At 39.2% G+C, this 71,152-nt stretch overlaps 7 protein-coding genes and 1 pseudogene across 16 annotated transcripts in view; 3 read left to right on the top strand and 5 right to left on the bottom strand.

Moving 5' to 3' along the window:
• The window catches only part of LOC120112049, a 1,657-nt gene extending 1,387 nt beyond the window's left edge, over nt 1-270 (bottom strand). The window contains exons 1-2 of one of the 2 annotated variants that reach the window (XM_039130638.1): nt 227-270; nt 72-148 (exon numbers count right to left, since the gene is read on the bottom strand). In XM_039130638.1, coding sequence (XP_038986566.1) covers nt 72-148; nt 227-242 — 93 coding nt within the window. In that variant the 5' untranslated portion in view covers nt 243-270. Of the gene's footprint in view, nt 1-71 lie in introns of both variants that reach the window. The other variant, XM_039130639.1, reaches the window with a different exon arrangement.
• Nucleotides 271-1,339: 1,069 nt separating this feature from the next.
• On the top strand, nt 1,340-6,162 carry LOC103701788 (bet1-like protein At4g14600). Of its 9 annotated transcripts, none has more exons than XR_005513304.1 (5): nt 1,340-1,445; nt 1,569-1,704; nt 2,859-2,915; nt 4,644-4,847; nt 4,918-5,028. XR_005513304.1 is itself a non-coding variant. In XM_026802494.2 (4 exons), exons 1-4 carry the CDS (start codon nt 1,405-1,407, stop codon nt 5,657-5,659), a joined length of 264 nt encoding a protein of 87 aa, XP_026658295.2. In that variant the 5' UTR covers nt 1,340-1,404; the 3' UTR covers nt 5,660-6,162. The 9 variants fall into 9 exon arrangements, 4 of the variants coding, with proteins under 4 accessions (XP_026658295.2, XP_026658294.2, XP_008782181.2 ...); XR_003384639.2 differs by having other exon boundaries at nt 4,915-5,028; XR_003384640.2 differs by having other exon boundaries at nt 4,636-4,847; nt 4,915-5,028.
• LOC120111992 lies at nt 5,699-6,286 on the bottom strand. Its single transcript, XM_039130567.1, has one exon. It carries the CDS (start codon nt 6,284-6,286, stop codon nt 5,699-5,701), a length of 588 nt encoding a protein of 195 aa, XP_038986495.1.
• Nucleotides 6,287-10,284: 3,998 nt separating this feature from the next.
• LOC113462387 lies at nt 10,285-13,584 on the bottom strand (annotated as a pseudogene).
• Nucleotides 13,585-17,180: 3,596 nt separating this feature from the next.
• Nucleotides 17,181-18,711, bottom strand: LOC103701891 (E3 ubiquitin-protein ligase ATL31-like). Its single transcript, XM_039130637.1, has one exon. The coding sequence runs from the start codon at nt 18,690-18,692 to the stop codon at nt 17,634-17,636; it is 1,059 nt and encodes a 352-aa protein (XP_038986565.1). The 5' UTR covers nt 18,693-18,711; the 3' UTR covers nt 17,181-17,633.
• A 15,352-nt stretch (nt 18,712-34,063) lies between these two features.
• Nucleotides 34,064-35,926, top strand: LOC103701787 (transcription factor bHLH94-like). The gene is made up of 3 exons (XM_008783958.4): nt 34,064-34,586; nt 34,978-35,403; nt 35,527-35,926. The coding sequence occupies exons 1-3, from the start codon at nt 34,125-34,127 to the stop codon at nt 35,620-35,622; spliced, it is 984 nt and encodes a 327-aa protein (XP_008782180.2). The 5' UTR covers nt 34,064-34,124; the 3' UTR covers nt 35,623-35,926.
• Nucleotides 35,927-50,180: 14,254 nt separating this feature from the next.
• On the top strand, nt 50,181-52,766 carry LOC103701785. Its single transcript, XM_008783957.4, has 3 exons — nt 50,181-50,593; nt 50,702-50,917; nt 52,339-52,766. The coding sequence occupies exons 1-3, from the start codon at nt 50,402-50,404 to the stop codon at nt 52,558-52,560; spliced, it is 630 nt and encodes a 209-aa protein (XP_008782179.2). The 5' UTR covers nt 50,181-50,401; the 3' UTR covers nt 52,561-52,766.
• Nucleotides 52,767-54,881: 2,115 nt separating this feature from the next.
• LOC103701784 (ATP-dependent RNA helicase DEAH12, chloroplastic-like) lies at nt 54,882-67,458 on the bottom strand. The gene is made up of 3 exons (XM_008783956.4): nt 66,473-67,458; nt 57,552-60,693; nt 54,882-56,261 (listed from the first exon to the last, which is right to left on the bottom strand). Exons 1-3 carry the CDS (start codon nt 67,325-67,327, stop codon nt 55,048-55,050), a joined length of 5,211 nt encoding a protein of 1,736 aa, XP_008782178.4. The 5' UTR covers nt 67,328-67,458; the 3' UTR covers nt 54,882-55,047.
• Between the last annotated feature and the right edge of the window lie 3,694 nt (nt 67,459-71,152).

Below are 71,152 nucleotides of genomic sequence, written 5' to 3'. Positions count from 1 at the left end.
AAGTAACTGACAACCAATTACATATAAGAATACTAGAGAGGGGAAAAAAAGGAGTAAGAAGTAAACACAACCAAAAAAAGATCACGCCATGTTGAGTTGCAATGAGTTTGATTGAGGTCAAGATGCTTGTCGTTCAAACCTGAAAGTGCTGCCAAACCATATATTTGAGGTTCCTTAGCTCATTTCAGAGAAAAGGGCTCACAAACCAAAGGAAGAGAGGAATAACCTGGCAACTGCTCCATGTTTCCTTACTCCGAGCTGTGCTTCTAGTAGTATTTATAGTTCTGAGTTTGTGACTCCTCGGCTTAGTCCCTTTCTTATAGTGGAGAAGAGAAAACAGGTAGGAGGTTACATCAAGAAAATAGAATTTACATCAACAAGAATAAGAGTTTAGATGGGAGTTTCTAAAAGATCCAAGTGTTGAATTTGTCCTTTGAAGATGTTATTCAAATTTTGACCGCCAAAGCTCTCTATGCCGACTGCTAAGTACGTGGGAGCTTCAGTCGCAGTCAAGAGACAAAAATTTTGGATGGTACTTTACGTGGAAGTAAGGGGCTTGGTTGGTTGCCCTTGAAGCACAATCCGATGGAGATGTTTCACATTACCTTCTTGTTTGGTTGGAAGGGCACCTACTCTTTCTTTTTAGACTCTAGTGCTGTACTAAACAACCTCAATGAGAACTAAAGCTCTGTTGCATCAAAGGCATGAGATCTAATTATGCGCCCTCTCATTTTTTGCTATTCATGCTGCTATCCATCAGAGGCTTAAATGCTGTCAATTTTTGATTCATTCTCTTCTGCTAGTTTCTAAGTTTCTTGAAGGCAGGCATGATGATAGAATTATGCTAGTTGCTAAGAAGAGATATACTTAGTTATATATCAAAGCAAATGGATCTCTTCTGGCACTTGTATCCATATAGATTTTGGGCAAAAACCCCAGTAGACCCTGGTAGTGGCATTCCAACCATTATTTTTGAGAAACCTGGATGGAAATCAAGTGAGGACAGGGTTCAGATCTAAATCATTGGAAACTTCACCAACTATACTGGTTGACATCCTAAAAGGATGAAAAGAAAGCATTTATCCCATGAACAAGTTAATCTAATATCCTGATGTATAGGTCCTTATGCTGAAACCTAGGTGTATAATAAGATCGGACGCTCTCTATCGCATTATTTCAAGTGCGATTCGTGGAAACAATAACATAGGTGTATAATAAACTGTTTCACTCCGAACATCGACTTCTCCTAACCGGCAACCAAGTGTCAACCGTTAATTGGTGGGTACGCCTGTCTGCTGTTTAGAGTCCGTCTCCTTCCTTCCTTTCCCCCTAATAAATCCTGCTTACCTTCTTTAACTCGATTTTCTTTCTCCGAGGACGGTCGGTGTTATTCCACTGCTTCTCATGGCGAATCCAATTTATGGCTCCGGCCCTCTTCGATCCAGGTTTCTTTATCCTCTCTCTCTGCCTCTCTGCCTCTCTCCTCCTCATGGGAATTCTGCTATTTTTCTTCCATTAAATGACCTAGAATTCCTCGAAACTCGCTTCTTGCGGTGTTGGTATCGCAGGGAAGGCCTCATCTCGAGGCCTGCGGCCAGCTCTGACGAGATCCAGTTGCGGATTGATCCGATGCACACGGACTTGGAAGAGGAGATCTCCGGCATCCATAACAAAAAAAAATTTCGGGCTCTTGAGATGAAAGGCGTGAGTCTTTTCTTTCTCTTCTTGATACTTTTGTGTAAGTTTCTGTTGATTTATGCGTGTAATTTCATCTGATTGACTTGATTTGATTTGATTTCTCTTCTTGGTCCTTTTATATATGTTGGATTTTGACGCACTCTTCTTGTTAGATCCCTGATGTAAAACAAAGAAGCGGAAATTGAGAACCTAAACATCCGTGGAATCGAACAACTAGACCTAGGGTTGCCAATCTGGATTGAGGATGTTGTCTATGTTCGAGTATCTTAGGGTTAACGGTGGCCAGAAGTTTCATATGTGATCAGGTGAATGAATTAGTTCGTTTATTATTAGTTTCTTATGACGTATTTTAGCTGATATGGTTTAAATAACAAAAAGATATCGCCGGAGATCTTCAGAATTTAGACGCATTTTTGACTTGTGAGCGTATTGTAGTGTGCTCCTATAATTCCTCAAATTCTTGATGGCGATAGTCTCCAGGTTCACTTCACCAAGATTCTTCTCTTCTCTGTCTCTTCTTGTGTGTCTCATGCCTACAACACAACTTCAAAATAATTCCGTAACCTAGGGTTGACAACTGGTTCCCCGCAGCTCTTATTGTTTGTTGGGCAATTCATACACTTAATGAACTGGATTGGGCAATTCATACCCTTCTGCAGCTCTTATTGGTTGTCGGGAAATTCATACCCTTAATGAGTTGGATTGGACCTTGTCCAATCTCTCTCTCTCTCTCTAGGAAAATGGCTGCTCACATTTTCATGTCCATTGAACATTTTTTTTCCATGTTCTCCACATTCACAGGATGCTCCCTTTTTTACTATTGAGAGTTTCAAATATAAAAAGTTTGCATGAAGAGGTGAAATCTTAACAACATTAACCCAATATTAGGATAACATTAACCCAGTGCTATCCTGATGGTTCATTTAATCATTTCTTATTCTTAAGAATTTTTTATAAGCATGTTGTGAAGATCATTTTATGTAATTTTTTCAGGATAACATTTTATTTTTACTATGCCATGTGTTATCAGCACTTTTTATCTAATTTCTTCTCATAATAACATTTTTTACTGTGTAATGCAGTATCAGTACTCTTTAAGGTTTTCTGCTTTCTTGTTAACGTCTATTTGACAAAACTTTTACTCAAATTTGACACTGCAGGTAGGTCAGGAAATAGAAACAGAAGCAAAGTTTCAGAATGGCATCATATCTCAATTGGTAATACAACTACTAATTTAGTTAGTTGTTTATAGCACTGAATGCTCCTTCTCGATGTATATGCCTATTCCTCTCTTATTGAATTGCTGATTTATAAACTTATTATTTAAATTGATAAAAAATTCCTCTTATACTTATCAAATACCATAATAAATAAAAGATCATATATTTCTTGAAAGATTTTTGGTTCTTTCTTATTTCCTTACTGATATATATTATAAATTATTTAAAGATGAAAATATTTGATTGATGTGCGTTTCTGTTTTGCTCAGATATTTCTCTTTTAAATTAATGGATTTTGCTTTGCAGTGCATATGAACCTTTATTTTCTATGCTCCATTTGTTGCCTTTTCATAACAGTCTATCTGTATTCATATCAGATGGAAAATTTTAGTTGTGCATTTGCAATATATAATGGAGCTGTTGTCTTTATAAATCAAACGGTAATTTTGGGGTCTTTGTTTCATGCCAGCACCATATGTTTGACTTGCATCACCTTCTAATAAATTACCATGTTTCACTTATAGTTGTCCTGTTGGGGCAGCCTGGGTTATCCTGTTTTATTAAAAAATGTTTACACAGAATATAGGAGTTTTATGAAAATGTTTGTTTGGTTGCTTTTCATAAAACTTGTTTTGGAAGAATTACAGGCCATAATACCTTAAAATGACTTTTATGAAAAGGATGCCTCCCCCCGTTTCTTCATAAGACCTTTTTACATGATTTTTTTTTGATTATCTGTTGTAATGAATCGCAGAGACAACCAGCCCCTAGAAATGCACTATAATACCTACATTGACATAATGCTCTTTGGTCCTAATATAAGGCATGGGGGTTTGAGATTGCTACGCGTTTATTTTTAGCAGTCATTAATGTCTTAGTTGGAAATGTTGAGGCTATTCTTCAAACTAAGGTGTTGTGACTTGTGACTCTTTATTCAGAAAATATAGTCACATCAATAAACCCTTCACCTTCTATCAAAGTGCAAGATAATTTTTTTGGAAAAATATCATGAAAATTTTAAGCATCACAATAAATGTGCTTGATTATATATTTTAGGGTTTTTTTGCATGGGTACCCTTCTAAATATTGAATTTTGCATGAATATCCTTCCAAAATTGATATTTGCATAGATACCCTTATAAAATACTTATTTTGTTATTCTATCCTTTTTTTATTTTTATTTTTGCATATGTACTCATGCTATCTAATACCGTTAAAAACTTAACGGTTTCAAATTAAAATAACTAAAATATCCTTAATCGATAGACGTGCAAATAGAAACATTTATAAGGGTATACAAGCAAATAGAAATTTTACAAGGATATTCATGCAATTTTGGATATTTAGAAGGGTATATATGCACATAAAGAATCCTAGTAGATGGAAAAAATTTAGATACATTAATTAATGTGATAGCCTTCAGAATTCTGTATTTATTAGTTAATATCATAGCTTTTAGAATTTCATATTTATTAATTAACTATAGCTTTTAGAATTTTGCATTTATTGATTATTGTTATAGCCGTTGGGAAAATGAACATACCTTATGCCATGGGTGAGCCTTAATCTATCTTGCACATTCTGTTTTATCAATCTGTTTAAGCTTAAAGTTCTTTTTTCTTTGAAACTATGTTGCTTAGCTTTAGGATTAAAATATTTACAATGCATTTGATTGGATAACTTCTAGGTTTCACTTATTGCATGTGCATCTCTATAGTACTACAGGGAAGAGGCCGGTTAACCTCTCTCGGTGCATCGTCACTTGTCAAAAGATGTAAAATGGTCGAGACTTCAGACCTCTTCAACGAGGGATTGGAGAAAGCCAGCAAATTAATTAATGTAGAAGTTGCATGAATGGAAGTTGGGTACTGGACATATAAATATATATAGCAAACCTAATACCATTGCCATGTTGTTGGGAGAAATCAGGTAACTAGCACTAGGAAATTTGTTGCTCTCTTGTCCGATGCTCTTTGTTGATTTTTGTTTTTTTCAGTAGGATGCCTATGATGATTCGGATTCGGTACAATTCACCTTGTTTGGGCTTCCATTCTGAACATAACCTTGATTTGGTCATAGAATGAAACCTAAAAATGGTTCTCTGTTTCAATGCTTTGATGGAAATGGCATTGCTGGCATATGACACCCGACCTCGTGAACTAGAAAATAGTGTAGATCACCACAAAATGAGACAAACATCATTAACAAAAGAATGTTGCACTATCTGTGATAAACCAGAGATAAAGAATGAAAGGATTATGTGTAACATGGGAATCTTGATAAATTACATTCTTTTGTTAATGAGATGTTGGCTGAAAAAAAATATTTAATAAGATAGGTTGTGGAGATGTTAATCTCTAACATAATCTCCACTACTCCAGCAAAACATGCAATCAAATATGCAATTAGCAAAAAAATGAAAAAGAATAAGTGTGAGAATTAACTCTGTATCAACTAATAAATTATGTTTAGTAATAATGCTAAAAGTGATCCAAATAACTTGAAAGCAAATAAGATGCAAAAGTTGGGATAAATATATCCAATTATATACCAATCAAGATTGTGGGTAGGCATTATCTTCTCCAACTAAAGTTTCCATTCTCTTAGCTTGCTTGCGAGGTCGTCCTTTGTTTTTTTTCCTCTTGGTGCTATATACACTTCATGTGTGCCTTCTGTAATTGACACTCTTCCTCTTGAATCATTTCCTTTAGGCCTGCAATATTTCAATGATAAGCAAGTGATAAAGGACAAACATCATTAACTTAGAGTAGTACTATATGTTATCTCCCAAGCTTCTTCAGTGCAAAAGAAGAGGATATTGAAGCTTGAGATTCCTCCATTACTGGATTTTTGCAAGTCTTTGCATGATGCCCAAGCTCATCGCAACGCTTACATTTGTGCATCTTCTTCGATGTATTCTCATCTGTACCCCTAATTCTCTTCTTTTTAGGCCTTCCTGGAGGTCTTAGACTGAGCTTAGGAGGCAATACCTTGTATCCAATATCAACTTTTATCCATTGGGCCTTGTCAGGTAATGGTCCAATTTCTAATGCATAGGCAGCCTTATACTTGGCAACGGTGAAGTATTCTGAGACATAATTTTCCAAATTTGCACCTCTCATACTACAAATAAAAGTTGCAGCATGCACACAAAGAATGCCTGAGACCTCCCACAGACGACAAGAATACCTTTGTTCATTTAGAATTACTTCATGCCTCTCATTAGTCTCAATTACTTCTGCTCTGTAATCACTGGTTCTATAAACATTATAATCACCTAGCTTAAGGCTGATGTCTCTTACATACTTCATTACCACAGAAACTAAATTTCCTTTCCAGCAGGCAGCCATTCTCCTTCTTGCTTCCATTTTCACCATAATTTTGTCTTACAACATCAATAAATCAAGAACTGGCCTATGTCTAGCCTCAGAAATCCAAGCATTGAATGACTCCGAAAGGTTATTTGTTATATAGGAGCACTTAGTTGTGATGCCAAATTGAGATCTACTCCATAAATCAATATTTCCAGCATTAAGATAAGTGCCTCCAAGCTAGCCTCCTTAATTTGATTGATGATATCGTCATGTTGGACTCTTGTGTATGCCCTTGCAGCTCCCCATAACTTAATTTTAAGCCAGTGTCCTGAAAATTTTGTTTGAAAGTTTTTGTACAAGTGTCTCATGCATTTTCTATGTTCTGCTTGGGGGTATATATGTTGTACTGCTTCTTCCAATCCCTTTTGTCGATCTGATACAAGTACTAGACCTTCTGGAGTTTGAATTGATTCTTTAAGTGCCTCCAAAAACCAAGTCCAACTATCACTATTTTCAGATTCTGCAACACCAAAAGCAACTGGAAACAAACCATTATTTTCATCAAGTGATGTAGCAGCCATCATAGACTCTTAGTACCCGCAAAAAAAAGGGGCGTCACACCCCTGTACTTCCCCTTTAAGTGTCAACCATCTAGGCCTATGAAAGGCCTACAACCAGCTAAAAAGCCCGTACTGCAAGCACGTAGACAAATAAAGAAGCGATGGAAGTAATGCTTATCACCAGTCACATCTAACTTTAGCTTTACTACACTACCTGGGTTTCTTCTCAAAAGCTCCTCCTTGAAATCCTCCATTCTCTCAAAAGAATCTACCCAATTACCATGAATCATAGACATGGCAAGCTCCTTTCATCGCCAAACTCTGTGGTATGGAAGCTCAAGATGATGGAATTGCAACAAATCTCCTTCTTAGCTCAATAGGCGATAGGTCACCCTCTTTTCATAGCCAACCAATGATCCTATCACATATCCAAAATTGTGTAGCCATCTTGTTGCCACATTTGTTTATAGATGAGCACGTATGAGGTTCCTTTAATTTTTTAACCTGCACATACAAACCAAATAATATATTAATACATGCAATATTTTTTTCATAACCACTGTAATGAAAAGCTAACATATTTCAACCATAATACCTGAAATGTATGATGATCGCATAATAATGAAGCATGAAGCCTCCAATTACAAGCTTCATCTTTGCAACTTACTGTCATTCTATCGAGCTCACTTTTGAGAATTCTTACGGCAAATTCATTCAATATAGCATACTGACTCAGTGCAACCTTGAACTATTCTCGACTTGTATATTTTGCCCCTACGGCCATGGTAGGATTCTCAATGTCCATCTCATATGTCTCTCCCCCGTAGTCTATGATATTTTCATCATCATTATCAGAATCACTATTATAAATACTGTGATAGCTACTCTCAGAACCATAAATTTCAGTATCTGTTTCCTGCTCTTCTTGAAATAAAGTTTCATCATTTACCCCAATATAGTCATTATTTTCAATAGCAGTGGCTAAGATATCAATGCCTATTGTAGCTAGATGCTCACTATTGTTGTGCCTTTGGTTCTCTCTTACTTCATCCACTCGAATCTCTTCTATTGCAGTTGTAGTACTTCTACATGTTTCAATTTGATCTTGGTTGTCTAGTGTTGATTGAAAAAGTTGTATAATATTGGCCTCTTTTGTGACAAATAAGAAGCACTCTTTCAAATCCTTATACTCCTGAAACAAACTCATCAATTTCTGATCTGTGTCTAATATCATGTAAGACTTAGGCGTTAAATGTCTAATCACAGACCAAATCTTTATCGTCTCTTCAAGCTTCAAATTAAAGGTATGCAATATATCATCATATAGGTCCTTGTAGCAATGACAATCAATATCAACTAACCAACTCTTTTGTCTCCCAAAGTAGTACTTCATTCCCGTAGAATTTTTAATCTTCTTAAAATATCCTCCAAAATTCACCTTCAATTTGAATAGTTGTTGCTCCATTTAATAACCTGTACATTGAATGAATAAATAAATATGCACGATATAAATTGTAAGAGAGAGTGCTTATCAACCAAAACTATGCTAACAAAATAAAAGAGAAAAAGGAATAGTATATAAACATCATAGCCATACTATAGTTCGGTAATAAAAAATGGGTGATACTTCACCTTTCTTACCGTTAAATAAAGTATATATGTATGTGGTTAAAAACTAAAAAAATAGAACTTCAATATAGATCCACAGTAAGAAATAGGAATGAAATAAAATCAGCTACAATAATTATTATTGTTCTTCTAACATTTACAATCAGTATTACAATATCAAGGTTGAGCTTCAACAAATAAATCATGATACTCTTTTGACTTCAGATTTATGTTGAACTCATTGCCACAAAGAACTTGTTACTAACAAACCAATATTACAATTACATAACTGAGCTTCTATGTATCACACCAAGTATCATATCAACCTGGCCCAGATTCGTCATAAAATACCCATCAGTTTAACCCTGGTTGGATCATTAAAAAGAGGCGGGGCAAAATAAGAATAAGTAAATAAGGGCAGATTGATGTACCTAGAGCCAAACTTTGAGGTTGTTGTACTGCATCTTTTTGCTGAATCAGAGCAAAAAGAAGAGAATCTACTAATCGGCAAAGTAGAAATCTTAAGAATCAAAGGATGAGAGGGAGAAGACACCCTTGGGATTTTGATGACCCCTTTCCATATTTAGAACCAATTGGAAACAAAAAAAAGGAAAATAGATCGCGACTGCTTTCCCTATTTAGAAGAAGATGGCGATCACGATTGCTTTCCCTATTTAGAACAAAGAAGGACTTAAAAAAGATCACTGTGGAGAAGAAGATGGCGATCGCGACTGCTTTCCCTATTTAGAACCAACTGGAAATAAAAAAAGGGAAATAGATAATACTTATAGATCCAAAAAAAATAAGGACTTCAAAAAAGATCGTTGTGGAGAAGATGGCGATCGCGACTGCTTTCCCTATTTAGAACCAACTGAAAATAAAAAAAAAAAGAGAAATAGATAATAACGTGGAGAAGAAGAAATTCACGATTGTTGTGGAGAAGAAGATCGCGATCGCTGTGGAGAAGAAGGAGATCGCGATCGCTGTGGAGAAGAAGATCGTGATCGCTTGCGGGATCGCGGCATCGCGGGATCGCGAAGGAGATCAACCGCCGGATCGGCCGCGGGATCGTGATCGCGATCCCAATAGCAGAGGGGAGAAGGCGGAGATAATAACGTCATTTTAACATTTTATTTTATTTTTTATTAATATAAATATAATTTTTTTTAACGGTGTTAGAACAACCGTTAGATTGGGGCATTTATACGATAACAGTGTTTTATGAGGGTATACATACAAATATCAATTTTGTAAAGGTATCCATGCAAAATCCAATATTTAGAAGGGTATCTATGAAAAAAGAAAACCTTATATTTAAATCATGAAATAAAATAGCCGCAGACCATCTTGACCTTATTAAAGATTAGAGGTTCGAAAACCCTTTGCAACCTATTCTTAAAATCCAGATAACCTGTTACAAATTTTAAAATCTGGTTAACCTGGTTTCCAATTGCCCAGGCCAGTGAATTTGCCGGTTCGAGCAAATCTATCCATTATTCAGGTGAACCATTCAGTTTTTAAGCCGATCATTCAGTTTGCGTGCAATTCGTCCCTATTCACCTCTGAATTGGTCCCCCTGAACTGATACCATCTCAGTTTGGTCCCAACTGAATAGTTTCTGTAGAGATGGGTTTATCTGAACCTTGTATACAATATAGAAAATATGTTTTTTCTTATTTAGGATGGTTCAGCCAAAATTAGAGACCCATCTCATGCAAAAGAAAGCAAATTACTATGAGAAATGTAAGCGAGAGCAAGTAAAAAAAAAACTTGAAATGAATCAAAACCTTCCAATTTAAATGGATACTTTTTGTAGCAAAGCTTGAAAAATACCCTCACCCACCAATCTTAGTCGGAAATAGATGAGTAATGGTAATGCAGACATTAGAATTCCGATTCTAAATTGTAATAGCAGAGCTTTTGTGTATCTTTAAATTGACAAATTATATGATAATGTTTTGATGTTACAGGACGGGGAAGTTCCATCTTCGAAATTTGCTTTAGTTTCTTGCTTTGCTTCAATTCACCATACAAATATGAAGCAAAACCCCAAAGGGAGAGGGCTAAAGCAACACCTTTGCTGCCATTGAACTTCTCGTCTAAAAACACGACCGCCAAGATCTCTCCAATAGGAACAAGGATCGCTATCATAATAGCGGGGAGGCAGTAAATATGACACCTACTAGCCCAACATTGAGAATTTGCCAACAAATAGCATCCCAAATAAGCACCATGTAGTATTTCAGTTCGCCAAGCTCAAACTCTTCTGGCCTCCTTTGGAATGGCCTGAACATAAACCCAAAAAAAAAAAAAAAAAATCAAATCTTCCATTAGATCCACACTTAAATTTATTTGATGAAGAAAATTATAACGAAAATGAAATTATTTATTCTATCTTATATGACAAATCTTTGGACACGATGTATGCAGTGAATTCTTATGGTCTATTAAGGAATTTAATTATGAGTGCGCTCTTTTTGAGTGATTGGTTTAATTTTCATGCTCTCTTTGAGTGACCAGTTCGAGCAACTGGTGGGTGGTTGGATGGATGATCGGAGTGGGAGAGCTTCAAGTGGTTCCTCCGGCGGGAGGGACTGGGTCGAGCAGCTGGTGGGCGGTGAGAAGTGATCAGAGTGGGAAAGCCTCGGGTAGTTCTTCTAAGTTTTTTTTTTTTTTTGGTGGGGGAGGCTACAAAGGCTTTTTTTTAAAAAAGTCTTTTAAAAAGTCTTGGTGCTGTCGGAGGAGCGTATTGAAGATGCGAGATAATGCTGGGAGAGGGTGACCATTGTCGTACGAAGCTCGAGCCGGTGAGTTCCAGACGAACTATGGAGATGCATGGGTGGAGCCAGCGCTGCGACCGGCGGTGGTGGCGGTGCTGACTGATGGGGATGCTCCATACAGTGGTGGGCCTACTGACAGGTAGCCGGATCAGCTTTCCTCAGCTGTAATGGGTGATCAGCATTCAGAAGGGCTATTAGTGCTCTGTTTGGGGGCGCGATGGAAGGGGCATCTTATTGGGAGCCGGCCCAACAACAAATGTATGGGAAGGGGACTCAGTGTGGTAAGGAGTAGGATCCGTCGGTGCCTTGTGTTGAAGAATGAAGATTCTTATATGGAATTGTAGGGGAGTAGGCAAGCCATTCTTTACTTCCTCATTTAGGAGATTCATCCAGATGCATGGTCCGGATATTTGTTTATTGTGTGAGATGCGGCTTTTTGGCGACAGCTTTCTCAGAGTATAACGTCGGCTCCTAGCAATTTGGAAGTCTTATGCCATTGATTCTCAAGGTCTATCGGGGGGTATCATTGTGATTTAGAAGCAGGGTGTAACGACTATGGATGTGTTCCATAATTGGCCATAGAAAGGTTTTCTTGGATTTTATCGGGTGTTTATGCTAGTACTGATTACGGTGTGAGGAGGGCCTTTTGGGGAGAGGTAACCAACCTTATGCCACAGAGTATTCTGATCTTGGTTGCTGGTGACTTCAACTATATTCAGGGCCTTGTGAAGAAAAGAGTAGGCAAGGCCTACACTGAAAGAAGGCCTACGTATAAATGATTTCTTCACTTATTTGCATGTGTATATATATATATATATATATATATATATATATATATATATATATATATATATATATATATATATATATATATATATATATATATATATATGTGTGTGTGTGTGTGTGTGTGTGTGTGTGTGTGTGTGTGTGTGTATATATATTATAAAATGGGGGCAATGGGGATCTCTGTTCGCCATCCATATTTATCCGCCATGTATGCATATATGTGATTTAATTTTACGGTCTGTACAGTACAGGTTTTAATGGCACACCACAAAAAGTGATGCCATGGCCTTTAAACGAATAATTTTTTGGACCGAAAAGCCCCTCATGAGTGCGTAGATATCTTTTTCGAGTGAGGGTATTTTGGTCATGCTGGGCGGCGGCGGCAGTGTCGCGGGGGTGCGGGTGATGCTGGGAAACCACGGCTCAGGAAAAAAGGATGAAGGGGGGAGCGGAAGAGCCAGCGGTTACGTCCATACCTTAATTCTCTTACGTTTGCTTTTATTTCTACTGCTGCGGCATGCATGCACGAACAGGGTTGTGACCACCAACCGGGGAGAGAACCAAACTGCTTCCCAAGTTGAATTATAGACAGGCGGAGACCTGGAGGCCAGAAGGTGGAGAGCCACATGCGGTGGCCCCCGCGAACGAAGTAAAGGCGGCGGAGGAGGTAGCCACCGGAGCCGAGGAGCATGAGGACGGCGTTGAAGACAACGGGGAAGGAAAGCTTGAGGTGGTGGAGGGGGGGAGGGCGAGGGGTGGAGTCCATGTTCTCGTTCTCTTCTACCGAGGCCATAGACATGAGGTTGAGAGGGAGTGAGAGACGTGTGAAGGGATTGGCCTTTGGGTGGACGTTTTATAATGTTAGTGATACTCAAAACACATACCTTGGAGATGTGGATGGTCAAATGGGTGATCCAAAATGACCTGCGGATGGGCATAAGTTGAGAGATCTTGATCTGATACTGGGTTTCCTTAGGTTTGAATCAACATTTTATATGTTTATGGTTCTTATGTGACCTCATCTGACTATCTGAGTCCAATCCGACTTGCCAATTGCTACCTCTGGACAAATCTCAGACATCCCAATGACTTGATCGTTGAGAATGATGTTCTTGTGGGCATATAAGTGATACTTATCTCATTGATTGGAAGATGTAGGTGTTTTATCATACGTCGTCAACAAATTTAAGATCATGTGCTTGAGAAGCACTGGTAAAGTCCAGTGGCTGGTCATCTTTCCCGCAACAAATGGCGGACGGAATCGTGATCTTGAACCACGAATTGCCGTGACAGCTAAAAGTCATTTTGGCTCAAGAGCGTCGCCGTCGTTTTGAGTAGTCCCCTCCAAACGAGGACAAAATAGAAGTCCCCTCGAAATGATTCAAAAGATTTCCCTGCCTAAATGTCAACTTGACGTCAACATGCACCCACTTGCTTATGCTAAATGTTCCAGTAAGCTCAATCGGAAATTGGGAAAGCATGATCTTTTTGCATGCAAAGTAAACTAGGTGTTACCCAGATCATTAACTTCATAATACGGTTGCATCACTCCCTCCCTTGCAGTCGGATTTTCTCCCATTTCTAAGTAGTTCTGAGGCATGCACTTACTTGCACATTTTAATAGGTTATTCATATGTTGGCGTGGGAGGTGGTGTGTCGGCCTACCAGATGGGGTGGCTTGGGGGTGCAGTCTTTGTTGGTGCGGAGGGAGGCTCTAGTAGCCCGCCACGTCGCTAGAATGTTATGGAGCCCGACAGTATGTGGTCCTCACTGATGAGGGCCAAGTATGGGACTTTGGTGCTCGGAGTGAGAGCTGCTTGCCACCACTCTCTGGTGTGGAGGAAGATGTGTGCCTGAGCAGGGTGGTCCTATTGGAGATTAGATGGGCTATTGGTAATGGCCGTTCCATTGATGTCTTGGAGGACTGTTGGATGACCGCAGTGCCGATCAGCCGTATGCCAACCATGATGGACTCGGTGCGCTTAGCGGGCCAGAGGGCCAGCGACTTGTTGGACCCAGTGGAGGGCAGGTGGAGGGAGGGGTTGGTTCGAGAAATGTTTGAGGTGCAGCTGGCAGAGATGATTCTGGGCCTCCCGGTGCCACTTTAGGGGGAATCTGACAGGTTAGTCTGGGCATCGCCGGGCAGATCACAGGTGCGAGCTAGGGATCTACAAGCTTTTTTCAGTAGGGAGCCAGCGAGACGGATTGAGGGAGGATGGATTTGGCGGATGTGGACTCACCCGTGGGTGGTGCTCTTCATTTGGAAGGTGGCCTGGGGCTGCCTTCCTACTAGGAGTGTGCTAGTCAGGCGGGGTATACGGGTCCCTCAGGGGTGCGAGGTGTGTCCGGATACAGAAGAGACCATTCGACATGTTCTTCTGCAGTGCCCTAGGGCGAGGGAGATTTGGAGGCGGTCTTCCGTCCCTATCCCCCATTCGGTAGAGATAGCACAGGATCTGTTACACTTGTTGCAAGCCTCGGTGCGGAGCCCTAGATTCGCGGAGGCTGGGATACTTAGAGCATATCTGGCTTACCATATTTGGTTGGACCGGAATGCACGACTGTTTGAGGGCAGGAGGCTCTCGGCGAGGATGATGGTGGAGAGAGCTGTGCTTCAGGCCGAAGAGGTCTTTTTCTGTGCGGCCTTGCCTTCACTTGGGATGACTAGGAACATCTGGGGTACCCGCATTGCTATTTCAGCGCCCAGGTTTGCCATTGTTTCTTGGGTGCCCCCACTTCTTGGTTATCTCAAAGTGAATTTCGATGGCAGTGTGGCGATGGATGAGAGGTCAGGAGGGGTTGAATTTGTTATCAAAGACCATTTTGGGAGTTTGATTGCAGCGGGTGGCCGGGGCACGATGGGTCTCACTGTTGCTAGAGCAGAGCTGTGGGCAGCATGGGCTGGCTTATCCTATGCGAGGTGGGTGCTCGGGGCTGGGCGGGTGCACCTTGAGAGGGACTCTTTTATTATTATAGCTTGGATCCAGGGTGCGGATAAGTACGGAGATGGTCATCCACTTATTCGAGAGATCCGCAGGCTGGCTATGGAGATGGATGAGTTTCAGGCAGTACACGTTTTTCAGGAGGCGAACAAGGTAGTAGACTGAGTCGTCTCCTATATTGCACGGCATTCCGGAGAGTTTTGCTGGACATCCACAGTAGAGCTTCCGCCCCATTTATATTTTTTGCTTTCTTCTGACTTAGTAGGATGGACTCACGTTAGAACTATATGAATTGCCGTTTTCACAAAAAAAAAAAAAAAAACTATCATTGCCAAATTGAGAGAAAGTGGCAGAAGAGTACGTTCTGAGAGAGATGGACAAGTTACAAGTACATTGCTACAAGAAATCCCAATAGGCGCTAAATCAGCTTCAACTTTGGTTAGAAAAATATTGCTAGAGGAAATCCCATATATGTACTGATTCATGCTAAACATATTGACACCTCCTTGATAATAACTAAGGCTCCGTTTGGGGGAGTTGTTGGCGACAGAATTTTTGGAAGTAGAGCTGTTGAAAGTAGAGCTTTTATAAAAAATTGTTTGCTATTTGGTAACTATATTTTTAAAATACTGTGGCACTTTAGCATATGTTTGGTAAACAAACCGAGAAAGTACTTTTATATGACAAAGTTACCATAAAAGATATTGCATAGTATTGTACAACAGAGCATAATAAAATATAACATATATTAATACATAAATATATGATATAGCATAATATTTTGTAATGTAATATAATATTATTATAATATAGTAATACAACATTATATACTATAGCATAATAATTTAATATAATATTAAATTATTTAACATAACATATCAATTTATTATGATATAATACAATATAATATTATATTTATAGTATAATACAATAATAAATGTACAAAATATTATAATTATTAGCATACATTAATTTTCTATAATATAACATAATATTAATTAGTTAATGTATTACGATATAATGTAATATAATATTATATTTATAGTATAATATTTATAAAAAGAAATTAAAAAAAATTTCTCCTAAAATGTGATTCAAAAGATGCAAACAAAAAAAGGAAACAAGAATACCTTTTCTTGCACGCAAGGGAGTCTGATCCACGGCTAGGGTTCTTTGTTAGAGCTCCAGCAGATTTTTAGGTTTATAAACGGACAAAGTATGTAATTGTTATATTTTGTTATGAATATTTTGGTAAAAAAATAGCTTTTCGACAAAGTTCAAAACAGCTTTTTTTTGGAAAGCTTCAAAATGGAGCTTCTCCCAAATATTTTTAGCTTTCTGAAAAAGTTAAAACAGCTTTCCGAAATTTTTAACAAATACCCTTTTTCATCCCAAAGTGCTTTTGGAAGGTCAGAAGGTGCTTATTGTCCCTCCAAAAGCTCTCTCAAACGGAGCCTAAGATAGTGGTCAAAGATGGATACCTTGGACCGTGTTTTCTTCACCGAGTAGCCCGAATTATTTGCATGGTGGTGTCCACGGAGGATGTGGTTCATCTTTGTTCAACGTAGTTGGAAGAAGCCTTGGCCTACGAAGATGCCATGAAAGAGTTCCATTCCGTTTTACCGATTGAAATCCTATGTGCCATATATAAGTTCGCAAGAAAATATCTCTTCAGCCAATGACACGGGTGGCAAATTATCCGAATAAATGGAGTCGGTTCAGGCTCGTTTTGGAAAAAGCTCAGTTCCAACTTGATTCGGAAGTAAATGAAGCAAGTGTGAACCGGCATAACTAATTTTAAGCGGAGTCAAAAATAGACCTGGATTATGTGTATAGAGAGGCAAACATGTAGATAGAGAGGTAAAGAAGGCCGAGGCACGCTGTGGACGACTGAGAGTGAGTTATCTAGGACACTCCGAGATATTTATTTTTTGATTTTATTGGCTGTGTTCGTACTCGAGTGATAAGACCATTAATCAGACTTGGCTCTATTAGGCTTGAGAATATATATTATATATTATATAAGTTTTAATAATATCATTGGATCTCAGATTCAAGGTCTATAATGTTAAGATTGTTTCAAACTTGAATGTTTCGTTTAGTTTTTGAATCAAATAATAATAGATTTGAACCAAGTTTGATATCAAGCATCAGCTAAGCTTCAATCTGGTTTTAAGTCAAGCTTGAGTTGAGCTTGCTCAACTTAAACTGATTTCTAGTGTGATTTAGTATTTTCAAGCTGATCGATTGGGCGGCTCAGTCAAAATTAAGTTTCATCCACGGAATGATAATAAGTAAATTAAGTTTGATCTCAACTTCAAGTTCAAAATTACAACCAAGCTCGATTGCGTCACTAAATGGCAGTGTATAACGTTTACCAAGAAGTTGCCCAGCAACCAGGCAGAGGTAACTAGAGTCGGTATTGGTGGAGCTGGGGAATACTTTGTGTCCCATCCTTTAAAATAAGTGAGGGTGCGGGTGCCACCTTTGTCACTTTCGTAGGTAAGCTGGACCTTTCTTGTTCTCTAATGCTTCTTCTGCAATACTATAAAATACAAAAAAAAAAGTAATATCCAAACAGCTCATTTATATCAACCGTTACTTTAAGGGTTCCTGTTTCCTGAACCCTGTGATTTCGCGCACATATTCCGAAAATATTCTGCGGCCTCTTTGCCACGTAATACACAAACCGATTTTTACGTTTTCGAAAAAGAAAATTAAACTAAATCTCGCAGACGGTTAAACCCGTTCCACTAAGGCAGTACTCAACGACTTGCTCCCCTTCTCCGCCTCCGCCAACGTCGTCGAGCGGATCTTCGGCGGCGGGGAACACCCGCTTGGTCGACCCCTCGGCTGCCTCCCCGTCCCCCATACGCCGCTCGGAGAACGTCCTCAAGAAGAACCCCGCCCTCCCCGCCCGCACGCTCCGTCCGCCGCCACGATTTCCTCTCGTAGATCCCGCCTCCCCGCCGCGGGCACACCCCGTGACGTTCTCCGACAGCCGGAGCCTTCCGGCATTCGCGAGATCCCTCTGCACGTGCTCCGGCAGCCGGAGCGTGTGCCGGTCGTGCTCTCCTTCGGCCGACCGCCCCTCCGAGTGCCACCGCAGGAACCTTGCCGGCGGCGGCCTAGGCCTCGCGGTCCCCGGCCCCCGATTCTCCCCCTCGAGGTCGATCGCCACGTGATCCGGCGGGACTGTGGCGCCACCGTCGCCGGTCGTCGCCACCTCCTCGGGGCGGCCGAGGTTAGAGCGGCAGACGGGACAGGTGACGTGGGAGGCGAGCCAGGCGTCGATGCACGCGGTATGGAACACGTGGCAGCATTTTGGGAGCAGTCGGAGGGTGTCGTCGTCCGAGAACTCGGACAGGCACACCGCGCACTCGAGCGCGCCGACCTTCCCGCCCTTGATCTTCTTCACCGCCGCGTACTCCATGGTCGAGAACGACTCCAGCACCTCCGGGTCGAGCCCCCGTCCTGCTGCTCTTCCGACGGCGCCTCCATCCACGGCGGCGGAGACGGCGGAGATGTCGTCGTCGCAGGTGTTGAGCAAGACGGCGAAGATGCCCACGAGGAAGAAGGCACAGATGAAGACGACGATGACGATCGCCAGAGAAGAGTTGATGTTGGTGTTGTGGGTGCCAAACGAGCCGTCGTCGGTGGACGCTAATTGTTGGGCGTCGGCGCAGCGGGGGGTGACCAGAAGCACTAGCACGACGACTAATGGCATCGGGAGGAGGATGGATGGTGGGGCACCGATCGGACGGCTGCGGTTCGTCGCCATTGGTGTTTTATCGTGGAGATAGCGGGCGACGGCGCGGGGAAGAGGTGGGTAGTGTCGTAGTGATATATGGGGTGGGCGGTGGCGTGGCTGCCAAGATACATAGGAGGTCGGATTCGAGGGCATCACCCGTTTTGACTTCATCGGATGCACGTGGACGGCTGGAGTTACTTGGTCGATATGGTGATGACCTCGATGACGTGGACTTGGATTTGGACTTCTCATTGGCGTCGAGTTTCCAGCGGGATTATAAAAAGAAAAAAAAAAAAAGAAAAAGTTAAAGAACAGTGATCGGATTCGGAGAATTGGATTCCTCTTCTGCTCTGGAATCCCACCATTATCCGAATTCCTAAAAACGATGAAAGAATCTAAACAAGTTCCCCTTAAAATGGCTTCCATTTCAGCTCCTTCATCCTTATTAACATGTGATGATGAGCATAAATCTTGAAGTCTCGCATATATAGTTTCCACTTTGCAACGAATCTGAATTATAATTGAAAGAAAAACGTCCACATAGGCAGATCAATTGTTTCAATTAAATGGGTTGATACAATTTGTGGTTGGATTACGGATAATTTTTAATAGTACGGTGAGAATGGTAGTGTTTTTTTTTTTTTTCCTTTTTTACTGAGCATCGTTATCAGTTTCAATCTACTCAAGTCAATCTTTGATTCTCTTTCAAAGTCTTGAATTATAAGATAGGTAGGTGGGTGTCAAGGAGGCGAATGGACTAAGAAATGAAAGGGGCGATTCCTCTCCAAAGAGATGCCATACCAATCCGGTTCACTTCCCAGTCTTGTTCCTTGAGTAGATATTTTAAATATTTTTAACATCGTGTCATCATTATCGAAACGGATATACTAAACAAAGCCTAGTGATGTCATGGAATGGAGTAGATCGGATTCTCTTCGATCCCATAATGCCATGTTTTGATTTTGCATCAGATTTTAATGGATGGTCGAACAAATCTGGCTTAGTATGTGGCACCACAATTACCGATTTTGAGATGTTTGGTGTTTTGAGCCACCAGCATACAGAATTATGCTGACACAAGCTCAGGTTTGGGGTTTTTTGAATGAACTTTGGATGAAACAAAAATAAATAATAAACCACTCATGTAATGTATAACTTTAATAGAAGTCAGCCTTGTCAACTACTTTGGCAAGTGATCATCAAGTTCCTTTCTTTACCACTTTCACACGTTTTGTTTAAATAGACGTATGCTATTTTAATTCACTTCTTAATTTCTTGATGAAGGTAAAGAAACGAGAGAAGCAAATAGATCGTAACTGTGTATTTATTATATCTTATGAGTGATCTTCTTATGAAAATAATTCCATGGGATAGGGATAATTGGGAATTCATTTTTTAGATTGATCTTTTGTGTTTTCAATGCGATGATGGTAATCTTGTTGCTCAAGTTTTAATCTCTGTGTGCTTCACTCAACCATCGACAGAATTCTAATTTTGACTATTGAAAAACTACTCTTGAATGAGCAAAATTTCCACTATGTGGTTTAGGAGACTTATACTTTTTTATTATTTAGAATTAGGTGTTCTTGGAGGATCTGTATTGAATATAATTTCATTCGTAATTATAAGAAACTAAAGTGCCAACCCGGTCCCTGGCTCAATGATCAAGCAATAAGGTGGATAGCTAATATTTTAAAGCCAAATCAACACCTCAAGAAGATATATTGATGTTGATGACTTACAATTCGAAAAAAGCAAAAAAAACAAAAGACCAAATTGATTCGTCCATCATATACATCAAAAAGCTCAAAAAACAGAAGAAACAATATTTTATTTTTGTTTTTCTGTTTTTCCCATCCTTGAGTTAACATAAGATACAATCCCTATGCTTGATGGATTTGGTCCCTCAATTAATTTACTCCATCTGATGTGACTTGTATGCTTATGAATATTATATGGCCCGGTAATGTTTCTTTCTTTTTTGTGAGAGCTAGAATGAATTTGAAATCTCTCCCCACCATAAGAATTGTCTTAGATTTGCAAATAGCCTATAGCTTTCATGGAAAAACATGTCTGCTTAACTTTCTGGTGAAGCAAGCAATGGCTAGTAATAATAGGAGCGGCAAAAATTAACCCAACTTGAAAACCTGGCCCGATCAGAACAGACCGTTTTTCGGCTAGGTTTAGATCAAGAGTTTTTTTTAGTTAGAATCTAGTATGGGTCAATTTCTTTGACCCAAATATTAAACAGGTTTGATAGGAGAAAAAATGGATCGTCCAACCCATAATTAAAAGGCCGCACAGTTTCGGCTTAGTAAACGTTAACAACAATCAGCTGAGTCTTCACTTCGGCCCAGGATCAGCTCGTTTTCGGGACCCCGCCAAAAGTTCCACCAACTTCAAATATCCGCCGACTCCCCCACCAAGTTTGGGGTACCTCCAGACATTCGCCGACCCGTCCCGACCAAGCTCGTAGCGCCTACTCCAGCAGTACGCCCCGACCCTCGAGCTCGGGGCGCTCCACCGAGCACGCCTCGGAACCCGGGAAGCCGAGTTACTCCCAGCGCCCGCCAAGCCGATCTCGTCAAATGTATGATGTGACTACTTAACGAGCTCAGCCTCGCCAACAACCGCACCTATGTGCAGGCCTACGCCCACCTACGTGGCCGTACTTTACAATACTACCGTTATCACATCCCCATAACCGACCTTCAGCAGTCAGACGATACTTTGACTACTCCGGCCATACCCTGCCATGACTATCAACACCCTATCGTTTTCAAGAATGGGTAGTATTGCACGCCACCAGCCAGCGTAAGCTGCGCGTCATCCGGCTCAGAGCCACGCCCCCTCATGATGAGGGCTGACAGTGCCTCTACCACCCGGGCCACTCCACCAAGACTATTAATAGCTCGATCAAGTAACTTCTAAGGGACTCTTTGACTGGACCAAATTTACCCCACTCTAACTTGATCGTCGGAGAGCCCTCACCGGAAACACCAGTGAGACTTTGTGTAGGTTCGCAGCCGTCACGCAAGAGGTGGCTCCCGTCTTCTCCTCCCAACCACCGGCGGCTTCCTCGACTCCACCGGCGTGGTCACCCTCGGGCCAAATTTGAACCACAACAAGGTTGGACATGGATCAACTCGTGTTATGAGGCTAAAGTTTCATTTGGATCTTGAATAAATTTTTTTTTAAAAGGCTAGTCCTTTTCATAGCAATAGTTATAAAAATTATTTTGAAAATTAGTCATTAACTAAATATTTGGCTTAGTAAGTTAATTTAGATTTGTTAGAAATTAAGACTTATAAAATAGATTAGTCTACAATCAAATGGATGATCTGAAATGACTTATAGATGGAAATGGATGCCTAATTTTCGGTCAGCTTAGATACGGGCCAAGATTTTATATATTGTTATCCCTGCTTGACTTGGATCGAACTTTGACTGCCTTGACCCATTGCCACCTATACGTAACACTTTACTATTTATTGATTTTTTAACAAAATGAATGAGCAAGACCCATCAAAATTCATTGAAATTATGAGCTATGATGAAGGCAACTTCCTCGCTGAATTTATTATTATGTTTGCCATGAAGTAACGCCTACATTCGACTGTTGTTTATTTAAATAAGCTGTTTGTAAAAGGATGGGGGTGTATCTTTCGTGCCAAAGAAGATTTCACCTCCCTCATGCAAATCCATCATTGGATGGTACAATAATTTTTTTGAGATAGGTGCAGATAGATGAATGAAGAGTTTGCAATGCTTGGAGATATGTGCTTGGAAGATCAATCCTTCGTTGGCACGAGAGATACAACCCGAACTTATTTGTAAATGCCCCAGCGATCTGGACTTGGTTCTAAACTTTCGTGTAAAAAAATGTGTCCACATGCAACTGTTTCTCAAATGAGTCGGGGAAAGGTGTGCCCAAGGGATGCTGCTAATCCCCAAGGAGGCAAAGCCTTGGAGTCTAAAGAAGAGAGCATTTATGGATTGGAGATGAAGAGTTGTTCAGGATCTATCCGCTTTAGCAAAAAAAAAGAAAAAAAAAAAAGCGCACTTAATCCACCCACTTCTACTGACACCCGAAACTGCACCCATCCCTTGCCGGCCAAACCCAGATGGTTCCCTCACGTCGACTCGGACACGGTCTAATAAACGACAGGGTAACCAAAAGAAGCCCAAGGATTTGGGCCGTTTGGATTAGTCCCAACAGGCATTGCCTTCCTTCGGGTCAGTGTCCTGCCTCGCCCGTGTTTCTTTTGGCAATGTGGGCCGGAGGGCCAGAGGTGTTTACCGGGCTTCATTCCCACCAAAGAGGCCTCCACAATAGAAAGTAGTCACTAATTGCTTGGAAAAGGACACCGCCATGATTCAAACCAAAAATCTCCTGTTATCCGAAGGAAGGGTGCAAAGCACTTGGCCATTGTGAAAATTTTCTCGGATTAATTGATCATATATTTCAAGTTTTTTTTTATAAAAAAATTATTCTTATTGCGAAAAAATTTATCCAGCGGGTTTCTAATCAAACAGGTTGGGAAGCTCAAATGAATGGCTAGCCTGTTAATGGTTGCCACATTAATCCCCCTTGTTCAGTGCTCGGGGCTTTGCTATATAACTTGGCTTGTAACATTTTTGTTGTGGTGCTGTGGGGCAGGTTAGTTTTGAAGCCAAAATATAATCAATCATCTATGAAGAAAAAGTAAGTAGCTTTGTTAGGGTTTGAGCTCGGAGGTTGAAATAAATCTAGGCCATTATTATAGAAGCTCATCCTGTGTAGCAGGGAGTGTAGGTGCTTTGGAGGGATGTTTCATTTTATTTATTGCTAGCAATGATCAACAAGAGAGTTTCACTCGTTGGCATCTTGAAAATGTAATCCAAAAATATTAAACAGAACTGAAAATTATAATCTTATAGTTTGAGCATACTCAAAGATGGGCAGCAAGCAGTTGAATGAGGAACAAAGGAGGAGTTATATTTCACCCTGTATCTCCTCTTCAAGGAGAAGAGTGCCTTTTGATGTATTATTTGTATTTCTTTATTATTTTATTTTTCTGGAAATTAGATCGAGCTCGAAGTCATGAGTTCCCCAAGAGCAACTCATATTACATAAAGACTTCAAGTCTAGATTTTTCACAAAAATCTCAGAGACCGTAGTAGACAGCATGATTGTGAACTCGGAAATTTACCTACAACTTTATCAAGTCTCACACAAATTCGACATCAATATACATTAGCTTGTAATTTGTCAAGTATGGTTTGAGAATTGTTTCTTGTATTTCATTCTCTTAACGTATACATGATAGGAGACTATCTGTAGCTCTAAACAAAAAAGTCAAGTATAATTTTTCATGGGGGTATGGTCGGGAAGAGAAAGATCATTAATCTGACCCTGTATAATTTGCTCAAATGCACATAAATGTCCCATAGCAGGCCATTCAGTGACATGTCAGGAAAGTTCCTCTGGATGCATAAGTCAGTGGTTGATAGACTAGTCATAAATCAAGTCACCTTCTGGATGGCATGGCTCTTTACCTACAAGTTGAGGTGTGGCTCATCAGAGTTGGGCTAACGCAGCCCATCTTCAGGGTCAACTCAAAATTTAGCTATCAATGAACAGCCACATTCAATGAATTGGTTAACGCCTGTAGGATTCCTATACCTGCCATGAAAGTAATCGATCCCATGGTTGAAATATTTATTTGTTAGTATGATAATCTCAACTGCCACGAACCCAAGATTAGCTGCCCACAAACTTTGGCATCACCACCTGCAAACTTGTCTCTTGTATTTAATGTTTTAGGTAGATGAAGTTGTGACACCCCTTTTCTTTTTCTCATTTGTTTGTTTAGAGTGCTCACCTACCTAATTAGCAAGATCTTTTTGTGGTTTTTTTGATAGAAACTTGGGTTTAGATTTGTTCTTCACCAGATATTTAAAGGGTCAAGGGTATTTAGGAAAGAACAACCTTTTGTTATGTAGCCCATTATTTAAATTTTTTTTAAATATATATATATATATATATATATATATATATATATATATATATATATTTCATTTTTGGTTTTCTTTTTGTTGGTTGATGAGATAGGAAGACCATCGGGTCATGGATTTCTCTAACCATGGAGAAGAATTGAGTAATGCCCTAGTGGTCGTAACCGGGGGTGTCAAACGACCAGATTCGATGCGATTAGTGAAAAAAAACAAAATTGAAATCGGTCTTACTAGATTCAAAATTTTAGAGGCAGCGGGGCTAAATATTTTTAGCCATGCAGATTGGATGCGGCAGTAGAGCTACATATTTTTGAGGGAACCGGCAGCTTGTCTTCAAGATTCAAAATTGGCCATGCTGGATTGGAAAGGCCTTGTGATTCTCCCCACAAAATCCAAGTCTGGATCATAATGATTAACACTGGGATGGTTTGCTGTGGATTGATGGAGACTTCCCTCCACATGCTTCCTCACAATCTAACAAACATGACAATCCTCATCAATCAAACTTCCTACATGGAGCCCAATGTCATAGCAGCAGGACTCCACCCCTTCTCTCACGTTCCATCTCCTCCTTCCATCCTGTGGACCCCAATGGAACAAGCATAATTATACCATACTAACCATATAGAACTGGCCAAAGAAGTAGGAATCGAATCATAGCTATGGAACCTAAAGCGATGTTTCATTCTGTGTCACTTTTCTTGACTAAAGAGCCGTGTCATACTTCATGCACCTACAAAGTTAGATGGCCTCCTTTTCTTAGAAGTGTACAACCCAAGCTTGAGCTATTATAGGATTTGATCCACTTCTCCAGGCCCGGGGTGGCTATGCCTCCATCGTAGCACCTAAATGCACCATACACATTCCATTGCATGGCTTCCATAATGGATATAAATGTCTTACAATGCAGAAATGCTGTGGCAAGTTAAGCTACAAAACTTGCCATGTTAATATATCATATTATTCAGATCAAGCTAGACTTGTCCATCCCCAAAATAAATTTGATTTAGATACCGCTTGCCTAAATTTCATCTTTCTCGAATAAGCTGAGCCCTAATTGGATCGATTTTAGATGTCTAGTTGTCACACATGGTAAAGTGTAACATGAGGGACTTTGAGAACGTGACAACACTTAGCATTCAACGACAAGGCAACAAGATAATGATCCTCATGCAGTCCTAATCACAAGACTCACAATTCGTACATTTCTCTTTGATCACAAGACTCAACAAGCTAGACGATGTCGAGGAACACGAAGCACAATCATTGAGGACTCGTCGCGGTGCATGTGTCCTATATCGATGCCATCGATCAGTTATTCCCATCCATACGCACAAAAATACCATCATGTATAAGAATCACACACCTATCATTCTCCTTGTAGGTTGCAATGACCTAACAACTAGTAAAGAGTTGAGCACCACATACCTTAGGGCCAGGCAAACATTCCTATAGGGCACTCGATGCCCAAGGGAGTACATGCTCTAGGGTACCTGCGTTCAATATTTCGAACCTATGCTTGCATCCAAAACAACAAAATGATTTGGGTGGGTGGAATATTTTGACCATTGGAAGGGGGTTGTCCATAATTAGTGTCCGGTCCGGTCCTCTGCGATCCCGTGCGAACTCGTCCATGTCCCATGTAACATGTACGAGCCAAATTCTGATTCATAAAAAAGCCATAAGTATATAAAATGGCAAAAATACAAGTTTATACAAGATATAAGATGTTCAAAATAATGAAATAAATACCTTTGTTTTTGACAATTAAAAGATAAAAGTGGGGTTAGGGGCCCGGGGGTCCGGTTCGGCAACAGGCCGCCACGTGGGCGGGGGCCGGCAAGGAGATCCCGCAAACGAAAGGAGACAAGATCCGATGAGTCAGACCAAGGTCACACGTACGGGTGCTCTTCGCTTTATTCCCATGCAAAACTTCAGTTATGTCGCAAGTCTGGGATAAAATACGAATGGGAGGAACTCATGAGACAATAACAATATTAGCAAGAAGAGGCCATATAAGTAACAACATCAATGACTGTTTGGGAGTTTGCTAGCCTTTGCATGATGGCTCCACCGCTGGGATGTTGCACTGTTCAACTTGTCACAATAATTGCAGGAGATAAAGAAAATGTTAGATATCATGTTTTGATGGAGGTACACATTTGCATAATCTTATACTGTGACAAGCATGGCGTGCAGTGCATGCTTTGGCATGTCTACATCCTTTCCATGTCAATCAAGTTTTTTGTTTTGTCCCCAAATCTTGACCAATTATATCTACGTATGTGAATCAGAAATCTTCTTATCAAAGTTGGTATAAATGGATAGATTATCGGTCAATATATATGATATCAATGTATTTATCAAGATTTTTATTTTTTATTTTTTAGTGCAAAGAATGATTGTGTTAGCGCAGGCGCGGTTATGTATGTGTATTGAGATCTTGAATGTATGTATGTATGTGTATCATGTCACTCTTCTTTAATTTCAACCTTTATCTTTTGCTCGATCAAAAATTAGAACTTCATATAAAAAAAGCGTAGACATTATATTATATATCTTGATAAATTCGAGGTGCTTGCCTACGTCCACAATGTACCTAATCCCACGGGATAAATGTCCTTCTAATATGCATTTGTACCCGTGAAATAAAATAACGTCTAGATTCCTCTGCCGACAGTGGCATTTGGCCTAAAGAAATCAAGAGGATCATCTCCAGAAACACGACCCAGTACCTACCTTCTTAACTCTAGATATTAGTTATATTAATTAATCTAGTAGCACAATTAACATATTAGTTAAAATAGTAGCACATTAGCTGTTGATATATCTGCCAACTCGTAAACGGTATTATAAACAAGCAGAAAAAGGAGGGAAGGGACGAAAAAGGGCAAGACTCCATAAAGGCAATGCGTTTTTCGTGGGTTAAAGCAATAGATAGACGAAAGGGTGATAAAAGGGTCGCAAACGAAGACAACCAACTGTACCCATATGAACTGTTTCTTTACTTAATTCTTTTAATATATATATATATATATATATATATATATATATTTATGGTTTTGCTGCCGCCCCTCACTTAAACCTCTAAACTAAACAGATAATTCTTAATAAATTTTTTTTTCTATTGCGAGAACTTCTCTAATAGTTTTCTTTTTCTTTTAACTGTGAATTATTTGTATGACATTACCCTATCAGCATCCTTCATAATTTGGTTGTCTAGTACTTATATAGTTGGAAGCATTTGTGTTCAAAAAATCTATTTGATCATTATCTCAAACTTGAGAATAATTTTGGAGCATTGATGCCTCACGTTGAAAGATGATGATCTATCTTTTTAAAAAAAGCTGACACACATCAAGATATAGAGTTTATATAGTTACATATTGAAGATATAGAGATCCTTCAAATCACCTAAGAGATTGTTTAATCTGTCGAATATTTTAACAGGTCTACTTACAGACCACTATCTTTTGTAAAAAAATTTTTATTATTTTTTGATATTCTTTTTGTAAATTCTTTATAAATAGTTTTTGTAAACTTTATTTTTTAATAAAGACCGAGCGGCTTTGTCTCTCTCTTCATAAAAAAATAAAAATAAAAAAAAAAAATTGTCTGGTTCTTATAAGATACATGAGTCCTAGAAAATGCTCACTTTTGGAAGGTGAATGAAATCCTTATAAAAAACTCAGTTTACCATTGATGTTGCCCCTTAAGCACATTCACACTTGTGGAATCTGGGCGTACTTGCAAGCATCTTAGTGTAGCCTTGGGAGGTGATGGGGAGTATAATGATTGGAGTGTGACCATTTCGAGTTGAATGTAATCCCTCTCGGCGGTGCAAACACCAAGGATAGATGCTAGATGGGAGACAAATATCTTAAACGGAAATCGAATATGCCTTCACTTTTGCCAAAGCACCTCGTTATCCGCCCATCCATGGCATAATACTTGATGCCGCTTGGGCAATACACCATTCGCGATCATACGCAGTACCTGTATGGAAGTATGTATATCTAAACAATAAACATGCATCCTGAAGTTAAGCATATTAATTATCGAACAAAAAGAGCCGGACAGCACGAGGACTAGTGGCACTGGGAATATGAATCAGGAACGGCCAGCAACAGAGATTATTTCTTTATTTCTTGTTCTCTATTAGAGAATAGTTAGTTAATAGTGAGAACATATTGCCTCTTGAATTTAATTTCAAAGGCCATTAGATGTATGGATATCGAGGGCTGAAAGTATCACTTCCATGTAATCTGTACAAGCAAACTAATACGGCATGATTAAGTTTCTAGCCTGAAGATAAAGTATGGCTGTCGATAATTAGGAGATTCTCGAGCCCTTGGGGCGTGCAAAAGAATGGTTGATCTTTTTTTCACAATATCAGTCATGGGATCACACCTTGCACAGATTTAAAGAAGGTCAATGGTTCTTTAGCACGAAGGTACAATCCATACCCCACCATATCATGCTTATAAATGGAAATATATAGTTGGTCATTGCAGATTAGGATTCTAAACCCCTTCAACTCAAAGGTTGTTAGCCTCTGATTCCTAAAGCCTAGCACACCACGGACTAATTAATTCGACAGATGACACTCTCATAGTGGCATGAATGCAGGAATCTGATGACACCAACATGTTTTTCTCTCGTGTTTGCAATTCTCAATGTACCAAACGCCACCTTTTCAGCGATGTTTATACGCGCCAAGAAGCCTGCTTTGGTCTATCAAATGGGTGTCATACGTCATCTAACTATTTTTCCAGTAAAGATGGTACGTGTAGGATGTAGATATGATCTGCGTCATATATAGACGACTATGAGGGAATACTTTGTGAGATAGCCGAAGTCGAACTCATGTGCTATGAACTTCCATTGGAACCCATGCATCTTGGTCGATCGCGCATTCTTCATGAGTCCAAAGGATGAAGGGAAACCCATGCATCCGTCTCCTGGATCTTTTTTCCAGCCCTACGCAGACATGTCGAGCCCCAGAGATGCATATATAGCACTCAGGTCACATCCAAGTTGAGTCGCAACGGGACGGGAGTTACAGAAATGTGGGCCTCGTTTTGTCTTCCAATTGCAGCCAACTCGATCGTTTGCATAGAAAGCTGGCCGCCGTCTGCGGCAGGGCAGCCAAGCCGCTGCAGGGGTGCATGAGGGGGATTGGATGCATGCATCTGGGTTGGGATTTTTGTTTTCTTTCGGAGATGGTTTTGCGAAACCCAGAGCCTGTTCTAGCTTTGCACAATGGTTGTCTTTTTCTTTAACTGATGAGTTATCTTCAACTGGACATGATGATGACAAAACGTGGTATCTCTTGTCTGCTCAACTTCGTCGCACATGGAATGGTTCGGTGCATCACAAATTATGCTTCTTTTCTTCTGCCATGTTTTCTTTTCTTCAATTCTAGCTAGATTGTTCACATCCTATAGGTAGGAGAGTAGGACTTTCCAGAACATGTGGTTGTTCGCTTAATGATTAATACAATAAGTGCTTGAGATATAAGATGAGATTGTTAATGATGATCTTATGTTTGGATGATGATATTAGATTAAGAATGAGTTATAAAAAAATATCGCAAACTATGAAATATTGTTTCAAATAGTTAGAAAAAGGCTTGGCGATTATGTACGAAGGATTATAAAGAGGTGGAGGCATGTTTTATCATTTACTTGATGATTCTGACTAATGTTGTGCAATAATTTCGGTCATTTTGACAGATATCAGATGCGTTAAACTTCAAACCATCTCAAAAGATACTTTTGCTTCGTTATGGTGGTGCATTGACTGTTATTTTCAGAAAATATAGCAATATATATATATTTTCTCGATGAAGGAGCAAATAAAGTTTCAGCCTAGTTGATGCGTCAACCTTACATTAAACTTCAGATTTGTTTCCTCAAATATGTGAAAGAGATAATTTTTCTATTATTTTTATGAAATGTTTGTTACAGCAGAGAGATACTTCTTTTGTTCTTCTTCTTTTTTTAAAAAAAGAAAAAAACAAAAACAAAATTAATGGAAGCAAGTGACGTGTGAGTGGACGCTTCCACTTCATTAATTGCATGCCGTAGCAGAGAGGGTAGAGTTCTGGATCATTTGGTTCTTATATTTTTTTATATGTATTTTATCTTATCCCAAAATTCATGATTTTTTTTGGGACATCATGTTGTATTTTTTATTATTGTTTTGATTGGCCGAACAGTTCGTACAATTCTAATATAAATATATAAAAAATAAATAATAAAATATCACAAAGTATAGCTACAACAGCCGATAGGTAGTCATGCGGCTAATTTTGTCCGCCGTGCCATCTAATACATGTGCAACCTTTATAAAAATTAATATAATAGAACATGTACCAACTAATTTCAAATTTAGACTCTTGTCTCAACATATAACTGAGAATAGAGGCGCGAACCAAAAAGCCCTACTAGCTAATATTAGTGCAAATTAAGGTACTCAAGCCAGCCGCAGCAACTTAAGTTTCCAAATAATTTCAAAATTTATTCTTGATCCTCCCTTTGGGACCCTGTCACCTAAAAAATGTTCTATGACTGCTCCATAACGTGAGATCTTGTCAAAAACCTCCAATCATAAAGAATAATTCATTGGTTAAGATGAGTAAGAGACTTGACATAGCATTCCCCTCCTCTCTCTCTCTCTCTCTCTCTCTCTCTCTCTCTCTCTCTCTCTCCACATAATCAAAACCACTATATGTTTCATTGGACAAGTTCAAGGCCATAATCAAACCCCAAACCCTATATCCCGAATTCTTCTAGGCTCCAATATTTTGCACGCCTAGGATACAATTAAGTCAATGACCCAACATGGGGCCAGTAGTGGTTTTATTTTGTATCTTCTAGATGAGAAGAAAAGGAACAAATGCAATCTCTTACGTGCTCAAGTCTCCAATAACCCCACAAAAGATACGGGTGTGGATTCATAATCTCCATCCGACCAAGCCTTGCCCGGAAACACAAAGCACAAAAACAAGTGCTGAAATGATTCTGATCTTCACTACCGGATGAGAGTGCGGACTAATCCAGTGGACCATGCAGAACCAACTTAATTAATTGGCAGATTATCCTCCACATGTCACATCAACCAATGGCATCCATTGGATTGAGATCCAGCATCGGCGATTCTACGCGATCTACCAAGGATCTTGCATTCAAGGCATCAGTTATCATGCATGCAAACTAATGCTAATCAATCATATCAAGGAATATCACGGTGCCGATGGTGGACCTCAGGGGACCACCGATGCGGTGCCGTGTAAAATGTCATGTTGAACAGTAGATTGATTGGGATTTTTGTCTGGATTAGTTGATTGAGTACAACAAAGATGTGATATTGGTACTAAGTTGAGATTACGATATCTGCTCTCAAATCTTCTAGTCTTCCCGAGCAGGCATTGTAAGAGGAAAAGGACAGAGGAGGAAGCCGCTTGGAAAGCCCTTGTTAATTGTGGCTCAAATCTTTCATCAACTTGCTTAAATAAGGAGATTAGTGACGGATTGAGATGGGGGCCGGTTGGCTTTTCCTTTAACTAAAATACATGGAATGTACTTGTTCATACCTCCAAAAATAATACCACCTTGCAAGCGTAAGTTCCAAGTGTATTAGCTCTGCAAAATGCTGCATTTTTTTGTCTGGTGTCAGGTGGGTCTCTGAAAAACCAGTGTTCTGCCGTTGATTTCGGTTGTTTCATGAGTATTTCCAGGCAAAATGTTGGCACAAGCAAGCTGCTGTCATCTCGCATATAATTTCTCTTCGAGGACAATGACATGTCGGCCATGAATAGTGAAAGAAGCAATGCTTCATTTGACAAACTTTGTGAATGGTAATTTACTCGAAAGAACACCTGAAAGGGACTTGAGAGAAATGCAGACAATGGAATCAAGAAGCAAATTTACAACAGTTTTTTAGATGAACATTGCTATGGATCTTCCTGTGCATAGCATAGTTCCTCAAGCAGATATACTAGCAGTAATATCAGGGGCCCATTTTCCCTTAAAAAAAAAGGAAAAAAAAAATTAAGAATGATTCATAATTACTTCATCAATTTCTAGCAGATTTGGATAGGACTCTAAAATTTTGAGGTGAATGTGGTATCATCCTTCTTTTTCTTTAGGGTAAAGAGTGACCAATGAACACGACCACTCTGCTAAACCGGTAAAATGATAGAGAAGAGCAAGGCATCAGTGAGCGAGAAGCAGACTCTCACATCATCCAAATTTGTTTATAAGGTTTTAAGACAAAGAGATGATTTCTGGGGTATCGGTTCATTAATTACATAATATGAAATCCTTACTTTATCTCGTATACGTTCTTTTATCCTCCATCTCCTCTCGATCAACTCCGCTCAGAATGCAGCTAGTGTCTCCGTAACAGATCTAATGCCCTTCCATTGTATCCTACACTTTGCAAGTAATGGGTGAATTGGCTATTCGTTAACTGCCAAGAAAAGTACCCTAAAAGACAGAGGAGTAAGATTTATAAAAAAATAGTCGGCATATGACTCAATTAGATCATGATTGGAAAAAGTGAAAAAAGAAACTTGGCATGGTGATATTAGAACAAAAACCACAAAAAGCTGAAGAGAAGCCACCGCACTGGTCTTTGAAGGATCAACATGGAAGGTTAACTTTGCCTATCAACTACAGCATTCAATCAAATAACTTGTCTAAAACTCTAATTTATGTGAGATTCTATTAACTTAAGACTTCCAAAAGGACCGAAGTAACTTGGCCAGAACAAAGCCAACAAGACTAAATGATTATACAGTGGAAATCTGGAGAGCACACATGCATTGCAGTGCTCATAGATCGAGGGAAACAGAGTCCAGTCTTTATGGCAGATGATTGCACTTGGCGAAGAGAATCTTGGCTCGAGCTCTGGTGTGGTGATCACATTGTTTCACACCTCAATAACCACAGAGTCCAGTCTTTATGGCAGATGATTGCACTTGGGGAAGAGAGTCTTAGCTCGAGCTCTGGTGTGGTGATCACATTGTTTCACACCTCAATAACCACACTGCACTCCCACTACGCGCACATATTGGCCCTCACTCGCACTTCATCTCAGACTCTGATCCTGTTTGTTTCCTTTCCCCTCGCTCAACCTCATCGATTTCTCCCCCGGAACACACTTTCACCCTCCTTTACTCTCTCTCTTTCTCTCTGGGGCTTTGATGCCAAACCACATTATTACCAAATCAAACAATAGACTCTGCCCTCCAAGCAATTGTTTTTATATTATCATTGGTCTCCGCCCCTCTTAACGCAAAACAACACGTACCTCTTTCCCTACCCCTTGGGCTCACGTGGCAAGTTACTGTTGCTTTTGCTTCCTTGTGGCCTTTAAAAGGCCACCATCTCCCTGCCCCTTCGGAGAAAAGGTCAGTTGGGATTCTGTCTTTGGGTTTATGAGAGCTGGAGAAAAAGAATGGCGCTAGAAGCTGTAGTTTTCCCACAAAACACCTTTGGTTATTATACTTGCAAGGAGAGGTATGCCATGGGAGGGGGAGCATGGGGCTACGACTTTGAGGGGGTTGGGGAGGAGCAGAAGAAGGTGGAGGCGTTAGAATGTGAGTTGGGTGGTAAGGTTGGTGGGAATTGGGATCCCACTTCCTCCTCCTTGGTGCAAAACCTCAAGGAGTGGGATGCAAATTCCTCGTTGCTGGAGGCTTGCGAGGGGACAGCATTGGAGGGGGAGGCCAAGGAGGCGGCAGCGGCAGCGGCAGCGGCAGGGCGGAGGAAGAGACGGCGTGCAAAGAGCGTCAAGAACAAGGAGGAGGTGGAGAGCCAGAGGATGATCCACATTGCGGTGGAGCGCAACCGCCGGAAGCAAATGAACGAGTACCTCGCCGTGCTACGGTCCCTTATGCCACCTTCCTATGTTCAAAGGGTCTGCCTCCTCCCTCCCTAGTTTTCCCTGCTTTCAGACAACTTTCTCAGGGTCGGTTTTGTCCTGCTGCTTATAATACACTTCTAATAGGTTTGGTCATCATTAATATATATATATGTTGAGAACATGATCGAGATCAATTCACCCAATGATTTTTCTTATAAATCTTTTCCTTTGCATCTATATCATGTTTATATTTTTTTCTAATGCAACTCTAAATTTAACAAAATATATTTATAGTAGCACTAGAGCATCGGATCCTATCAGAACTCTGCAGTAACTTGTCTTCAACTGAGGGTGGCATCAAAGCAATCTCCTGTACAATCCTCAATATCATACATTTGTCATTATTTTCTTGGTGGGGTTGTGATGTGCGTATCTAAATGGACAGGGTGATCAAGCATCAATCATAGGGGGTGCAATAAACTATGTGAAGGAGCTCGAGCAGCTCCTGCAATCCCTTGAAGTACAGAAAAGGCTCAAGCAACGATCCGATGCAACCGATCTCACTCCCCCGTTCGCTGACTTCTTTGCCTTCCCCCAATACTCATCATGCTCTTCCGGCAGCAGCAGCGGCACCCACACCAGCAGCAGAAGCAGCAGCAATGCTAATGAAGTGGCAGCTAAGAACCGGTCAGCCATGGCAGACATCGAGGTGACAATGGTGGAGACCCATGCCAATCTTAAGGTGCTCTCGAGGCGGCGGCCAAATCAGCTGCTCAAGATGGTGGTGGGTTTGCAGAGTACGGGGCTCACCACGCTGCATCTCAACGTGACAACCGTCGATCGGCTGGTCCTCTACTCCTTCAGTCTCAAGGTATCATGGGGGTGCCCGTCCTTTCTGGTTCCCTTTCCTCAAAAACATTCCTAGTCTCCATTCTATATTGCTTTGTTTCTATATGAATTTAGAATCTGAGAGGGATGTTCTTGTGATTGGCAGGTGGAAGATGATTGCCAATTCACTTCAGTGGATGAGATTGCAACTGCAGCATATCAAATGCTAGGGAGGATCCAAGAGGAGGCTAATTTCAACTGAGAAGAACTCGCCTTTGAGTGTAACCACATCCTTTTGGGATCTAATCATCTGATTTGTCGAAATGGTTTGGGTCCAAATGTGTCACCATTTTCCATGTCTTTGCCAAAGGAATCTTGGGACACATGAAATTGGATGAGGGAGCGACATAGATGGCTTAAATAGACTCTGTCGAACTTTCAAATCTGTGATAGTGATCTGAGAGTTGAGAAACGCATGATGTAGGAAATAAGATGTCCCACTAACTTGGCTATAAGCAACCTTCTTTTCCGCAGCAGAACAATAAGCAACCTTTTGGAACACTGCTGATTAAAGAAGCATCTCTCATCTCTACCAGCCTGAAATGCAAACTTAATTAGTTGCATAGACCTATCTCCATTTTCGGGTGCTGCATTGACTTCAAAACCTTGTCAAGGTGCCATTACTTTCAAGCACTTTCTTAATTCTTGTAGCTATGGTTATCAGAAAAGCCAGATTACCACTGTGGATTTCAAAATTTGCCACAATATACATATAAGTATTAATAATCTTAAGAAAATCAAAATGACACAATTCTCCATTGATCTCTCAATCTGAACATTGAGAGAGAGGGAGAGGTTTTCCATAAATCGTAGTGTTATACTTCAATTTTATTATGTTAACTATTTGATTGTAATGGACTTTGGATCAAGTACCACCAAGATTAATCTAGCGGTCATTTTCCTCACATTTAAACGAATAGAGCTGCCATGAATGACTTTAGAGTTAAAACAAACTTTTTGCATGCAACAGTAACAGTCAACAGCCAGAGCTGTGCAGAATATGTTTAAGACCAGAGAGCTAGAATGTGGTATATGAAAAAGAAAAGAAATAGGAAATTAACATTCGAAACAGGGGGGAAAAAACTCGAAAAAAGTACCTAGGACAACTTCTCATGGCATGTTGTTGGCAAACAGGGAATTTCTGATGGGGTCCTTTGTGCCAAGGGTCTAAAGAGCAATGATTAAAAGGTGAAAGGCCTAAAGACAATCCCCACCATGTGATTTTATAAAGCAAGGAAGAGTACTGCAATAAATTGTTTGCCTTGTACTAATGAAAGACAGAAAGGAAGACAAGGAGAGGAATAAAGAAGGGATCACTGGGCCACAGTAATTTCATGACTGACTTGCCTTCGGATGGAAGTTGCTGTGACCTTGTCGAGCAAAAAGGCCCTCATTTCAGAGATTCACGTGGTGTAACCGGTTGGTTTATTGTGATTGTGTTGGATGTGTACCTCAAAGATAACCTAACAGAAGGGCCAGTGGATTGGAGAGTTGGGAATCCAGAAGCCAGAACAGTTGCTTCTCAGCTGATGGATTAGACAAACCTTATCTATTTATTTCCTGAGGTAAGTTAGGAGCATAACAACAGCATTGACACAAACCTAATTCCACCGTGTGTGATGTAATATCAACACATACAATGTTTTCCTGGTAGGCAAGTTTAGGATTGTTAACCATTTGACTATTATAATTTGCATCTTTAGACATCAATGTGGTTCTCTAGGTTGAGTCCGCTGCTCATTCACTGCTAATCAAGAGGCTTACCGTTTTACTTTTGGATAGGCTCTTATCAAGTTGAGGTGAATCTTTAAGAACAAACAGCCTAATTAGCAAGATAGTTATTCCTTTCTACCAAGTGGTCTCCTAAGTTTCACTGGCGATTCTTGCCTAAAAGTCCAACACATAGAGGATGAAATCAAGTTGAGAGTCCAAAAAACTTCTAACTGTTTGATCCATAGGCGTCGCTATGGAGATGAGATTTAAGGGAAGAGGAACTAGTGAGAAAAATTAGTTTACATCCAGTATCACCGAGGAACTAAAAGGTGCTTGCTTTGGCAAACCATGGGTTCCTCTCAATCAGAGGTTTATCAAAGTGTTGACAGGAATATGATAGACAAGGCTCCCAAGAAATTTCATGAAGATTTTTCAGCTGAGAACGTGCAAGACCTTGGTTGTATTACATACAGCTTAGACTAATTTACACATATTATATAATTCATTTACTGGGAGGGAAACCAGCAGAGACTAAGAATTCGCTGCACGGAAATTTCAACTCAGCATTAAGACTCTAGAATATGAATTTTTAGTTGGCGGAATTTGAAGAATTTAAGATGACTTAAAATAAACTAATTGCTGATTATATAATTCTTTTACTGGGAAGGTAATCATCACTCAGCAGAGCCAAAGAATTTAAAGTGCTGAAATTTCAACTCAATGTTGAGTTTCCACAACACCAAGAATTCTTAGGTGTCAGAAAATTCAAACTGCTTCCATTACCCTGCAGTGGCAACTTGACAGAAGAATGCATGCAGCATTATTCGAGAGATGCCAATATATGATATATCAGATGGATATTCAGAACCTCACCATGGCCCTGATACTTCTGACATCAACTTAATTAGTCACTTGATCAGCCACTGTAACCTGTGCTACTTCTCTTCTTACTAATGTTTCCACTTATTAATATCACTAAAATGGCAGAATTTTTATCCTAAGAGACTTTTCTAGTGCAGTGTGACAATCTGTTTGTGACATTGATGATTATGCATTCTGGTAATGATTAAATCGAATCCAAGTTTTAGGAAGATATTATTTTTCTAGACTGGTTTGATGATAATTGAGTTGGAGTCTTGGAGACAGATCAGATTAATATCTGCTGATGGACGAGTTAAAAATAGCACCACAGTTTCTATGGCCTGGTTCCTAGAGACTATAAGTAGAATTCCATGGTGAACAGTGTCTAATATAGGTGTTAAGAAGCTGCTATATATATCAACAGAAAGCAATTAACAAATCGAATGTTAATTCAAAGCAATTAACAATGCTCTTAGGGCAGATAAATCTGGTGAAAGAATCTTAACAGGCTGTGGACAAGCACTCAATCTGCAAAGTTGATGGTCCCCCATAACAAAACAACACAAAAGATGGGGTTGATTAAGTTAATGACTTCATGCAACCCCCTCTTCCTAATAAAAACGAAGTTACTTGATAAGGAAGGAAAGTTCGGCAGAGGAGGAAACCAACAAAAGTAATAGGGGTCAGAAAGTCAAGCTTGATTGGGGATTTTGGCCATTATTGAATGAGTGAATGGATGCACGCCATAAGTTCGTTAAAGAGCATCGGGGCCCATATTTAGGTGGGATACTTAATCAAGATTGCTATAATATCCAATGGCTTCAAATCCTAAGAATGACAAAGGCACTATTTTTTCTCTTCTCCTAGACATGAGCTTATTCTAAGAATGACAAAAGCTTGATTGGGTTCCCTCTAGTTGTGATAGACATGATAGAATCTGATTATACACTTGATTCTTGAGAGAAAAATATGACTTGATTTTCAAACTGAATAAATATAATACCTTGATTAATGGGGAAAGGTAAAATATAAGAAAGAAACACTATATTTACATGTGAGTAGACAAAACCAGCTAGGTGCCACATAAATTAAGCTTATTCTTGATCTTTATGGGGGACCCGCACCCAGTGCTGGTGATGAACCTCACAAACAAGAGGAAATGGGTGTGATTCACAAAATGCTCAGGTTTATTTCAGAGAAAAAATGCTTAGGTAAAATTGGGATTCCAGATGCAGAATAAGTGAATTCAGAGCAATGAGATGAGTCTTAAAAGAATTTATGTCCTGTCCAACTGGCATAAATGAGGTGATAAGGGCTGCCCTGTCAAAGAGGCTTTATTTACATCTTTTCTTTTTCTTATACTGAAGTTTATGAAGATCATCCAAACTTCTCCATGATGTCTTTCTGGGTTCAGATAGTTATCATGATTTATCATATTTCAAAGTTCATTTAGAGGCTTATTAACATCAAAAATACTGTATGCATTATTTGCTTTTTCTACTATGTCTTAGTTAAAAAACTTTGAATTATTTATCTAGCATATCTTGATGGATCTAAACTATATCACTGATAAGCATATAAGTTGAAATAAATTTTAAAAGCAACACATCAGACACTAAAACAAAATTATCTAGCTTACTCTAAGTAAATGAACATCATTCAAAAAGAGGCTTGTCAAAGATATTTCAGTCTCCGAAGAATTGCGAGATATTTCAGTATCCAAACCTAGCTACAGTAGATGGCACTATGGACAAAAAACTTTAAGTTTAAACCCTCTGGTCTCGGCAAATCCTGTCACATCCTAATGGACAGTGGAAAGGCGCAGGCAAGATAACCCTGCATCATGAACAAGTCGGAATGGAGACACTGATCATTGGATGCAGAATTTGAAAGCCTAGCCTCTATTGAATGAGGCATTTGGCAGCCTCCAATCTGCTGCCAAAGGAATATATCAACAGGCTGACTACTTGTCAGGATTTCAAAAATACAGAAGTTAGTGGTTAGTGGTTAGGGTAAAATTGCAATGCACAGGTTCGCTAAATTCATTGTAGGAGGAAACCCCAATCTTTCTTTTCCTCTTCCTTTCTCCACTAGTTGTCAAACACTTATTTGTTGCATCATTATTTGTAACTTTCTTCTTTCCCTCTTCCTTTCTTTCCCTCATCCTTTCTCCACTAGTAAAAATGGCTTCCAAATCCCTGAATGGTAAGGGTGTGTGCTAAGCATACACGTGCACCCACGCATGCACAGAGAAAATTTTTAGTGTAAAGAATCAAAGAATAATTCAATGGTCTGTGAAAACTACAAGAACTATCAACTAGAAAACAGTAGGCATTGTCATCAACCCTCTAAATTATCAAATAGACAAACTTGATTTGTTTTCCTTTTTCCTTTTTCTTTTTATTTGAACGAGGAAGGGTTAATGAATTTGCTTCGACCATGATACTATAAAAAAATGGGGTAGAAAATAAAAAAGCTGTGTTGGTACCTCTATCTAAAATTCATGTTAGCAAAGATGATCAATCCAGATTTTATTTCACTAGCATAGCAAGCATTTCTATATAATTCATGATAAGCAAGGTTGGCAATCGCAAGGGTTGAATTCTTACAATTACTGACAGCATGCTCGTAGCCTCCACTAGTTAGACTCAGCTACAACCCTTTTGCATGTTATGGAAGTAACTTAGAATAGCGTGGTAGAAGCACAAAATGGAACTCATTTGAAGACTACCAACTTGATGGCAGATGCAGCACAATTGGCATTTTCTTTTTATTCCTTTGATCAGGTCTACCAACCCAAGATTTTTCTTAGTAGAATCCCTACGGCAAAATATAAACTTCAAATTTATTGTTGTTATATAAATAAGAATTTCACCATGCTGAGAAGCATAAACAATTGCTGATTAGTATGGATTTTATAATCCTGCATGGATCTTTCAGTTATAGCAGAATGAGTTCAAATTTGAATTCTGCATTATTATTTTCTTTCATATATTTCTATGGTAACTCCTGCTGGCTGTTTTCAGTGCGGTATTGACATAAATCATGACTACTAGGTCTGCTGTTTCATTCTAAACTAGATATGAATTATCTTCAGTAACACTTTGCCATCTGCTCAATAATATAAATCGGAAGGAGATTTCACAGCTCAAGCGACATTTGTCAGAGATATTTTACATAACTGCTGACTTACATTAATCAACTGCCATTCTCATGAAATCTATTCCCTTTTTGCTAGTTCTTCTTTTGTTTTAATTGACAGTGAATTTTTATTGAGATGCATGACTAAAAAGAAAATCAAAGAAAGAGTCCAAGGACCGTGAAAACTTCAAACCAACGGATTCGAATGTTTCAGGAAGAGTTGTTCTCCCCTGTTGGAAGCACCCAAAAAGATAAAAGAAAGCAACCAGTCAAATAGAGAGTTCTTGAAGCTTAAAATTCAGTTCTGATCCTTTTAGTAGAAAAGAAATGTGAGAGAATGATCATAAAGGAAATATCAGTCAGACTCCATGATGTGAAATGTTGATTTATAGTGACAAATATGACAGGTTGGACTGCTTAGATATGATGCTACTGCTGAAGGCCAATATGCGCAAATGAAAATGAGTAAAGAGACTAATGAGAATGCTAATTTTCTTGTTCTGCTTTGCCTTGCAAATGCTAATTTACTCAGAACTGATCAACAAAATCAAAATCCTTGGTACCACTTCAATCAAAATTTGCACGTCAATCTTATGGCATTTCAATTATTATATCAAACCTCAGTTATGAGCTTCATAAAATCAAAATTTAACGGGCATCTCTAATAAGGCCCTTTACTCTTGCCCATTATATGTTTCATATCAACAGCTGAGTCCACTTCAATAAACTCCTCTTATCCTTCAGCAAGGCCTTACGAAGAGCCCAACTTTTGGTCTAAAAATATTTCTGACCTAACAGGTAAAGGATCAAAAATATAATATCTTGCTCGAGGAATATCTAAAGATGATGCTGCACCTTGTCTTTCTAGAGTGGTTGCTTTACAGTACATATTGTTGTTTAAGTTTAAGCTAGCCTTGATAAGGAAATTATGACTGAAATACACAATATTCATTTTATGTGAAGAGGATCCATTTTGTAACAGAAATTTTGTTCCCAGCATTAACCAGCTCTACCAATTATTTTTATGAAATCTGTATCTCCTCTTGAGAAACTTCATGCAGTGAGCTAACCAAAACCACCACATCATGAATCTGAATAATGCTCTGACCTTAACATCACCATCCAAAAGAACGATCTAGCGAATCCGCCATATTGCATACCTCAAATGCAAATAACAATGCTCATGAGGTTCGGCTATAAGAATGAGATTCAGGTCTAGCCCAAAATTTTGAATTTGATCCTAATAATGGTCAATGTTTACTTTTGCTGATTGGCAATGGTCCTAGGCTAGCGGTGGTCCAACTTGAGCCCATTCCATTAACAGCACCAATCTCCGCTCACAAGGAGTCATACCAAAGTGAAGAAAACTGCAATAAAAGCTTACTGAGAAAATATTAAGTTTGAGCCTCATGCTTTTATTCTTAGCAACCATGATATCCTGCAAAGAGTCACCATGTCCAAAAAAAAAAGAACCAACTTCCTAGAAACCTCATCCCACTGGCTTCTCCTGAAAATAGAATCTCAACCACATAGACCCCCTAACCTAACACTCCAAGGATCAACCACAAAATCCATATAATCTGATGGTATGCTATACAATGTGGGGAACAAAGATGCAAGATGACTATCCACTAACGGAACCTCACCACAAACCTCTCCACAACTATAAAGTTGTTGACTCCATCCATAGTATCCTCTTATAGATGCAAGGGGTCACTGCTTGGTGTAATAGTAAAAGGCTCGGGCTGACAAGTGTAATAGTGCAGGTTTGAGTCTTGGGGCTGCCACTCATGCAGAAAAAGGTAAAAGGTTAGGACTCTCCTCAGTTTGCCCCTCCCAGGATCCCTGATTGCCAGGACCATAAGTGGGTGATGTCCCTCTATCAAACAATAAAGGAGAAGGCAGAGATGGATCAGATCAATCATCAAAAGAATTTAACTAAACCTCCAAGGAGATAGTTAAAGAAGGAGCAATCATCAGACTTAGAGGATGATATAGACAACTGAGAGTTGCGTATACAATGATGTCAACCAAGTAAAGAACACTGATACGCTATCAAGCAGCCAAGGACATGGGCAACTCGTATTTACGTTTTTGATTTTAGTTGCTAGCATTCTGAAATTTATGTAAATGAAGAAAACAAAATATGTGACAGTATATGCTGAAGCTGTAATTCTCCCCCCAAAAGCCTCAGAGAGGAAGATCCGAGATGCAAAGCTGATGCTCATATTGCCTAATGTGATTCATGTTCTAACGCTGATCTCACATGTTCCAAATCTATAACTATGACCATTAAGTTATACTCGTCAATGTAGAGGCATCTCTTCCATCATCCTATAATGCACCATGCAGCAGCCATTTTTGTACTCATACATTAAAAAGACTTGATGAGGCTTGATAGTCATCCTATAGCCAATCTAAAATCTATGAAATTAATCTGTCAAGTTTTATGAATAGTCCCCAGCTCTATAGCCCCAACCTGGTTGATGTCAAAGCTAGAAGATGCATCAAAGGTTGTTGATGATTGTGAAATGAATTGATAAAAAGAACTAGATCATTCTGCAGTTCATTCATGTGATCTGGATATTCCAAGATTATGCATAATTGTGTATTTATCTATCCTCTGGACATTGCCATTATGACAGGTAGCTTTCAAAAAAATCATGTACATAAGCAATATATAGAACAATCACATAGAGCTCAACAACTCTTACCAGCCACAGAATGCAACTTTGCCTTGATTACAAGCTCATCGTCAACACCTGGTTACAACCAACAATCTCTCTGCAAAATTATGTTTATGAATTTTTCCCAACAGCCAGGAGAGTTCAAGGACGAGTAGAAACATACATCATGTCATCATTACAAAACTGCATCACAAATTAAATAATTGGAAGAACAAAATGCCCTGTCAACATGCAGCTTTACACAGAAATTTGTCTTGTAGGAGGCCCTAAAGTTAATGACTCGGCAACTTAGTACATGCTTTGTGCAGCATCTTATTCCATGTCAAAATTTGTTGGTTCTAAAGCACCAAATATATCTATAATAGGGTTTCCGAAAGCGACATATTTATTCGTCATTTGAAGCCTACAAGAATATTATTACAGGAAAGAATCCAAATCAACAGAATCACTCTCTATGAATCCAAATGATAATGCAGCACTCTAAACAACCAAAGCGACTTAAAGAAAAGATCGCTTCATGCATTCCGGATCATTAATATGAGACAGGTTATATTCAGAACCATAAAAAGTGATCATCATCCCATGAAAACATATAAGTTATAATTCATTAATTTTCGTATTAGGTGTGGCTTCCTCAATGTTAGATAATTATCTTATATTATTTATGTTCGCACTTCGTAATGTTTTTTTTTCGATGCAAGACCCTCAGAACATTCATTAAATCTTCGCAAAATTGTATCGCTACTTTTATAAGGGCAAATTATTTATATTAAATACAACCAGATGCTTAGTGGAAATATATGCGATGCCACTTGCGGAATGTGTTCTTTAACTTTTGGATTTAGTTGGTTTAGATTGTCTCTAGCCATATGCATAGTTGCTTCTGCATTTGTAAAGCTTAATAGAGTATGAAAGGCTAATGATAACATTTTGTCTTGTATTTTCAATTCTTATATTTAATACAGAAATTTGCACTGCAAGAAGTAACACTAACAGCCTATGCTATGGTACAGATGGTAAAATGCATAGCGAATTATTTTTCTTAATGCTTACTGATATATTCATGTAAATATGGTCTGTTGAATCAAACAACTAGGTTTTGCCATCTAAAAATAATCTTTCATCCTTTTAACATTCTCATGCATATTATCCAGTTGGGCACATGCATATTTAGATAAGATTGATGAGGAAAACAAAAAAATGTTCTTTACTTCAGTCTTAAAAGTCAAGATACTTTTGAACAAAACACATTTTATTAGGTTGTAAGTGAATTGCGTATAAATTGCTTTATTTTCATAATCTAGATCGGCATTCTTGTTGCTTGGTCATGTGCATAGAAATAACATATGGCATATCTGCTAACAGAACATCAGAGCCTCCAAAATTGTGCCCATCACTAGTTAACCATAATCAAGAAGGCAAGCATATAAGGAAGGCTGGCATAGATCCTTCATTCATTCATATCATATAAGCACAAAGAAGCGTGTAGTCTATAATGAAAAAGACTTCAAAATTAACTTATTAATTCCAACAGAGATAAAGCTGGTTCATCTGAAAATAAAAAAAAACACACACACACACACACATTCATTCAGCTAGCTGCTATAAGATACTCAAAAATTCTGCATTCAACCATAAGAGTAGTTTGTCCAGTACCCAAAGCAAGGAAAGATTTCTTTTTAACCTTTCAAATCTGTACACAGTTGTATCAACAGAGACAGGCGGCTCCCTACTTGCTGAGAACACACCCTATTCTCAAAATTCTCTATCATAGGAACGTGAGCTTATCACAATGAAACAACTGCACTCCGGCCTCGTCCATGTCTCGACAACAAGAGCCCGCGCCGCTGCTTGATAGAGACCTTTCCATTTCTTGAGGATCCTTCTGCTGAGAAGCTCCCTTTGAAGCGTTCCCCTGCTTTCCCCTGTTCTTAGGAGTGCTTTCTTGTTCAAAGTCGGAATCTTTTCTCTCCTCGCTGGATCTTCCTCCTTATCTGCCTTGAGGAGGAGAGCAGCAAGGAAGGATGAGTCCATGAAGACCGACTGCCGAACCGGCCGCAACCCATCTTCCTCCAGATCACTTGGCATCCAAAACTGCGAACTTGGCGGCGTAGAAGAAGACACTGCTATTGGGTCAGTCGCAGTTCCAGTTCCAGTTCCAATTTCTGTCACTCCGCTCTTTGTTTTCTCTTCAGGTTCCACTCGATCGGTATCCGGTGGGCGGACGGCGATCTGTATCCTCCGCCAGAGGAGAGGAGCTTGACTTGGGGCCCACCGGATCGGTGGCTTAGGCGAGGGATGAAGAAGAAGAAGAAGAAGAAGAAGAAGGGAGAGCAGCGGTAGCCCGGGCGACGATAGGGGCCCGGCAGAGGGGGCAGTTGAGGTGGCAGCCGAGCCAGGTATGGATGCAGAGGAGGTGGAAGGCGTGGCCGCACTTGGGGAGGAGGCGGAGGAGTTATCCGAGCGGAAGTTGGCCGGCGGACGAGGCAGCCGTCGTCGGCGGCGCCGAGGAGGCGAGTCGCCGGGCTTGCAAGCCGAGGCGGCAATATACCGGATGGTGGGCTCGGCGAGCCGGATATGCTACACGTGGTCGACGTCCGCGTCGTCCACCTGGAAGAGGCTCCGCTGCATCGTAGACTTACTTGGGTAAGCAATTGGCACGTGCGGCGCAGGGGGGAACATAGGGAGAGGAATCAGTAGCCCGCAAAAAGTTATGCATATCGGTCAAACCATTTTGGGGTGAGATGTGGGTTCTCTCTTTTGGCTGCTGAATTACCGGGAATAAGTGACAGAATAAAGTATTATTCTGACAATTAACATAGCTATTTCACAAATAATTTGGTTATGGTCAAAGCAAGATATTCTTTGCCACATGGGTTAGCTTTATTACAAAAGGCTTTGTTCATGCATAACCTGCCCTAGGAGAAAATTCTAGAAAGAAATTGAGATTTGAGTTAGCTTAAGCCAGCAACCTTCTGCGAGTTTGCTGATGAATGATGCATACATTGCTTTGTTTAGGGCTTTATAAGAATGCTAATAATGTAAAATTGTATTATGAGGTTCTATTATAAATTTTTTTAAGTTAATTTTTAAATATTTTGTTTTTTTTATTTCTACAGATGTATCCATATTTGGATGATATTTTAATTTATCCAGTTTATCAAAAAGAAATTATGAATCTAACTATTTCCAAATTTTAGGAATAAGTTAAATCATCTTTTTATTTGAGCCAATTGCCCTTGCTTTCTAGGATTTTGGGTGTCCCAAGTCCTTTTAATTTCTGCCATTATGGGATGTAGTTATGCACGCATAAGCCGTCTTTTCTACCAATTCACCCCGCTTCTTTCTACCCCTCTCTCTTTATTCTTTTATTCTCTTATTCCATGTGCTTGCTGGATTTCTGACTATTCCTACAGTAGAAAGGGCTATTGCAACCAATAAACGTTGTCAGAGTCCGAATTCTTTGGGCCCAACTCAACGGACCTTACTAGCCGTTTAAATCTTGCTTTCTGAAGGCCAATAGGCAGTTCCAATTGTCTGCAGACATGCTTTAGTAGAAATAATTATATTCATCTATTAGCCAAATATGAAATCAAATTTCAGGTCTCAACGGTCCATCTTTAGCTCCTATTATTTGAAAAGTAGAACTTTGATTCTTCTACTGAAGAAGTTAGTTGAATGAGACTAGCCGTAGAAATTAGAAAAGGTGGAAATATCCAAGCCGAAGGAATGAAGTTACAAATAAGTCAATTTAAGATAGACGAGGCACTGCTCAAAATAAACCTACTAACGGCCGTTTGAGCTGGCTCAGACCTGTGGATTTCTTGCCAAAAATCTCATCGAAGGAGATTTGAATATAATTGAAAGAAAGGGACAAGGGCATGGACCCAAGTACGCACTAGTACTGACTAATTGGAAGAAAAATCATGAAGAATCCAATGCAAGATTTTTTTTTTTTTTTTTTTTTTTTTTTTTTTTGTGTTGACGAAGGATCCAATGCAAGGTAGCAACAACCGATGTTGAGAAAGAATGCATATAGGCAACCCCAAAATAAGTTTGTTAGAATGAGATGTTCTTTGTATTGTTAACTCATAATAATAGAGTGGTGGATCTAGAATTTATTCTTTAATGTGACCCTAGATCGATGGAAGCATCTTAGCTTACATAAGGAATACCGGAACTGAAGCTGTTGAAATCATTAGGTGGGATGGTTAGAAGGCGTTCAACAACCATGCATAAAGCAATGACATAAAACTATCAATCAAATCCAGCTTAAAACACGAGACATTTTTATAGCTGAACACTTTGATCAAGTCTACACCACTCCATGCTCAAGAGGTTTTCTTTTTCTGGTCCGCTGTTGCTCTTGATGCACTTTAGTGTGGTACCCTAGTTTAGATCTTCTTCTTTATTTTTATCTCACAAAAGTTAGATGGTTTGGACAATGCGTCATTTAACTCATCTCCAATTCAAAACAACAGACACCATAGTGGTTAGAAATGCGTACTGTATCATAATCATCTAAATAATAGGGAGTAGTCTCTAGGCTGGTCGGTCCTCTAGTATTTTGAACTTATTTGTCACCTTTCCTTATCTACTTTTGTCTTCAAATCAAACCTATCAAAAGTTTCTGCTTTTCTAATCAAGAATATAAACCTATTAAATGTTTGTGTTAAAGAAGCAAATTAATAGTTTCAATAGGCTGCATATAAAAAGAAGAAGAAGAAGAATATTCAAGAGGCAACGATAGAAAAAAAATGGTAGACATGATAAGAAATTTTTTGATAAAAGAATAAAGCTCCAAAGAACAAGGGAAACAATTATATATATATATAAAAAAAACAGAACAAGTGTAACAATAATAAAAAATATTATTCAAAATTTAAAATTATCTGTACATTCTCTAATAAAGAGATCTCTACTTTAGAAACATTTATAATGGCTGGCTTTTAAACAACGGTTTAATATACTTTTAAATATTTATGAAAAGGTGCATGTATATATGCATGCTTTGTCTCTCTCACACACACATATATATTTGCATTAATCTTAACCTTTTCAATAAAACATGATCAAAAATCTAAATTTCCGCATAGTCATCTCATTCTTTAGATATTTGAAGCTGTATTTATCACAATAAATATGCTTCCACCGTAGATGCTTCTTATTCTCAGCTATTCTTCCAATATTTATGGTGGCAATAGAGTCACAAAGCAGTCTTGTAATTTTATCCAAAATCATAAATTCAATATTAAAAAGTTATTTAATAAGGAGAAAAACTCAAGATTCATCGACCATTTGTGGCAAACATTACAAATTTAAAAATAAAAAGAAAAAAATATTATTATTACATGCACATGCTGATATAAGCATGTTGATAGGCAAGTCCCCTAAAAAAATATTATGGCGACGGAGATTGATGGTGCAAGAAAAAAAAACGGCTATCAGGAACTGCTATGAAAATTATGACGAGATTTCCTTGTGGGAACCTAAGATTTTTTCAAAGAAACTTCTGAGATATTAAATCTCGCCATCTAAAAAGAGAGGTAAATTGGTTAGAACAACATATCTACCGGTTATTTTTAATACGTGAGAATTTCTAAATTCAGCCAATCCTTTCCTTTGCTTTCTGTATATATAAACTTCTCATCATCCATTCCCTGATTAATAGTTGTCATTAAACTAGCAGACAGAAGTTTTGATCATCATCTAATCATATGCTGGGTGATTTAAAAGGATCGGACTGAGACACCAACATGAGCTCGCTCTCTATTTATATCTTCTTCTTCCATGGTTCCCCAGCCACTTCTATCCAGGGATTAAAGATGCTGAAATTTGCAAAGAAAAGTTGGCTTACAACCATGGAAGAGATCTTGAGAAATCTATGGAGCATCAGTTATTTCAGCAGAAGGTAATGGAACAAGGATACAACAGGTGGGATGAGAAAAGGAAAGAAAAGAAGCAATGGAGATGTCATGAGTTCCTTGTATGTGTTGGGGGAAAATGGTGATGGAGATCAGAATGATATAATGAGTCAAATTCATTCTCGAAATTACAGTACTTGCATCCACATTAGCTTTAAGGTGTGACAAATATCCTTCTATTTCTTTACTCCAAATACTTTATAGAATTATATGGGAGGGAAAGTGTTCGTTAAATGTAACTGAGGACGGCAAGATAATAATTCACCAATATATCACTTGGTTCAAAGAAAATTCCAAGACAAGTATCAATGTTCAGAAAAATGAGACGCATTTCTGCCATCAGCTCATCGTAGCCATTTTGTCTTTTAGGTCATGACTTTAGTGGGCCGTGTAGAAAACTATATGATATATACTGCTAACGTTTCTCAAAACAATATATACACCACCAACTCCTTCCACAGAACAGAGAGACTTTCTCCTCCCTCTCGACGCAAAGAGGACCACTCAAACTTCCTTTTACTTTTCCTCTCTACAACCGTCACAGATACCATCTTCTCAAATCCATGGTTGGAACTTAGAACTCCACAAGCCCTCATCCACTCCTTTCCACTGTCGTATTGCTTTGTTCGAACGCTATAGCTCTTCTAAACAGGGAATGGTGGAGCCAGAGAGAAATGAGGTGAGGCCCCCATGGCTCTACCCCCTCCTTCGCACTACTTTCTTCCTCCCTTGCAAGCACCACGGCAGCTCTAACAAGAAGGAATGCAACATGTACTGCTTGGACTGCACCAATGGCGCCATGTGCTCATCTTGCCTCATCTACCACTGCGGCCATCGTTCCATCCAAGTATCCATCTGATCCATATTCTGTAATCTCTTCATGCTTCTTTTCGCACGCTATATTGCCGGGATCGATGAATGTTTTCATAATTCCCATCGTCTGACTGAAATACAGATACGGCGATCATCCTACCATGATGTGATCAGAGTGGCAGAGATCAACAAGTTCTTGGACTTGTCAGGGGTGCAGACGTACATCATCAATGGTGCAAAGGTTGTGTTCTTGAACGAGCGGCCACGGCCAGGGCTCGGGAAAGGCGTGACGAACGCTTGCCATCACTGTAGAAGGAGTCTCCTTGATGCTTTCACCTTCTGCTCTCTGGGGTGTAAGGTAACAACAACATTGCCTTCCTGCTTGTTTTCTCTTTGTTGACTCCCCTACAAGGCTGAAGTTGGACGGGAAAACTAGACTTTCCATGAGGTTGGGCTTTTTTTTTCATACCAGTCATCAGTGTTGCAACTTGTTGGGAACTGGGATAGGGCGCACCACTTGAGAAGGGAATCACGAGGAACCCCACCAATCATTCTGGGTGTCTTTACCTACCCAACAATGAATGCACAGCTTTATCTTATGCCCACCCAATTGATGGAACCTTTTGAAGAAGCTATCAATAATTCTGGACCAAACTAGTGCCATTACAGATGCTTTATATAATTTTCTTCCATGTTGTTTGGTAATATGATAGCTCATCGACGGATGCCTGACCAGGTTTCTTTTGAGAAAAGCCAGGAACTGCCCTGCTGGTGTAGGTTAGGCCAGCTTTCATAATTTACTGTTTATCGAACCCATTAGCAAAGTTGGAGATCTGACAAGTCCTAGGTCTGTGGCTTGAAACAGACCCCCATCCATCCAGCGTTCGCCGATATGCTGAGATTTCCGAGCAGAAATGTTTGCATGCATGCATGTTATCCTATGAATCAATCCTCATGTGCTGATGAGCGGCAGATGAAGGGCTATTCACAGGGATTCCCTGAGTGGCTGCTCTAGGAAGCAATGCTGCTGCATCATGCGCGCTCAAAATTATTCACACACGAGTTAAAGTCCGTCCTCCCCTACATTGTAGGTGGACTGCAGGAGTTCTCACCAACTCCACCAGCTTTGATCGAGCATCAGGATCGATGCTAGAGTTGTTGATTCTTATGTGTTTTTCCAGAGTATTGTATTAGCTCCCCTGCTTTCATTACAGTATTCAAGCCAGAGGTTAGAAATCGAATGCAGTGTGGCTGCAAGTTTAATATTCATGGAAGAGATGAACTATGTTCCACTCTTCGAGAAAACCACCGATATCATCTTCCTGGCATGCATTTCAAAAAAAAAATACTACTTTGTGATGATCAAATCCAGTGCAAAAGTTCTTTCTTTCTACTTTGCCAAGAAAGCAAACATGAAGTACCTAAAAAAAAGGATGTTAGTTACATGGTTCCAGAGTGCACATTGGCAATGGATTAATTTGATTAGTTGCCCTTTGTCTTGGGTTGCCCCCTGATCGGGATTCTCTGAAAATCTGAGCTATATGAGGAAAAACCTTTCAAACACAGCTTCTTATTTGTTCCTTTTCAGACTTGATGATGATGTCTGTATATGATTGAAATGTGATAATTACTCAGTGCATCCAAGCATGAAATTTGGGTAAATGAGTTGGTTGTGTTCGAGTTTTTTTTTTTTTTTTTTTTTTTTTTTGGGCCAAAGGTTGACTTGTTTTTCCCATCAAGAAGGTGAGAAAGAAGCTGAACATTTCTTGGGTGTTGCAGTTGGCAAATACTTCTTCAAATGCAACAAATTTTAGCAAGAGGCAAATGTCAACTGAATCAAACACTGGGGATACTACCAACAAGGAAGCAGAATGTTCTTATAGTAACAACTTCCCAGTTGACTGCATATCACCACCATCACCACCTTCCACTATGGTGACCAACAGGATGGCGAAGAGGAGGAAGGGAATTCCTCATCGAGCTCCAATGGGAGTTTGCTGAGATCTCATTCAAGCCAGATCCATCCTCTTGTATGACAAATAAACTACTACTTGCCTTCGGCAGTGTTTTTCTATTGATATTTGTTGAGTGGCAACACGGTCTCCTTGCCGTGGTGGTATGAAGGTCCCTATCAAATGTACAAGATGGTGCTGTATCAAAAATTTGGGTTGTCCACCTTCTCTCCAATCTCACCGTTTGTTTACTCTCTCTCTCTCTCTCTTCTTCTGTGTGTGGAGAAGTGTATTTAGCAAGAACAGCAGCGGAAAGATTACTTTGCCAGATAAAATGGATAAGAAAGAAAAACTGAAAGGCCATAGCTATTGGATAGGTTATAGATAAGTTATCAGAAAGATTTCAAAGTATCAGGGATTTTGAATTGGCACTCAGTTAAGAGGACTTGTAATATTTTTCACCAAGAATCTCTGAGAGTTCTCAAAATTTATAAAACTGCAACCAAGTCGTTTCTTTTTGGTCATCTTTTGGATCCAAGACGTTTCCTAAAGCTTAGGTACCAGTTTTGGGTTTCCGAAAGCTCTTCTAACAATCCTCAGGAGTAGTTCTGGGATTTCGTATATCTTCTCTATAAAAAATTTTGGATAGAGTATTGAAGACAGCAGAACCAGAAGTTGATGGAATCATGTCAAACCTTAATTATTTATCTGAAGCCGGAGCAGGTGCAGCAATGAATTTAAGTGCAGTTATGAAAAAACAATTCTTTCAGAAAATTTAATAATAGAAGAAAGCTTAAGATATTAGGTAGAGAATTGATTGAGTCCACCTAACTTCAAATGTGGATGGTCGAACCAACACAGCTGTGCCGAAGCCATCTAATTTCAATGGCGAGAGATTGAACAGGGCAAATCAAAAATTGAAACTTGTGGTGTTTATGTTTATATATATATACACACACACCACCAGCAGGATTTGAAGATATGAAGAGGGATACTCCATAAAAAGCTGAGGCTGATCAGTAATGATGCTGTACTGTAAAGCAGGACAAGAAGGTGCTTCTACTTGGAAGAAATCAGACTATAGGATCCCATAAAATGGAAAGAAAACATGCATGGTGTTGTCTACGGTCGTATCTGTAATCGCCCAGAGACATGATGCCACGTAGTCTGTCTCCCATCTGGGTCCAAAATCTTAGTCCGACAGCAACCGAGGACTTCACATCAAACCCGGTTCCGGAACCCCGACAGGGCCCGGAAAACGCCTTCCCTGCGTCGCCCTTCCTCCCACTCTTTCCTCCCCCACCGAATTCCCTCCGAACACCAACCCATTCCTCCCTTCCCCTTCTTCTTCCCTACCAAAAGGAAGAAACTTTTATTCCTCCACTTATTAGTAAATGCATATATGGATTTAAGAACTTCACCGCCTTCTCCTTCCCAGGGATCTCGAGTCATAACAGACTCCCACCTCCATACCATAACATGGTATTTGGATTGGCAATATGGGGCATTATGAGAGGGAGAGCTCAACCAGTGGCCTCCTCCGGAGCCATGACCTTCCACCTTCGCTTAGGTTGCGCTTGGTGACCCAAATGGTGTTGCTATAGTAATCTTAGATCACCGGTGACCCTCATCTGGAAGTAATCTCGTCCTTGATGATCTAAGATCACCATATTTGATAGAATCCAGGATTAGTGATCATATAATACCAAAATTATCTCTGATATACTCTATATATTCCATTTATTTTAATTGGGGCTAAATGGATATGGAGGATTGGGTCAATTTTTTTTTTTGGACTAAGAGACATTTTTGCCTCTAAATTTCAGCTCAACATCACTATCTTAGAATATCTTGGAAACCTATCCTCAAAAACAGATTTAACATGACTGGGTTGAATAGTGACTTTAAATGTGGAGGTGATTTGAAATTACTACCATATAAAAATATTCAGGTGCTATCAAATGAGGTAATCTACACAAGTATGATCTTAAAATCATCACCCCATACCAAACGCCACCTTAAAAGACTTCTCACTCAAGGGATATGATCACAAGAGAAGGATTAGAGACATCATCCTTGCTATTCCATAACAAAAACATCAGAGGAAGCCAAGGATGATGATGACGCAGAGAGTACCAATGCATGGTGTCCGGCTTCGGCCTTGTGCTTGGGCATTGCCGGTATGGGGTCGATCTTTGGCCGCTGCATGGCTTTTTCTCCCCTCTCCATTGCTCTGTCCATTGATTTACAAAAAGCAATAGATCTCTCGTTACAGAAGACTTAACCACATGCACACTCAAAAAACAGAGCAGATCAATTTCATCAGGATCATTTATCAAATTAACACTATTAACATGCACTCCATCAAAAGAAGAAAAAAAGAACATTATAAATACGCACAAAGAGGGAACATTACTAATAGTATGAGAACGGAAGGCCAATGATGGCTTCAGCTAGATGAAGTATTTCTATATTATGCATGGACAAACATATACAGATTTACAGATATTTTTATATGATATATTAATTCATTAGATTAGTAGTACTGGTGCTCAGACCTAAGGTGACTATAGCACTCATCACTGCTTTTGAAGAACTCCAAGCACACCCAACAGATGTGTCTCCCACACTTGCACTCAATGTGGTCGCAGCCATCGACCTTCTCAACTGTGTAACCACAGGCGGGGCAGTCCTTTATGTTCTCCTTCCCCTTGCGCCACTCCACTAGTGACAGGTCCGGGTCCTTCTTGTACTCCTTGTATCTCCCACAAGATATGAAAGGGTGGTACTCAAGATGGCACTTGGTGCATGTCTCCACCAAGCAAGCCCCACAAGCAAAATGTCCACCCCGTGCGTCCTGAGTGGCAACCTGATAGACAGACGGGCAGTCGGGTGAGGGACAGAACCGGTAGGACCCGCTCCTGGAAGCCACGAAGGCCCCTAAAGAGGCCCTGAAAAGCTCTTCCATTCTTTGAGATGGCAGAAGAGACCGCAGGTCCACGAGCAGGATGAGCTTATTGCAACCCTCCTTGGTGCAACAGATGGGGAAGCTATCTCTGGACCTGATGGTGGACTCCAGTTGATCGACCAAGCAGCTCCGACAGAAATCGTGCCCACAGGCTTCAAGCCTGTAAGGCTCCCACAGCTCACACAGGCAAATGGGGCAAGAGGTTTCCAACGGCTGCTCAGCCATCCAACCATGATCGACAGATAGTGCCACCTCAGAGATCACCTCTTCAACCTTTTGCTTCAGACTGTTGTGTCCTTGAACACCGATGATGTGGCTTCGGGTGTTGAGAGTCAGCTCAGCCCCAGGCACCATTTCCTTCAGCCCCTGAAGATCTGGTCCAAATCTCTGAACCACTTCTTTCATCAAGTTGGGGGGGAGGTTGCGACCTCGAAGACGGATTTCGAGTTGCCTGTCCTCGTGGAGGGATAGCAGCGATTGCACCAAATTCTGCTCAGCTGCAGCAACCTCCTTTGGGGGTCCAAACACTTTGACGTTTAGGTTCTGCCTGTCATACAGAATGTGAGTTCCAGACTTCCGCTCCACAGCTTTCAATAGGGCCATGCCATCCCGGGACAAGAGTAGCTGAAGCACAGTTGGAGTGAGGCTTGGATGGCTTACGGTCTTGCCTTTCATCAACTGCTCCAGAGGCCTCCTCAAATCTGCGATAGTTTTTGTGGCATTGGCAGATATCTTCACTCGACAAGAACCATTATCATTCTTTTCCAAACTATAGGACACACCTGCAGAGTATGATAGCACAGTTGGATATTAGTCACGATCTGCACCTGGAGAACTTACCAGATTTTAAACATAATGCAATTTCTTAATGATACTTGTGTATGACAAATTAAAAGGTGTGGCGGTCATAGCATACCGTATCTCACAAGGAAGTAACCATGCAATTTTCTTCAAGTTTCCCTGTCCTGCAGAGAACGTTTGCTTGCACTGGAAATCTATAGGGTTCCATACCGAGGTTGCATGATTGTCATATTAGTTTATTTGCCTCCCCTTTTAAAATCCTTTTCTTTTAGAATATATGCAATTCAAGTTCTCTGCAAACAGTTGAAGCAATTATTTTTTGTCCTCGGTTTGTCTTCGGACCTACGCATTCCACCACCATGTTTCCTTTTTACGTGCACCTTTTTAGCCTTCAGAATTTTAAGCATCATTCGAGCTGCATAAGTGATGCATGTTGCCATTTGCGCCATGACTCTTTGTGATGTTTCTTGCAGTTTCAATTCTAATGTGTTGCTAATTCGACTATAAGATGATTGTTTCATTGATTATGGGTCATAACAGCACTTGAAAATAAGAAAAACCACTCCTTCAGGTACTAAAAAAAAGTAAAGTCAATCTAGAGTTTAGGTTATCAAAACTTTATTAAAATTTTCCTACCTAAAAGAAAGCATATTCAGCAATTTATGTATATTTCTGAATGATTCTTGAGTTCCAGCAAGCAATTGTTTAAATGTTTTCAAACTTTGCTAAGTATCTTCATTTTCTGTACACCTTTTATGGGTCCCCCTATTTTTAAAATCTTCTCACCTGACTAGAAAGAATTCTGATTTTGTTCAACATTCTCGAACTCAATTGAGTTTTCAATTTTCGAGCCTGCTGGAATAAATTGTGTCTTAAAGAAAATTCCCTATTAATGATCTTATATAAATAATTAGCATCTTTGTAATTCCAAAAGAGAGGTAGCGTGACATATTGATACCAAGAGATTACGCTTCAAAGTTTTTTAGAGACCAGGCTCTTTAACTTTAATTAACTTAATATGGCTATGAGAAATAATAATTCATGCAGCAGAGAACAAATTCGGCCACTGTGAGTAAGAAAGACATGAATCAAAAGCAGAACTCATCATTCAGTATCATAGAATACTTGGCATGATTTAGAGCAGTAAGAAGCACAAATGAAAAATGCTGCCATTATTTTCACAATAGGAACAGGAATGAGATATGCAGAAGGAAACAGATATTTGTATATAAACAAGTCAAATTATCTAGTTCAAAGAAATATACACATACCCTTCTGTCGCTGGAAGCTTTCAAGTAGAGAATCCAGTTGTTTCTTAATAACAAAATAGACACGAGCGGGACAAGATAGATGGCTGTGAAACACATGTTCGCACTGTATTGTCTGCCATGAGAGACAACCAGGCAGTACTTTCCCCTCAATGTGATCCAAAGCCTTTGCTGCCTCAAGGTGAAGGCTGCCATCAAATGTGATTAAAGCTTTCATCATATAATCCTTTGGTTCAGGGTTGAACACTTCAACCTGGAAACTATGGTCACGAAAATTCTTTTTAGGCATAAAAGCAGAAATTTCTCTAACAAGTGCTTCTGCACAAGTAGCACCTGGGGGGTTGGGTATTGCTTCTCCTCTCAACAAGTGAATGTCAAGGATTTTCCTCTTTGTTGAAGTCAAAAAAGCATCATATAATTCTGGTTTCGATACATCTCTTGGAAGTCCTGTTACAAATACACAATTTTTGTATTTTGTGCTGACCTGACAGTTTACATACCTACCTCCAACCACCAAGGCAAAGCAGTCCCTGACAATCAATTCAGCCTCCCCTCTAGCACACGTAATAAGTGCAACTCCTTTGCTTGGCCTCCGTGGCCAACAAACTCTGGCTCTAACTGCAGAAAATGGATGCATCTTATTGTCAACTGCCCTTACAGGAACAGCTTTCAACAGGGAACCATGAAACTCTACCTCATTCAGCTTGGCAACAGCATTTTCTGCAGCCCCAGGACTAAGAAATGTTATCTTGCCCCATTTATCTGTTCCCTCTTGTCCATTCCCGGCATATTTATGATAGTTAGCTATTCCAGACACACATTGGTCAACCATCAAAAGAACTTCCTTATCATCTATAGCATGAGCATTTGGATGGGATATTTCCACGGTTAGATGTCTCTTGTCAAGTTCTAGATGCTTAATTTCAGCACCTGAGCCAAACAGTGCCACCGGGGGAGAACTACCAGGCCTGCCAGGAAATAAGCATTTCTCGACACATTCATCCCTCAACCATTTTGTTTCATACTCCAAGGCATCATTGACAATGCTACAAGCCTTCTCCATATCTTTTGCTGATGCAAATATTTGAATTTCACTTTTTCCAAAGTCGACATCAATACCAATGCGGTCATCCATGCAAACTTTCTGAATATGTGAAATAATCCTCTGTAGGTTTTGATTATGCTTGCCACAGAACCTTTTAAGCAGATTACTGCCAACTCCAGTGATCACATTCATCTGCATCCTCCGGCTCTCCAACTGTTGAATATCAAACAAAGGAGGCTGGATCACACACAAGCTTTCAGAGTCCACTGCAGTTACACAAACCAAATATTGATTTGAGATTGATAAAATTTCCCCAAAAACTACCCAGTTTGGTTTCTGGCTAAACATTAGCAATGAACTTGATGGATGAAGTTGCACATGTTGACCTGTCAGAGCCACCTCATAACCAAGTCGATCACATCCAGAATACATAGCTACATTCTCTGCAAGGGATGAAAGTATAATCTTCTTCAATATTTGATCATGGAAAGTGGGCTCATCTGGATCCCATAACCAGTAATTTGGAATGATAATGTTGAGTTCATGTTGAAGACACTTTTCCAATTCCACTACAGTCTCCTGACACCTTCTCATTGACTTAGCATTAATGCTATTCTGCCAACACCACTTACTCTTATTTTCATGTTTATCTTCCCATTTCTTGTAAACAGAGAGCAGCGTGAAAAGGTCTCCATAACGGTGGCAGAATGGAACTTTAAGACGGTCTGCTTTATATTTATCCTCGTCACTGCCAACTCTACAAAATATGCTGCTAGCATTTGCCATTACAGCAGCAAGAACAAGGCCCTCCTTTCTCAAACCACAGCCAAAGCAATCAAGAATAATTTTCCCCAGCCGTGGTTCAATACCCAATTTCACTAAAGACCGGCCAGTATCAGTAAGTTCAAAGACATCAGCATTGTTAGTAACAGCACCCAACTGGATAAGATTCTGCATAGCCATGTCAATTGCCTGCGGACTTGGAGCATCAACAAACTCAAAATCCTGCATGTTCTTACTGCCCAAAGCAAGAATTCTCAGAACAGCAATTCCAAGGTGAACCTTGCGAATTTCAGGTTCCTGATGTGTTTTCATTGAATAGAAATCACATTCTGAGTAAAGCCTGTAACACTTGCCTGGTGCTGTCCGTCCTGCACGGCCAGCTCGTTGACTAGCAGAACTTTGACTTATCCTGCCAACCTTGAGCACGTTCATGCCATTGCCAGGTTCGTACCTGCTCTCCTTTACCATCCCAGAATCAACCACATACTTAACATCTTGGATAGTAAGAGAAGTCTCGGCTACATTAGTGGAAAAAATAACTTTTCTCTTTCCTGAGTATTTTTGGAAAACACGACTTTGTTCTTCATAAGAAAGTTTCCCATGCATTGGCAGCACCACTGCAGAGGGATCATGAAAATTCTCACAAGCCCATTCCACTTCCATTTGAGAAGTTAGAAATGCAAGGATAGAACCATCTCCCTCTGTCTTGTGAATTATGCGCACCATCTTTATTACATCACAAACATAGGAAGCATAAATACCAGAAGTGTGCGTCAAAGTGGTGGTACAGATAGTGTTGACAGATATATCAGGAATATATTTTATTTCGACAGGGAAGTTCCTCCCCATGACATACAGGGTGTAGCAACCATAGAAATATTCAGCAAGTTTGCCTGCATCAGCAGTTGCGGACATTATTATAAGCCGTAAATCTAACCTCTCAAGCAGTTTCTTCTTAATCAATGCCAAAAGAAGATCAGTGTTCAAGCTTCTTTCATGAGCTTCATCTACAATGATATATGATATACCAGACAAACTCATATCATTCATGCAATGTTGCAGGAGACAGTTGTCAGTCATAAACATTAGCCGAGAATTGAACTCCTTAGAGGATGAATAGGTGGGATGAGAAACCACGAAGTTATCTGCATAGCACCCATAGCTTTCCTCCCCAACCCTTTGTGCCAAAGATATGGCTGCAATTTTTCGAGGCTGAGTACACAAAATTGATCCATCAGCAGCTAGTCCTGCATCGGCAAGATATTGGGCCAACTGGGTACTCTTTCCAGAACCAGTCTCCCCAATCAAAACCAAAACCTACAAATCCAAAGTCAAAGAAAACTTCGGTACTAAAATTTCACTCTCAAAACCTCCATTAATCTAATTCTGTTCAAGTAAAAACAGTTTCATGACTCTCATTGGGAAGGAATTAATTGAACTTGAATAATATTGTTAATTAAATGTTTCCATTAACCGTCAGGCTAGTCGACAGAAAAACAACATTATACCATATTCATCAGGAGCAATATTCCAGCACGTCTAGAATAATTTAGATAGAACTATTCCAAAGGAACCCACCAATGGTTGTCCAGCAGTTAAACATTGTAGGTACACAGCAAATGATACATCAGAAATATTTTGAGGAACTAATGATAAATGGCATTGAAAAACTTGCATGGTGTGAGATTATAATAAATTATGACACTGTAAATGCATGAGCAAGCCCTTAAGAAGCTTCAGAACAGCTAAGAAAGAATTAACATCCATGTTGGTTTCAATAATAGAAAGACAAAAGACAAAAAAAAAACATCATCAAAAAAAATAGCATGCAATTTAAAGTCAAAAATTGTCATTTGATTCAAATAAATAAACAAATGTCAATTAAGTTATGCACAATCAGATGAAAAAAAAAACATGCAAATCCAAACAATACTATCATCTGCTAATTTTACTCTCAGTGTCTCTATGTTTGAACTTATCAATTTAAATATAGAAGACATGACAAGAGAGATAGCAAAGCTCATGCTGAACAAGTATTTGACAAAAAAATCAAATACTATCCAGAAAAGTCAAGCCACTAGTTAAGCTTATAGTTACAAGGACTGGAGAAGAATAAGGAGCTGGAATTGACATTGTATATTATCCTATCTTCACGAATTCAGGGTAAGACAGAAAAGTGACTGAATAACTATTCAGTGATGTTGACAAATTCCATAGAAATATCTCTAGAAACACATCTAGTACAAGCTTACCATTTGGTTTGATCCAAATTCTTTCACAAATTTTACCAAGTAGATCCAGTTATAAAATACAGTCCGGTTCGAGCCTTTTCCGGCCAATTCCGGTCGGTTCGAAATCCGTTCTAGCCGGTTGGGAGCCAAAACCAATTCCAATAGGCGAACCGACCCAGTTTCCCACCAAGTCGGCTCGGTATGGGCGGAACCGGGCGGTTCGGTCCAGTTCAGCCTACCCTGGTCTGCTACTATTTGTCTGCAATGACCATGAAGCAAAAGCCAAACAATGATCCATGAGAAGCCATCGATCCATCATATCAAGAACCAGATAGCGAGCTGCAGCCTCAAATTTACCAGCAATCTCTAGAAAAGGGCTTATAATCATGCTCATGGAAAAACTTCCTTTGAGATTTAGAAATATTGCTGCACAATTCTTATTCCATTTCAAACATAGTAGGGGTTAAAGAATGGTTGATTATAATTTGCCGTCAAATTTATCCTTACTTTTTAGTATTTATCATCAAACTAGTCCTTTTTGAGGCTTTAATTATGATAGAAATCTTAATTGTACTAAAAGTCATTATATTGGAGGACTGGCTGTTTCAGAAATCATTGAGGCACTATTTTGTCAATGTTTTGCAGCACTATCTTGACTAAAGATAACAATTGGAAGCCTAATTTGATAATAGTTAGAGTCAAGGAACGTATATGATTAAGGTTGTGCTTTAGGAAACTTTAGGTCTTCAGCATAAAAGGTTCATTATTCTCCAATGAAAACCAAATAACAGCAAAAACCACATGAATGCATAAAAGCACCTCCAAGAAGGATATGCGTTCTAGGTTGAGATATTTCTCAAGATGATGCTCAAGAAGTGCACAGTAGTTGAGTAGGCTCAACAGAGCGACCACTTTTTAGATAATCACGGTTGATCCAAAGATTATATCAAAATTTTCTTCTTTAATTGCTGTAAAGCATAATCTGACATGTTTAAATTTTTCTGGAGCAAAAAATGAAGGTTATATATGCTCACATGGATACAGCAACTACATGTAAATATAACCTCAAATTGTTAAAAATACTAAGTCCCGAACTAGATGAGATAAGATTGCCTAATTACAGAGATCACAAACCCATATTTCTTCCACTTCTAGAAGTTAGCGTAACAGCTGTCCTTTCTGGAGAATAACATGCTGAAACTTGATGTTCACTTTTAGCTGAATGTCCTATAACTGTCACCATGGATAAGGATTACAAATCAAAAGAAGCAGCCCAAAACCAAATTCCGTTTAAGCACCTCTACAACTTCATATGAGGACAAACCCAGAGGAAAACTGCAAAATGAATGCTTAAAAGCAAAAGTATCAAAATCCATGTCTCAAAGACGATGGTATGACAAATCATCTTGAAGGAGTCCAAAACTCCCCATACAAGAACCATGGCTGAACCACCATGAAAAAAGAAAAATAGCAACAACATCTTTTCTCTTTTTCACTGTTAAGTAACAGATCAGGTGAAGCATGCAGATATTTTATAACACCAACACGATATTGGGCGGAGACAATGGCTGCTTAATATGGGAGCAATTGTGAATCAAGATACTCTTAAATAACAGGTACTGCTTTTTGGCTAAAGGATAAGAAGTTAAATTTTTTCATAAAAAGAACAATTACAAGAATAAATCAAAAGGCATTGAAATTATTTGAAAGATCCATATGCATGCAATTGACAACAAGTAAACATACTTTTGGTCCGAATCTAAGATAATCAAAGGGAAGGAGAATGTCTTGATCTAGTTTCAAAGGAGACTCAAATGAGGAAAGCTCTGGAATACAACACGCAGCCATAATCAGTGGCAATCTAGACTCTGTCAACAAGCCACCAAAAGGCATAACTTGACATCTAAAAACTGGAACTTAATGACAGAACACTCATAATGAAGCTCTCATCAAAATTTACAAGCACAAAATAGACCTATAACTCAGTTATAATTTACCGACAAACTTATTCTGATTCTTTTCATATTTTCTCCTCAGATGAGTTAGTTATATATTATTAGAAAATCATCCAAAAGATAGGAGTTACTCACAATATACGTGTTTGCAGAAAATATTTGTAATTATTTTGGTGTCTTTTGTTGACAAAACATAGTAGTAACACAAGTCCTGATTTGTTTTATACATTCAGTTGAGGCCTTGGAGTTATTCATAGTTTGGAGAAGAGACTATAAACTTTAAGACTTACGAATCGACTGTTCTTTGAAAAGAAAGTGCTCATAAAATCTAAATCCATAAAACCCTTAAGATTAGGAGCTTGAATCTTAGATGCTTAGTTCTATGGTTCAGAAAAATCAATATCTTGATTAACTTGGAGTCATGTTTAGTAGTTTTTATCAAACAAATTAGAGTTGCTAACATGTTGGATTAAGAAGATTTCTATTTATAAGAATGTCTTTCTACGTCATTTTTATCTTTCATATGAGACATAGGAGACGTCAAGAAATTGTAGTATAATAATTACTTTCTGAATGACGAAAATTTTCTTCTAAAGTAATTCACCTTCCTGTCTTCTCTTCTTCTTCTAATTTCTTCTCCTCCTATCTTTATTTTTTCCTCTGTACTCAAACCAAAATCCTATAACCATGTCTCTGGGGCTACGTCAATTTGGTATTAGAGGCAAACCCTCCCTGACTGATCCGTAAGATCATTCTTATGGCTGAAAAATGCAGTTAACCAGATAAGGGAAATGGAAGTCCACAGCAAGGGTGCTTGAGAGCAAGTTATTCAAGAAGACTTGGGAAGACTAGATCACCATGAACCTCTGCTAAAATAAATCTGAATTTAGTTGGATCAACTAGGTCATAGTTTAGAGAAAAAAATATATCATTAAGACCACAACTCCAAGGACTATATCTTCACCTCACTTGGCTATTCAAAATGAGACATGTCAGAAGAGCCAATTATTAGGGGCAAATCTTCAAAATCTTGAATATCCAGTTTGATGATCCAATGCAAAACATAAGCATCGAACCAACACTAGAGATCAAGATATTCGATGACTATCCAGTTATCTTCAACAAAAATAAATTCATTATGTTATTTCATTCGGTCCTTGGTTAAGTACACCACATAGAGCTAAATCACATGGAGCCAAGATTGAGCAATTTGACTGGAAGAAGGACTCAAATTGGTCTGCACAATGAGATCATGGAAACAAGGTCCACAAATTTAGATTTTACATTTTTCAGTTTACTCTTAACATATTTATTTGTTACTTAAGGGCCTGAAAAAAAAAATAATAAAGAACCTCAGTTCCTCAAAACTCCTGAAACTTGGGAGTTTAAATCTTTGTTTAGGATATCTTTTTTTTAATCAGAAAAGTTCAATATTTGCCTCATCCCGAGTCCTATTTTAACATTTTGTGTCAGAACAATTCTAATTTGATATAGGTCAGATTAGAGAGCTTTGCATTTATTAGGACCGTCTTTTGGTCATTTATTGATCCTTCTCAATGAATTTAGAAGAGAATTAGATATTTTAATATGATAATTGATTTCCAAAAGAAGAAAAAAAAATTGTTAGTATGATAATTGAAAGAGTCATTTATTGACTCTCTTTTTTCTTTTCTCTATGTTTTTATCCTAATTTTTTCTTCTTCCTCTCTCCCCAAACCTAAGCATGACCCTATCAGAGGCTACATCACAAACCACGTATCAGAGTTGCAAAATGCAATCTAAAGTTTGTATCTCAATTAATTTTCTGCTAACATGTCTATTTAATTCTTGGCATTAAGTTATCATCACAAGCCTTGAAACTGATTATCTCTAAAGAACGATACAATTAGCTCAACTTCATTTACATTGTTTTTCACATAAGACATGTACCCTGGAACGTACCAACACTGTATCCCATATTCAATCAGATAAAAGCAGCATCCCCTATCAAAATCTTCATCTTACCAAGTCTCATGAAACCAACTCTTCAAAATAATGATTTTCAAATAATCATGTGACTTTAATATTAAGAAGATGCTTAGCAAATAAAACATTTGCTCAATGCTTAAGTGAGATCATAGTATGCCGTACTGTACCGGACAGTACCAGGCGTACCATGTTGTACCGGTTCAGTATCGATATCGGTGGCGTATCGAATGTCTTACCATACTGTACCAACATTATGCTAGTGTAGCACCGGTACGGGGTCCGGTACCAGTACGATGAATCTTGGCTGAGATATATATTTAGGTCATTAATTCAAAACCAGACAAGGTCATAAGAACCTTTTGGAATCCATCCCACGGTAAATCCGCCTCTGCGAGTTCGACTCCTGCTTGCGTGTGGCCTTCAATTCGTATTGTAACAACATTCGATCGGCATCCAAAGGTGTGCTGTTGCTATGCCGTGTTTGACGATTGATTCAATAGAAACCAATAACACTGAAAATTACATGCTACATAGATATAAAACATGCAGAAAGATAATCAGCAAACAATTCAATTACCTTCTTCTATTTTAGGATCTTGTTTATACACCTTAAGCAACACGCCTTATCCCATCTATATGGGACTGCTCCATGGATCAAAATAAAACCCACTTAAATTGACAATGTTTTATACCAGGGCTTTGAACCTAATGTCAACATTCTATTAGGATCACCATGGTTACCATAACATACGTAGAGAGAGGTCATTAACCCTGCATACAAACTCCACTCCGACACAACCATCAAGCGGTGGGAAAAAAATACTATTATACTAAGATTCATTGATAATCGTGCTTCCATGTAGAAAGAAAGAGAGAGCAATTTATTAAGTAAAACAATTAAGCATGACCAAGATATATAACTTCACTGACAAAAGCTAGTACCTGATTGGAGAATACGTGACTAAGAATTTTCCTTCTGCAAGCATACAGGGGCAACCCATCCTCAAACCGCCGGCATTCCCTTTCCATCAAATGGTGGATCCTGCTCCAATCTAATTCACCCTGAAGCTTAAAAATCTCAAATTTCCCCTCCTCCTCTTCACAGACCTCCTGCTGCTCACTGAGGTAAGCAATAAGACACTCCATGGCGGCCCTGAACTCCACCAACCTGCTCTCCAACTGCTCCTTCTCCGCCTCCAGACTCCTCCTAGTGTCCTGCATCTTCCCAAAGCTGGCCAGCCGATTCGGCTTCATGAGCATCCCCGATACTTTCTTGATCTCATTGTCCACCTGCTCGATTTTCCCCTCGCACCGCCGCACCGCCGCGCACTCGAGAAGGCCCCGGATGTGGCCAGTGAAGAGGGCCCTGAGGCGGCTCTCCTCCTCGGCCCTTTGAGATGGGAGGAGACCGGTGGAGGACTCGATTTCGGCGGTCAGGAGGTGGGCACCGTCCAGGCGGCGGCCCCAGAGGTAGACGGCGGCCTCGAGGGCATCGGCCCAGCACCGAAAGACAAGCTTCCCGACGACGGGGCCCTGGAAGTATAAGAAGTTCTCCGGCGTGGAAGGACAGGAGACGAGGAGGTCGCGGATGTACGACGAGGAGAGGCCTTTCTGGGTGGAAGGAGAGCAGAGGAGGACGACGACGAAGCAGGGCCGAGGCTCCGGCGGCTGTTGCCACCGCCTCGGGTGGGGCAGGGGTTGGGGGCGGAAGGGCGGCCGTTCCTGCCAGAAAAGCGGCCTCTCCGGCCGGAAGGCCGGCCGCGCCAAGCAGCGATGGGGGTAGGCGCCTCTCCTCATCCGCCCGGCGGATCGAGCGCAGTTAGGAAACCTAGAAATTCTCTCCGGGTTATGCCGAGAGAGAGAAAGATACCACAAAAAATAGGGAGAGATGATGGAAAGAAGGAAACAATGGGAGGGACTTGTTAATTCCGGAAAGAGGGGTTTCCTTCCTTCTTGATAAATTTAAATTATGATAAAATGGTCATAAATTTAAATAAAATTTAATTAACAGTGAATTGTAAAAGTTGAGATGCCAGTGGTGTTCATGCGTTTTGATTTTCGTTTATTATTAGTACGTGTTAGCCGCCTACTAATCTATCTCCCTGAATGTGAAGCTCATCTTTTGTCATCTCGAAGTGGAACAGTTTCAATTAGCATAAGCAACCTAAGTCAACAATATGATCTACTCCATAATAATTTAACTTAGATATCAAATGATAACGGTTAAACTAGATCTAAATTCATCATGAATTGCAAAAGTCAAGAGCGAGATTTCAGTTGTCTGCATTCACGGTGCATGTGATTTTCACTTACTAGATCACAAGTGATAGTCTGTTGTGAAACTTGTTGGAGTTTTAATTTTTTAAAAAAATAAATTTTTTTATCTCCTAATTTTTAGTTATTTTAAATACTTTAAAAATATATTTTTGTGGGCGTGACTCTTCGTTGATTTCGAAAACATAAGAGGCTTGTTTGGTTCGTGGAAAGCATTTTCTCTTCTAGTAATATGATTCCTGGGAAACAAATTCCGAGGAAAAAGATGCCTATGAAAGTACTTTTAGCATATTTGGTTGACCATGAGAAAGTGATAAATTTTCAAAGTGTTTTTGTTTGGTTGGCCATCCACTTTCCTTAAAAAGTTATGAATAATTCATATTATGATTTTAATAAAAATTAGGTATTTAATGCCTCTTTAATACTGAAGGGTCTTTTTGGAAAAAAATAAAAATGGAGTGATTCCCGCCTCATAAGAAAGGTTTTTCCATAAAATGTGGGAGTTATATTCCCATGGAAATACAACTTTTCCATCTTTCTCCTTTGAAAACTCCAACCAAACAAAGGGCATCTCATTACTTTTCCGTTGACCACACTTTTCCCCCTTCTTTTTCCGCGAACCAAACGAGCCCAAGATGTTTCGGTATTCCTGCAATCATCGCATCTTTTCGGTCTTCCAAATAGAATACTTCTTTGAAATTAATTCAAAAATAATCCAATCTCTCTCATTTACTGGTACTCTGTCTTCCAAAAGTTTCTTCCACAGACAGAAAGTTTTTCAAACTCTTTTTAATTTTCTAATTTTTTTAATAGATTATTCCTTTATAACACTTCTATAGAATAAAGATATAACAGTTTCTAGGCACACTATTTCCAACAATCTAAGAATGCGATCTTGATTACACTAGAAATTGCTATTTGATCATTTATCAAATTTTGTTAGATTGCTAGGATTAAATATAGTTTTAATTGCAGAGAATTAAAAAGCTATAAAAGTTTTTTTTCTTTACAAAAATCAATCATTTTAGAAAGTCATATTACTTTAAAAATTGTGCAAATAAAATTTTTGCAACTTTAAAAACCATATAGATTTTTTACTCTTTAAAATCTGTGGATAAATTTCTGCCGATTAAAAATCAATATAGAAAATTACTGTAGCTTTAAAATTCATGCAGATTTTTTATAACTTTAAATTCTGTGCAATAAGCAACTATAAGTAAGCCGATTTCACATATCACATAATCGAAAGAGATCGGAGTTCGTGTAACTCGGAAAGTGGGACAAAACAACTTGAGAAAGAAAGTAGGAGTTCCTTCTGTTTGAAAGAACTTCCTTCTGTAGCGAATAAGCCGATGCGAGGTTAAGAGTTTTAAAAAAAACGCCGAAAGGGAATAAAGCACGCAAAGAGGAGAGCAGAAGTGAGGCTCGACTGGATAAGGAGAGGAGAGCGGGAGCTCGGATCAATCGGCAGGGAGAAGAAGAGTCTCTTTGTCTAGACCTACGGTAAGATAATTTTCTACTATAATCTTTAATTTATGTACAGATTTTCTGCATCTTTAAAATCTATGCAGAAAGCTCCTGCATTTTTAAAAGCTGTGTAAAAATTAATTTTGCTTTAAAAATTGTGCATACTACTAGATGTTCTCAAAATTTGTAGCGTTGCTTTGGAAAACGTGCAGAAATTACAATGTTACATTACTTGTTATATTTCTTAGTATGGTTATTTAATTTTATTTATATTATTGTATTTATTTCAAAATCTAAAATCTAATTTAAAATCTTACGAATCAAAAGAGTATTAACAAAAAGATGAACCGGCATATCCAAATGCGTCATAAATTTGTAAAGCAATTCAAAAAAGTAATGTTATTTTCTTGGAATTTGTCAATTATGAAAAAAACTTGGCAGATGTTTAATCAAGAGTTTGTATAGGAGTGGAATTGTAGATTCATCGAGGAGGATGGGGCTTAAGCCTACTATTTGGTTACCAATAGTGGATACCTAACCTTTGTGATTGGATATTCTATGAAGGAGTTTCAATATGGTGGAAATAAAGCTGATTGAGTGATCGTATCAGAGCACATTTTTTGGAGTATATCTCCTCCCACCCCTATGATGAGTGCTTTTATCGGTGACAAAAATATATTGGAAAGGTTGAGTTGTACTCTTAATAAGTCCAAGACATGAAATCTACAAAATAATAGGTCACAAATATCATAGGAGGACTTACTTATGTGAGAATTGTCGTATAGGCCATGACTAGGGGTTTGGACTAACCCCAATAAAATTTTAATGAAAAAATAAGGTACTAAGTGCAAGGCTTTTAAATAACGCTGACCATATAAAGACCCAATTGATTCATACTGTGTGTGTGATAAGTAGAAGTCTAAGTCAAAGAATCTAGTTTAAGGTCTAATCCATTATGGTTCCTTCAGATGGATACTATTGCACAATACTAAGTGAGATTTAAGTCTACGGGACACCTCACCTATTGTATAATATAAGTTGTCCAGATATTCTACTTTATATTTTTTTAAAAAATTAAATCTTTTGTGAGAGATTGTTGGAGTGTTAATTTTTTTAAAAAATAAATTTTCTTATCCCTTAACCTCCGGTTGTTTTAAATGCTTTAAAATGTTCTTTTGAAAGACACCTCTTTAGAAGAGTGTGACCCATTGAAAGATAACATTGATTTTCAAAAAGATATAGTGTTTCCAAAACATTACATATCTTCGGTCCTCCAAATAGAGTCTATAAATAGACTACTTCAGGATTAATTCGAAAACAATCCAATCTCTCTCTTACTGGTACTCTGTCTTCCGAGAGTTTCTTCCACAGATAGAGAGTTTTTTCACTCTTCAGCTTTCTGCTTTTTATCTTTTCTTCTTTTCTGGGTATTTGAAGAAGTCGATCGGGTCAAACCTCTCCAGCAATCGTGCTCGTTAGAGAAGAATTAGGTTGAGCCGAATTATTATACCTTGAGGACGAAATTGCCACAAACTTGCACGTAGGGGCGAATCACATTCTTATGACAGCGTATACCACACCCCTTGATCCAGACAAGCTATTTTTCAATCTTTTATTTTTTTTCTCATAGATTATTCTTTTATGATACTTCTATAAAATAAAGATATGGCAGTTTCTAGACAAATTATTTTCAATAAAACTTATATAAAGGAATGTGAAATGCAATGACTTATGCCATCTTAAGGTTTGTTTGCTTGAAGTATATCAGATTATAAGATAATGTGGCGGTCTGAGAATTATATATCTAAAAAAGTAATTATGGGAGAAAATAAATTTTACCATATGATTGGTGGATAAATTACTCTGGAAAAATAGTACTGA

Source organism: Phoenix dactylifera, chromosome 9, assembly GCF_009389715.1.
Source record: "Phoenix dactylifera cultivar Barhee BC4 chromosome 9, palm_55x_up_171113_PBpolish2nd_filt_p, whole genome shotgun sequence".
Taxonomy (NCBI): Eukaryota; Viridiplantae; Streptophyta; class Magnoliopsida; order Arecales; family Arecaceae; genus Phoenix; species Phoenix dactylifera.
This window is presented reverse-complemented; position numbering and strand designations above follow the sequence as displayed.

Excerpts from the sequence above, each read along its gene's own strand:
- LOC103701788 (XM_026802493.2), top strand. The coding sequence starts at position 1,405 with ATGGCGAATCCAATTTATGGCTCCGGCCCTCTTCGATCCAG. Across the intron at positions 1,705-2,858 it reads GGGCTCTTGAGATGAAAGGC|GTAGGTCAGGAAATAGAAAC; the intron begins GTGAGTCTTTTC and ends TTGACACTGCAG. Across the intron at positions 2,916-4,643 it reads ATGGCATCATATCTCAATTG|GGAAGAGGCCGGTTAACCTC; the intron begins GTAATACAACTA and ends ATAGTACTACAG.
- LOC120111992 (XM_039130567.1), bottom strand. The coding sequence starts at position 6,286 with ATGGAAGCAAGAAGGAGAATGGCTGCCTGCTGGAAAGGAAATTTAGTT.
- LOC103701891 (XM_039130637.1), bottom strand. The coding sequence starts at position 18,692 with ATGGCGACGAACCGCAGCCGTCCGATCGGTGCCCCACCATCCATCCTC.
- LOC103701787 (XM_008783958.4), top strand. The coding sequence starts at position 34,125 with ATGGCGCTAGAAGCTGTAGTTTTCCCACAAAACACCTTTGGTTATTAT. Across the intron at positions 34,587-34,977 it reads CACCTTCCTATGTTCAAAGG|GGTGATCAAGCATCAATCAT; the intron begins GTCTGCCTCCTC and ends CTAAATGGACAG. Across the intron at positions 35,404-35,526 it reads TCTACTCCTTCAGTCTCAAG|GTGGAAGATGATTGCCAATT; the intron begins GTATCATGGGGG and ends TGTGATTGGCAG.
- LOC103701785 (XM_008783957.4), top strand. The coding sequence starts at position 50,402 with ATGGTGGAGCCAGAGAGAAATGAGGTGAGGCCCCCATGGCTCTACCCC. Across the intron at positions 50,594-50,701 it reads GCGGCCATCGTTCCATCCAA|ATACGGCGATCATCCTACCA; the intron begins GTATCCATCTGA and ends ACTGAAATACAG. Across the intron at positions 50,918-52,338 it reads TCTGCTCTCTGGGGTGTAAG|TTGGCAAATACTTCTTCAAA; the intron begins GTAACAACAACA and ends TGGGTGTTGCAG.
- LOC103701784 (XM_008783956.4), bottom strand. The coding sequence starts at position 67,327 with ATGAGGAGAGGCGCCTACCCCCATCGCTGCTTGGCGCGGCCGGCCTTC. Across the intron at positions 60,694-66,472 it reads GTCACGTATTCTCCAATCAG|GTTTTGGTTTTGATTGGGGA; the intron begins GTACTAGCTTTT and ends TTGGATTTGTAG. Across the intron at positions 56,262-57,551 it reads AAGCTTCCAGCGACAGAAGG|GTGTGTCCTATAGTTTGGAA; the intron begins GTATGTGTATAT and ends CATACTCTGCAG.